Source organism: Platalea leucorodia (assembly GCF_965183815.1).
Source record: "Platalea leucorodia genome assembly, chromosome: 8".
In the NCBI taxonomy this organism is placed as follows: Eukaryota; Metazoa; Chordata; class Aves; order Pelecaniformes; family Threskiornithidae; genus Platalea; species Platalea leucorodia.
In genome coordinates, this window is record NC_138830.1 from 5,550,425 (window position 1) to 5,622,513 (window position 72,089).

The 72,089-nt window shown below is 42.6% G+C and overlaps 1 protein-coding gene across 3 annotated transcripts; it reads left to right on the forward strand.

Annotated features, from left to right (window-relative positions):
- Positions 1-9,209: 9,209 nt before the first annotated feature.
- GOLIM4 (golgi integral membrane protein 4) lies at positions 9,210-44,193 on the forward strand. Of its 3 annotated transcripts, XM_082320814.1 has the most exons (17): positions 9,210-9,227; positions 9,826-9,967; positions 25,051-25,125; positions 26,466-26,515; positions 27,254-27,307; positions 27,827-27,977; positions 29,317-29,399; positions 29,992-30,075; positions 32,988-33,155; positions 33,981-34,313; positions 35,569-35,807; positions 37,042-37,118; positions 37,614-37,726; positions 38,919-39,086; positions 39,822-39,890; positions 41,917-41,997; positions 42,350-44,193. In XM_082320814.1, the coding sequence occupies exons 2-17, from the start codon at positions 9,871-9,873 to the stop codon at positions 42,503-42,505; spliced, it is 1,998 nt and encodes a 665-aa protein (XP_082176940.1). In that variant the 5' UTR covers positions 9,210-9,227; positions 9,826-9,870; the 3' UTR covers positions 42,506-44,193. The 3 variants fall into 3 exon arrangements, with proteins under 3 accessions (XP_082176940.1, XP_082176938.1, XP_082176939.1); XM_082320812.1 differs by lacking the exon at positions 9,210-9,227 and having other exon boundaries at positions 9,554-9,967; XM_082320813.1 differs by lacking the exons at positions 9,210-9,227; positions 29,992-30,075 and having other exon boundaries at positions 9,554-9,967.
- The last annotated feature ends 27,896 nt before the right edge of the window (positions 44,194-72,089 follow it).

Genomic DNA, 72,089 nt, shown 5'->3' on the forward strand with positions numbered 1-72,089 from the left:
TGGGATATTTGCTGGAACACATGGACTGTCCCCAGTGATCTGGGCCACTGGGTTGCTGGTATCTCTTCTCTCTCCCCCTCTCCTCCTCAAGGATTGGCCTCACTTCTGGTAAATACAACTGTGATTCCTACAGATGCGAGGCTAACTGCCCCATGAATCAAAACCTCCTCTTTTCAGATCAAGGGCTGAATAGGTGGGGAGGAAGGGAGAGCCCCTTGGAGCCTGGAGACGAGAGAGTCAAAGGAGTCCCAGGGGCAGCATAGAGACAGGGAGCTCAGTCCATTCCTATTTGTTCTTCCTAGGACTATGAGAATTGCCACCCCCTTTTAAATCCCAGGGCACCTTCTTGAGGGATCATCGGTCCCTCAGTCTGCTGGCAGTCACATATTGTAGTTCTGAAGCCCTACCTGGGGACAAGGTTATCTTACGTTTAAAATAGAATGAGTGCAAAATAGCAAGAATATGTTCACAGTATACTAGGATATTCTACTATGAAACTGCAAGAGAAATCTATGTAAGACAAACACTGCCTTTGGGTTTCTGCCAGGATATAAATGTATTCCAGCCAAGAACTTTTGTAGCATTAAATGGTGCCATGGTACCAGGCAGCATGCTGGGATATGATGATAACTGTACTCTAGCAATGTGATTCCACTTCAGAGAGTGTAATCAGGAGTAAAACCACCGATGCTGCTTAATGCCCTAATCCTGTTCACATTCCTGCTTTACTACCAGTTTTCTGTTACTTTTGCATAAACAAATAGTTCCAACAGAAGCTTATCTTTGAAAATCTTGCGGTTTATAGTTTACTATGAAAAGTAATGGTAGCTCTTCCTGTGCTTCTAATATTTATAAAGTATGTTTCCACGTTACTAGATGCTAGTTGATACCACATTTCAGCCTTTCCCTCATGGCTCGCTCTCCTCTACCCAGCCACCAATTTGCATGAAACTTTCAGGAATGTAATATCTGAGATTGCTGCCCTCTGATAAGTCTGCCTGAATCAGCGAATGAATTGCAAGGCTTTAAATAGAACAACACACAAACACAACACCCTTGGCTGACTACAGCATCATTTCCTAAGCAAACCAAAGAAAATAATTAAAAAAAAAAAAGAAACAAAAAGTCATGCACTGAGCTGGACTCCATGCCTCTTAGACACTGTTCATCATCACAGCCAGAACACAAGACTGTCTGATAACATAGACGAGTGGGTTTTACTCTCAAGGCTCATTATTTATTATGCAGTATTCCATACAAAGGTTCTTAATAGCAGCCATAGCACTTCTTTATTCACAGTGTAAATGTGCTGTGTAAATGCTTGTAAAACTTTATAAGCTCCATTGCCTCAAAGCACTTAGAATACAGGTATGATTAATAAATCATGCATGTGCACACTGTCTCCTGTCTCTCCCTAACCTTTCAGAGCAATACTCCAGTTAGTTTGTGTCACATCACAGGCAAGGAGCTCCTCTACACTGACTGAGCAGTGTTGTTAGGGTTTTTTTTGTTAGCTAACTCTAAAAGACACGAGTCCCCTTGTAACAGAGCTGTATCAGAGATTTAATTAACTTTACTTTTTTTCAGCCACACATGGTCCACCAGCTGTTGCCTTCATCTCACACACTCCCTGCCTTGCTTATTGATGCTGCTGAGCACCCACACCCTCATCAATGGTTGCTTTATTTCACGGCCTGACCTCTACGAGACTTCTTCAGGGTGTAAGCAGCAGCCTGGTTCTACTCAATCTTCTGGAGAACTCCCACTAGGTGGCACCGACTATCTGACATTCTTCTCTCCACCCTGCATATGAATTTCCCTTGCCTTGTTCCAGGTCTTCTCTCCCTTTTTGCAGCATTTCCAAACACTGAGCTCATCGGTTTTAATAACTGCAAAAACAAACAGCTCCTGGGATCTTTTTCCCTGTCCTTACCGTGCTGCACGGATCCAAGCCAAAAGACAAGCTATGCTTTTTCACAGACAAAAAGATAAATTTCCAATGTCGTTCCTACAGCTAGTTCAAGAACCTTACCGGTATAACCATTAATTACTTCTTTCAGGATCATCTTCATACAAGAAGTCCTTAGTGGTTCCTTACTTTGTCATCCTCACTTACACATGCATGCATAATAAACCTAACCTCTGCAAGAATACCAGTTATCCCAGACAGACTGACGAGCAGACAAACAGGGAAAGCTGTGAGGAAAACTGATGTGGCAGTGACTGAGAGCTGCAAGCAGGCATTTATCTCCCGGTAAATGGGAGGAGGGGGAGAGAGTCCTACACAAAACCCTTTGAAGGGAACTCAGATAGAAACTGAATCAGGCAAAATGTAGCTCAATGAGTTTTTGATAGCAAACAAAATAATTGTCTCAACAGGAAGTAGTCAAGAGTAATTCCTCACCAACAGGACTGAAGTTATTTTGGATATAGAATCATAGAATCATAGAATCGTTAAGGTTGGAAAAGACCCTTAAGATCATCGAGTCCAACCGTTAACCTATCACTGCCAAGTCCACCACTAAACCATGTCCTCGAGCACCACGTCTACCCTTCTTTTAAACACCTCCAGGGAAGGGGACTCAACCACTTCCCTGGGCAGCCTGTGCCAGGGCCTGACCACCCTTTCGGTGAAGAAGTTTTTCCTAATATCCGACCTAAACCTCCCCTGGTGCAGCTCAAGGCCGTTTCCTCTCGTCCTATCGCTTGTTACTGGGGAGAAGAGACCGACCCCCACCTCGCTACAGCCTCCTGTCAGGCAGTTGTAGAGAGCGATGAGGGCTCCCCTCAGCCTCCTCTTCTCCAGACTGAACACCCCCAGCTCCCCCAGCCGCACCTCATAAGATTTGTGCTCCAGACCCTTCACCAACTTCGTTGCCTGTTATATCTCAGACATAAAATATTCACAGTGCACAAAGATGAACGATTTAAAACACAGTGAAGAGCTGTACTTGTATCAGTGAAATGGAGAAAAGGTTTGCAAAACTGGGGACCGGGATCATCATCTGTAAGGTGTCCAGTCATGTGCATTGAGCCAGCTGAACACCGGGACCATGCTACTCCTACAGCAGCTCACATGGTAAAGAAGAATTCCACTCAAATTCTTCAAGGCATTTGAGCTACCAGTAAGACAAATACTGGCACAAAAAGCAAACACAAACCAAAAAAACAACAACAAAAAAAAACCCCACACAATGAAGTCCTAGAGACTAGGGAAAAAAAATTGGGGAAATTGCAGAATTTTCTGAAACACAACAAATGAATAGGGTTTTCACTTAAATTAAGGACTTCTTTTCCTAAGCCAGAGCTCAGTGAGTTCCTAGATAGCCTTTTACAAATTGAGGCCTAGACACTGCAAACAAGTACATATGTGTTTAAGTGCAACCTCTCCTACCTACAGTGACACTTGAAACACAAACTGTTACAGATCTTTCAGGAGAGGAGCTCAAGATTTTTCTGACAGGTCTTTTCCAAATTCAGCTATTTTCTCCACTCCTCTAGACTCTTTTATACTCCCAAACAAACCTGTAAAATTCCTTTGCTCTGGAACTAATTTTATTTTGTAATGTAACAGTAAAGCACTTCCAAGACTAACAATTAGGACAGATAGTCATGCTTTGTGAGCGATGCCTGCACACATTTTCCTGGTGTATAAGAGCAGCACAAAAGCTAGATGTAAATAACTAAAATTAAAATAAAACTACAATCCAGGGATAACCCTGTAACTGACTGGAAAAACAGTTTCTATTTCTGAGTCTGGCAGGCCATGATAATATCACTAACAGAGATGGCAGTCCCATGAAGATGAAAATGAATGTGAATATGGCTGTTAAAGTCATGAGTTCATTTTAATCTCATTTAAAGTTCTTTATCTACATTTCTTCAGATTTTATACATAAATTCCTGAGTGCTTGTTTTCTCTCCTTGAATTAACTCTACAAAGTAAACAGTTCTTTCCAAACTCTGCTTAAAAGTCTCCATTTCAGATCCTTAAAAAATCCCAAAGATACCACAGATATAAACATCAATTAAATTTACATTAGTTCATCAGTCACTACCTTATCTTACAGTGCAATGATAATGGAAACAATTATGAAGATGAGATTTCTCTTTCCTGGAAGGCCAGGCAGTTTTACAGCTGTAGGATATCAGACCCTGGCTTTTATTCAGGTGCTGGAAAACCAAAAGACTGTGAAAAAATAGACAAGTCCGACAAGACTGGAAAAAGCAGGGGATGGAACAATTCAAAATTCACTGACCTATTTACTCCTCCATCTGCCATGGCCTCCAGTCTGGACAGCCCGATGGGAAATGCACCAGGAAAATGTAATCACTGGGGATTATTCTATGTATCAGAAAAAACAATGTCTGTAGTCAGCGTTCCCAAGTTCAACATTTTTCTCTAACTCATAAAATACGGAATGCAACTGCTATCTTTTGAAACAGCAAAAGGGGGAAACCCACTTCCCTCGCACAATTTTTCAGCTAGGACACAGGGTTCCCCAACACTCTACCGCAGGGAAAAACCACCAGGCTCCTGTGTCCAAACTGTTCTCCTTATATTCACATGGTGCTCCCCCAGGAGCTGTTAGGTTTTTCTCCTGTTCCCACCTCAGCGCAGGCACAGCCCCATGTCTTTTATGTGTAGCTGCTCATACTACAAAACACATCCAGCTGCATGGGGCAGACTGAGCGTTATTGTTGTTTGCATTTCACTTAGTGGTTCAGATTGATCTGTAGTATAAACAAAACACACAGAAGAAAAACACACACAGATCCCTGTCTCAGAGCGCTTCTGTTCTATGCAAATAACATGCTGTTAGATAAGTGCCTAAAGGCTTAAACATCCAGCCCCTTAATCGTACAAGTATTCATATTATCATTAGCACTCAAACATTATTATTTTTCTTTTTTGTAAGATGCCATCCCTCAGGAACACAGGGGTTTCCAATTGCAAGTTTCTTATAAGGTGGATCATCTGACCATTGTTTAAACTCAGTTCATGATTTAACATGCTATTTAAATGATTTGGGATCCTAATATTTGTTTTAAGTGGTTACTGTCAGTTTTTATGGTAGCTGTCATGTTAAGAACAATGAAGCATGTAATGGTATGAGGAGGTTTTTTTCTGGGGATTGCAGCAAAAGGCTGATCAAATTCCAGTGTTTCTTAGGAGTTGTTCTGCCTTGACAGGCAAGTCATACCCCCAACACAGGCTACACTGGAGTACTGCCCCTTGAAGTTCATCTGTGGTGACTGTATGGCAATGACGCAACGTATGGCAATTCCAAGTGTGTCCTATATGTGTCACGTGTATAGTGAATTTGTAGATCTGTGGCATATGTAGCTCCATTACTTCCTACTCCTATTAAAACAACTGTACATTTTAATGCATCTGCTTACTTGCATTAATTATTTACAAAGTATAATGTTTTGGAGCCAGTAGAATGACAAGACTATTTAACTCAGGAAGCACCAGAAACAAGATATTCAAAGTCAGAGTGTAGCCTCCTTACTCATCTCCACCAGTAACCACATTTTCTCACCTCAGTATGGAATGCTGTTTAAATTATTCTGTGTACCTACGCAGAATTTTCTTACCAGTGTTTTATCCCCATTCCTACCATGAATGTTGAGTGATTTAGAAAAACGTGTCTTTACATGCATCCGTGAGGTAGAAGTCAGTCATCATCTACTGTTCTACAGCCAGAACTGAGGCACCGGAAAACAAATGTCAAAGCTGTGTTGAGTGTCCAGTTTGGGATGCCTTATGTTTGATTTTTTTTCAGAATATTAAGTAGCGTAGCATTTTTGATATTAAAACACAGCCCTCCTTGTCCTCACCTCAAATTAGGACATCAGCAAACAGAGTTCAACTGATTACTTAAGCTGGACACTCAGACACGGGCAGCTGATAGGTCAGCTATAAAAAGCCCGACCTCCCCTAATGTCACAAACTATGACCTCAGGCAAGGGTAAATTCAATTTTCCCAGGAGCATTCACCTCTTCGAGTCCAACCTTTTTATTCCTTCAGTTCCTGACCACTAATAAATGACACTGAGTGTTAAAACAATCTTTGTACGCATTAGTAAGCTTCAGTCACTGGACAGAAAGGTCATTCTTGCCTAAACATCTGCAGTTGGAATGTACTTTGTAGCTGGAGAGGTAATAACATATGCCTTGCCAGTACATTCCTTAACTTCTGGCAACCACATGAATGGGCTGTGACTTGTATGGGACAACCTTCACTGTACATTTCCATCACTTCGGATCCCTGATCCACTGATTGGTAGGATTTAAAAAAAAAAATAAAAGACTTGCTGCCTGATCTATTTAACTGCTGTGTTCATTGGATCATTCTGGAAAAACTTAAAGCTGTTCAATGATCATTTTTATTAGAAACTGGTATCCCTAGCTACAAAATAATCATGGAATCAAGTTTAGTAGAACTGACAGTCAAAAAATGCATGAAAATACAAGAGAATTACATTAAGAGGAGGAAAAGAAAGGAAACAAAACCCCATGTAGTTCTGTGATTTCCAAACTTACTGAGGACTGGCTTCCCACATCCTGTGGTTGATGGTGAGAACCCATGTCCCAAAGAAATGGGGTATTTCTAACATCTCTCCCCTGAACAGGTTCTCTGTTATCCAATTGAGTCTGAGCACGTGTAGCCTTTCCTTCTGTTAGGGAACTTATGGGGTTATACTTCATATATTGCTCCTCTAATTTCTCAAAACTTAGAGGAACTTCGTTTTGCTTAACATTTCTACAACCCGGTTAAATTTGTCTGAAATTGGCCAATACGCTGGCCAACTGCTTGTACGTACAAGGCACAAACTGACAGACGGCTTGATTGCACAAGCCTCATTTGCTTAGGAAATTAAGCTAAAGATGATAAATAGGTGTGTATAAAAGCCTGCCCATGAATTCCCTGTTGCAGCCTCCAAGCATGGTTCCCATGGTACAACATGGCTCAGAAAGCACTTATCCCACATCTTTTCTGATTATATCAGTAACTTAGTCAATGATTAGTCAAAGTAACTTTCCTCTCCTAGCAACTAATTTAATGCTTTTTAATATATTACAGTCTCTTTTAGGTCCAAACCTTTCTATTTTGGGACTTCCAATTCAAATTTGCCTAATAGCTTCACATAATAGTCCCTTGCTCCCAATAAATTGCTCATTTTAACTCTAATTGGTTTGCTCATGAAGAATCACAGTTTACATGAGCTGAAGAGGAGATATATCACTAGCTATTACTGAATATAAGTAATATTTGATTAAGCAAAAGGAGATACTAATTTGCTTTTTTCTCAGCATTTGTTAATGATATTGCCAATTTCTTCAGGCAGATGAAGTATATTTACAACATAATCAATTAAATGTATTTGGAATAGGTATTAAATAACCATGTCAGTTCAGAGTCCTCTTGAATTTATGATGTCTATTCGTCATGATAACCCAAAGTGACTACCATATTCAGACGAAGTTGCTGGTTAGCCCATTGTTCTCCAGTGCAAAGTGATCAAAACTAAAGGTGTAGACTGGTTTTAGGAAAGGTAACGTAAGCAACAAGTGGAAACACAAGAAATTAAATAATTTGAATAGCTGCAATACTGAAGTATAAATCATCTTCAGTGATTTCGAAGTCTCAGTCTAGAAATAAGGAATTGTCTCATTCTACGTAACTGAGCTCAGCCTGAGAAGCCTGGTAATGCAAAAATGCACGGGACATCTCTGGAGGAGCCTGGGAGAGGAAGGGAAGCTGGAGTTTGGGTGATACTAAGAAACCTACTGGGACTACGTTGTGAAAGAAATGGATACTATAAACCTGCATGAAGACAAGTCAATTTGAAACACTCATGCTTTTGAACAAAAGGTTTTAAATGTAACTTCAAGAACTTCAGGAAGCTTCTTAAAGGCATGGGAAAAGAATATGATTTTTTTTGAAGTATTGCTATTTCAGAGCAATTACAATTTCTTCCTGGGTGTTTAACTCATAATTTTGAACACTTCAGTCCTCAAACGGAGAGTGAGGCATTCCGTTAAATTAAAAGACAACAAATATAAATTTGAAATACATTCAGATAGAAGTCATACCAGCTTGTGGTACTGACTGCTATTAATTACTGGTATATGCAGAATATTTGAATAACAAATTTTTAAGCCTCTTTGATGTAGTTTTTCTTTTAAGGCCAGAATAATGCCTGTGAAAACCACAGATCAACGAGTTAGATGTATTTAGAAAAAATAACATGGGAGTATGTCTTTGATTTTTTTGCTTATTATTACTTCTAGTTTTGCTTGAGTCTTGGTTGTTTGTTTTTTGTTTTTTTTTTCCCCTCTGTAATACAATACACTAGCAGAGAGAACTCTAGTTACGCTAATTCTGAAATTACGCTGATTAAGGATAAACGCCGTAAGACCTGTCTCACCTTCGTACGCAGGACAGCGGCATTTGGGAGCCCTGCGTTACCACAGACACACTCTGCGCTTGATTTAAGATTCACCAGCGACCTGAGGGTGACTCTGGGAGAAGGAAAAGGCCAAGAGCAGCGAAGGCCCTGACCCGCAGGACCTCTCAGGTGCGGCCGGCACCCCGAAACAAAGTACGGTCAACGACCTATGGAAAACATTAATTAATTTGATGAAGAGTGTAAATTAATCAGGTGCTTGAGTTATAAAAACCAGGCTCTTTGGGACTTTGCCTTCTCAGTACGAGACCCCTCACCCCCAGGAGCCGGGTGTCCCACGAGGCGAGCCCTGCTGTGGCTGCGGGGCCGGGTACCCTCCGACCGCCACAGGCCCTGTCCCTCGTCCCCCTGCCCCAGCGGCTGTCCGCGGCGGTGCCACACCGGCCGCCACACCCGCCCCGCGCCGTGTCCCACACGGGGCCCCACAGCCCCGCTCAGGCCCCGCTGCCCCCTCACACGGCGGCCGGGCGGGCACGCAGGCCCCGGCTGCCCCGGCCCCCGCGGGAAGCCGCCCCGCCGCCCCCCGCAGCGGGTCGGGCCGGTCTGGGCCGGGCGTGAGGAGAGGGGCGGGCGGCGGGAAGCGGAGCGCCCGGCGGGCCGGACGGACGCGGCGGGCACCCAATGCGCTCAGGCGCTGCCGCCCCGAAGGGAGGGGAGAGACCCGCGGTTGGGCCCAATGAGGCCGCGCCCGGAGCGGGACTTCCTTCGGGGATCCCGCGGCGGGGAGCCGCGGCGGAGCGGGGTGACACGTAAGTGCGGGGCCGGGGAAGTTGCCTTTGTTCCTCTCAGGTGGCGGCGGCGGCGGAGCCAGCGGCCGGGCGGGTCCCCGCGGCGGGGCCGGGCTGAAGGCGCCGCCTGAGGAGAGCAGGGAGCCGCCCCCGCCCCGCAGCCGCTCTCCCGCAGGCCGCGGTAGCCAGCGCCGCTGCCCGCCCCTGCCGCGGGGAGCGGGACGGTCAGGCGGGGGCCGCCCCCTCCCGCCGCCGGAGGGCCGGGCAGCCTCCCGGCCGCAGCATGCGGCTGGGGCGCCCGCCCCGCGCCGCGCAGAGTCCCGCCGGCTGCGCTCCGACGCGCAGGGCCCGCAGGCAGGGCGAAGCCGCCCGGGGCGTCGCGGCCGCGGCGGTGCCCAGGGGCTGAGGCGCTCGGCCGGCCCCTCCCTCCCTCCGTCCCTCCCTCCCCGCCTCCCTCCTCCTCCTCCCGGCGCGGGCCCGGGGCCTCCGATGTCGCCGCCTCGTCGTCCGCCGCCTCCAGCTGCCCGCTGCTAAAGCCGTGAGGGGCGGGGGCCCTCGGGACCCCGCCGGGGACATGGGCAACGGGATGTGCTCCCGAAAACAGAAGCGGATTTTCCAGACCCTCCTGCTCCTGACTGTGGTGTTCGGCTTCCTCTACGGGGCGATGCTCTACTACGAGCTGCAGGGCCAGCTGAGGAAGGCTGAGGCCACCGCGCTCAAGTACCAGCAGCATCAGGAGTCCCTCTCAGCTCAGTTACAAGGTACTTACCTCGGCAGGAGCCTCTGCCGCCCCTTCCTAAGGCTTGCGGAATACCCTCCTCCTCCTCCTGCTCCTCCTCTGGGGAAGCCTGGGCTCCAGCTCTCCAACCTCTCACAAAGTTTTGCTCCTTGTGCGCTTCTTCCCCTTCTCTCCCTCCAGCCTGTGGGGTTTTGATACCTAACCGTGGGTAGGATCCCCGCTGAAGTCAGCGTGAGGTTTTGTCATGGGCCCCTAGGGAGCTCTAATTCCCCCTCGCTCCCACACATTTTACAGAGTGACTCTTATTCCCAAAGGACTGCGCATCACTTTGCAATTCCTGGTATAAACAGAAAAGGCAGGCATACTGCCTGCCACTCATTGAACAGTGCAGACCCCATCCCGTTCTGGGACTTTTGCATGCTCCCATGTTTTCTTAGCAGTATTAACTGTATGCTCTGAGAGAACATTCAGCTGCAAAAATGCAAGGCTGCAGTTCCTGGGCAGCATAACCCTTAAATAGCTCCAGGAGGGAGAGGAGTATTCTAATAAAGCATTTTTTAAAAGGGTAATTTGAAAGTAAAGTTCAAATAAGTTATTTGGATAAGGCTATTATATTACTTTTGGAATAACTTTGAACTTCTTGGCTTAAAGCTGCTGCATAAACACGGATCCTTGTGTATCTTGGTTTAAGGATGCACCAAATGTGGGCGTCCTGTACTTGAAGATGAAAAGATGCCGATGTCTGACATCTGCATGTCCAGAAATCAGATGCGAAGCAGCAGATATATATGTGAAGCATAAGTGCTCTAGGAAGTGCAAGACCTCAGTGCCTCTCTAATTGTCAAGTGCAAGATTATCAGGTCAGCACATACAAAGCCCAGAGCCAACTTTCAAAACTTCTAAGAGTTTTATTTCTCGAAACTGTGTAAAACAAGAATAAGAGTGGTCTGCTGTAGCAGCTGTAACAGTACTTAACTTCAGGGTGATCTTCAACCATACTTTTCACTGTGGAAGCATACATAAAAGCATGCCTGGAAGCATACAGTTTTTATGCAGAGAGCACAGAATTGGGCTTATGCTGTTAGATTCTTATAGTGATTTGTTACTTAAATATGTTTAGCTACAATCAGAGATCACCATTACTTAGTATTTCCATTTCAGGCCATTTCCAGGTAATGCCATGGAAAAAATTGACAGAAACCTTCATTTTAGTAATGAAAAAGATGTAAATGTTTGGCTGGGAGATGGGTATGTGGCAGATGGCTAAAGGGCTACTTCTGCTAGTCTGTATATTTGCCAACAGTATTTGAAGAGGAGACAAGAACATCTTGTTCTCAAGCTAAAATTCAACAAGTTAGCTTTTTCTGTTGCTCTGGCTATACCAAAGAGGAGCATGCAAAAAACTTTATCCTAACACAGAAGAGAGATTCTCTTGATCAGATATATTGGGTCTGGACTGTTAGTTTAAACTTTCCATGGCTGAAACATTATTTTGAGTAGCCATCATCTAGCCAAGCAAGTTCATGGCAGCAGCAGGCAACTAGGAGTTGATAAATGCAGTGACAATGCTGCATTTTATATAAGTATTCTCTTGCTTGTTTCAGTGTATCAATGAGAAATGTAAAATAATGGACTAGAATCTGGAAACATTAATACATTTGATTATCAATGCAATAAATTCATGTGTTTCTGGGACCCATGGTAGTGTATCAAGCCTATTAAGCAGGAGATCTTATCTATGCCTAGTACAGTAGCAGTAAACCTTGTTGGAAAAAAAAATTACTAGCAATTAAGTAACAGAATAGAAGGAAAATCATAATGTAACAATAAAATAGGTTCTTCAAAATTTTCCTGTATTATGGCAATAGCTAATATACCTAAAAGAGGGTGAGGCTGAGAGCCCAGAGACATACTAAACACAGCAGCAAGCGTTAGATGCCTAATCTCCCACTGAGGTAAATGGAAGCTAGATGCTTAAGGACTTTGGAGGACTTGGGCCTAGTGAGCTAGAAATAAACTTTTCTTCCTTATCTTTCCCTGTACATTTAATGACTCTTTCTGGGATGGCCTACCCTGTATAATCACTTGAAGTTTTGCAGTAGCAGTTTATTAGTGAGGAGAACATAGAGAATTCAGAACCTGTGCCTATGCCCAGCTGACCCGGAGATACACAAGCACCATGCTAACTGGTGACAGACAACACCAAAACCGTTTCTGAACCTTTCCTATTTAACTCTTTGATATGGAACAACAGGAAGGAATTTTCTTTAAACAGAGACTTTGAAACAACATAAAATGCTGACAGAAAATCCTGTGTTTGCAGGTGCAGTATCTGACTGCACTTTGAACTTTTGATTTTAAATGGCCTGGATTTTAAATCAACGATGTTTCTGTTGCCAAACAAAAAAACCCTCTAAGAATATCTAGGCTACATCTCTTTGCTGTCCTTAACAAGATGATAGATTATTCTTTGTGTTTATTCTTTCATGACAACAACAAAATGTATCACTACTAAAGCAGTGCAACTTGTCTTTTCAACAGTGTAATCAGTTTCTCTATAGATACTGGTCGAGAGATAACTTTGGGGCCTGAAGTATGATGGGAGCACTCTGAATTTTTTTTAAACAGGAACCAGTTAAAGGGGAAGGTCACTGACATAGTATTGCCGGGAGGAAAAGAGGGTGCTGTATCAACAGTGGTTGATTTTTTAGTGTTTACATCTCTCTTCTCGGTGATTAAATAAGACTTGAAAGCTCATTACAAGCTGAGGAGAGAACTGAACCTTGGACTTCTACTGCCTGAACAAACATTTCATCAGTAGGCTTTTATTGTTTTAAATTAAAAGGAAAAAAAAAAAAAGGCAACTTTTTAAAGCTGTCCTTTTGAGGATCCTGAGGCTGTATTGTACCAGGCTGGCTGTGCTCCTGGAAGGCTGACTAGATTGAAACGCTTGGATGACAGTGAAATATTGTGTGTTTTCTGAATTTTGGTTGGGTTTTGTTGTGATTACTGGTGCCTATAAAGACAGTTGTTTTCCTGATTGTACAGAGAGGAACACTGTTAGGGCTTTTGGGTGAAACTTGAGTCAGTTTGTGGAATGCTGAAGGATCATAGGCAACTCCAGAGTTTATGTATAAGGTCATAGTTTTGGACCTGAATGCGTTTGGTCTGCCCAAAATCTTAAGAAGGATCCTCAGATGTAGCTCGGAGCGTAGCCTCCCTTCACTTCCTACTGTCCCCTCTACTATTTTTCTATCTCTGCACAGTTTTTTAGCTTTTTCATCTATGTAGGTAATAAGAACCTTCTTTTTGGTACTTTCCAGTTCTTCATGCCTGCATAAGCAGTGCTTTCTGTTTTTGTTTGAAAAGCCAGTTGTCTTAGATTTTTATCTTTTTCATTGCCTTGTTTTGCTCAAACGCAACACGTGAACCAGGCTGTGTCTTCTGTATATGTGGGGAAAAAAGCACTCTCGTCTACCAAGGCAGAATGGACAGATCACTGAAAAATGGTGCAGGAAGAGGTCTCAAAATCATTTAGCCCATGCACCTGATCTGACGAGGGCTGCACACAACTGTTGTTGTAGGGAGTTAATGCTTCTTCTGGTGTTCACAGCTTCAGGTACTCAGCTGAGAAGTATTTGTGCCTCTTGAAATAAGACCAGGGTGCGACTGGAAGGATGGCAGACTCAGGGAACACGATAAGAATAACTGGTTTGGAGAAGCTGGGATCTTAAGCTCGCCCCCTTTAGACAGCTCACGTTGTAGAAGGTTTTGTGTTTGAAAGCTAAACTTCTCGCAAAAAAGAATGTCAAACTTTGGCATTTTTATCTCTTTAACAAAGCTCTGATGGGCATGGAGAAAGTAGGGCTGCTTTTGTAGCCCACAAAGGGAATACCGGAGGCAAAATTTAGAGATGACACAAAATTTCTTGGCTGCTAAGAAAACCTGAAGTCATTGCTATCTATAAGGTCTTTCATAGAGAAGCTGATCTTCCCAGTAAGCTGATTATTTTTAAATCTCATTCTCTGAGTATTATATATTTGAAACATGAAGATAATCTTGTTTTTATCATTTTAAGAAATACAAAATAAAACTTGACACTTCTTGCCTCCTACAAAGATGTGTCAAACTAAGTCTTAAACTATTAGCCATATAGGAACAGACTTCAGTTGCTAGAACAGAAATGCATTGACAGCTGTAGATGAACCTGATCGTATCTTTGACTGCTTCAAGATTGAATGTATCTACAAATGTCTTCTTAGCCCTTACAGCTTCTGTCTTCTCATCCTCTGGGTATTAAGCAACCCCTTGTGTACTATTTTAATCTGTTTTAATCCGTAATCCTAATAACAGCCTACATTTGGTGCCTTTTACTACCTTAATTTTCCTGTTCTTTCTCTTAGAGTCTTAACGTATCTGATAGCTTCAGGAAATCTCTGTGGAGTCTGAGACCACGCTGTAATCTTGGGATCCACCCCAGCACGGACTATGAACTTGAGAGTTCAGAGTTTGCTCTACTGTAGGTGAGGTGTGGATTTCCTCAAAGCGATCCGATCCAGCACTAGAAAGCACCAGCTGGAAAGCAAATGTAGAATTCCTCTGTGTCTGTTGTGCTATTTGTCCTAAAGCGAGGCCTCTCCTTGGAGGTGTCCTGCTAGAAGCTGATCAGATCTATAGCAGGTCTGTGTCTAGAGACTAGCATAATGCGTCACGATACCAGGTCATAGTTCCAGGTAACTTTAGTGATTAATATTTATTATGGCTGTCTGCACGCTAACTACGTAGATGCCAAAGCTGTTCTTAGTGATGTACTTCACTATCTCACCCCTCTTTTATAGTACTCTATTTAAACTCGTACCTTACATTGGCAGAGCTAGGAAGAACCAACAGTACTTTCGATGGCTTATTTTTCACATGCATCATACAAGTAGAGTTACATCCTCGCAGCTCCTATATGGTTTGGTTGTTCTCCGTAACAACAGCAGCTTGAATTCCTGTCACTCCTGTTAGTTTCAGATTGCATGTAACACTACAGCGCTTATTTTGATTGCGTTTTGTTGCTACCTGAGATCTGAAAGATCTGTAGTAGCATTCTAATAGTAGGTGTTAGTTCTCCGTGTGCTGTTGGTACGTGGGTGTACTTCAACACAGAGTACAGTACTGCGTGAAATGGCAAACACAGCAAATACAGCATCCCTAATTCTGCTAACTGGCTTCCTGAAATGGTATGCTTTGGTTTGAAACCTCATCTAAGAATCTGTCTTTTGTACTTCCATTCACATTTTCCACTGGGCATTTAATGTTCTAAATGCTTAAAAACACATTAAATGTTTGAAATTATTTGTGCAAAATTTTCATATGGAAGATCTATATGCTGCAAATGTATATCCATGTATGCATTTGTATGTACATATATGTATGTATAAAATGTATATGCAGATAGCTATATGCTGTTTTGCAGCTCAACCCGAAGATTTCGGGTTATCTGGGATTATCTAGATTTCTCCAAAATCCGAGTACAGAAAAGGTGCTAGAGCTTTGTTCTGTTCAGTTAACTCAGGGAGCTGGTTTGTTGCTTCTAAGTCCATAGTGAGTAAGAGTCCCAGCAGCTGAATTCTATGACTGGAAAGATAAATGGAGCAAATGCCCATATTTATATTTTTTTCATTCCTGTAATCCATGCCCAAATGCCCTTAAATCACTTTCCTTGTGGACATAACACTTCCAGGATAAATTTCTACCAGGGCTGCAATGTTACATCTGCACCCAAGTTGGTATCTGGGCTGAAGATCACAGAGCGTGTAGTCCGAAGGAATGCGAAGCAGCATGAGGTAATAGGGTGGGTTTGTTCCTGGGCTTTGTTGTTTCTCCCCAACCTCCCAGTTTAATATTGGGCCTGGTAGCGAACAGACTGATGCAAGATAGAGCCAATATCCTAAAACTGTTTGTTACTGATGATGATTTAAACCTTTTAAAGCTTGTGAGTGATTGATCTATCTGGGTTTACAACACTTCACAGCTGAGAGAGCAGGAGGGATGCAAGGTGGATGGATGCTTTTGCGAGTTTGCATTCTGGCTTCTTCAACAGTCATCTTCTGTCACGTATTCCTAGCAGGCAAAGGTTTGGAGGCAGCTTCTGCATTACCTAGAACATCATCAGCTTTGTTGGAGGGAGACCAGTAGAGAAGCAGAGGATGAAACAGCCACGATCGCGATCTGGCAGTTGTAGCTGCAAACTGAAATCCTGTAGTCAACAGCGTAGTTTAAGCAGTATCTGGCTGTGGGCTAAGCGCACAATGTGGGAGAGCTCTAGGGTGGTTGAGACTTTGCAATTGTACTGACTGAACTTTAAAGTTAACATCTGAGAGTCAGGTACTCCTGGAGTGGCTCAGTTAAGATTGTTGCTTTACTGTTAAAACCAAAGCCTGAGTGGAATTACTTCCTTACTTCCTACCCGAGCAAAACTGATTGAATTCTCAAGCGTTCAATGTGATGTTCCAAACACATTGTCTCATGGGGCTGGTTGTTTTTGCTGGGCAGGATACTGGCTTGTCAGCCTGTGTATCTGGGTGGGACAACCTTACGAGTAAGGTTTCCACCCACAGTGAGATTTGAGTATGCATTATAGCATCTCTTATATAGTGGTGAGGATATTGCCAGCAATTTGTGGCTAATATAGTTCACTTCAGTCATTTTGGAATAGGATCCTTGCATACAAAAAGTAATTAAATCTGTCCTGCTAAGAGGCAGGTGCTGTGTTGAGGTTTAATGGTAATGAAAGCTAAACAAATCAGCTGACTGAAAAAATGAACTATACAGAACAACTAATTAAGGGAGTATCTTTTGTTTGGTGATTTTTCTTGGGATTTTTAGGATTCAGGGGCATGAATTGGAAGTCATTTTGGAGCCTGAGGCAAGCACTTAAGGAATTCAGCCTGTTCGGATGCTGTTCCCTCTTTAAAGAAGGGTCTTCTGAGCTGGGTGCAATTCTGATCTCTTTCTGGTGGTCTAGCATAAACCAAACTTCCCGAGATTTTCTACTATGTATCTTTAATTGAGAAAGAAAAGAAATTGCAATTACTCCATCTCTTCCTCTACATTCCTGCCCCCCCCTGCCCCGCTATCTGAAATTAGCCCAGTATCTTATTTTCCGGAGGTGACTCAGATCCCCAAGTTTGGCAGTCATTTCCAGGGCTTAATTACAGAGATGTTGAGAGAAGTAAGGCCTGCTTGTGCTCCTGGAGGGCATAGTAAGCAGTCTATTCCTATCCATGCTGCCACACCGAACAATGCCATTTTCAGTGTTTCAGTTAATCGGTCATACTCGGATGCATATTTTGAGCTTTGACAGTGATCTTCTGTTACCAAAAAAAAAAAAAAAAATTATGAACCGCTAACTCACCCTACTGATTTCTTTATGCTGTTTTTCAAAACATAAAACTGGCACAGACTCCAAGTCCCCTGTGTTAGCGCTCTCAAGAACTAATTTAAGGAAGCGGTTTAGCAGTTTTGTAAGGTGATAAACATAGCTATTACATGAGTTTTTGCCATATTCCGTTATGATAAAAATGCAAATGTGTGTTTCAGTTAGGAGAGACCCTTAAAACAACACGTGTGTATATATAGATTACATCGTTTTTCTTTGATGTCGATTTTGCGCTAGTTTCTGAATATATATATACTTTTTTCTTTAATATAGATCCTAACACCATGTAGATAGAATCACTAGACTTCTACATAAAACTGAAAAAAGTCTATAATAATTTTGAGAGAAAGAACAGACCCGCGTTTCCTGGAGCTGAGAGTTGAGCAGACCCAGACATTCAGAGATGGTGTGAGAAGGAAACTGTTGTCTCTGCAGCTCTTCTGAATGTTTGTGTGTTTTCTTCAAAACGATCTGGTGTGTCATGACAGAAATCACGGAAAAATGGAGAGAAGAGTATCATAAAAAGAAAAGAGATTTTTTTTTTTTTTAGAAGTAAATCTACTAACCTTAAGCATTTAAGTCTAAAAATCACTAAACAGGTTTTGTTTGAACGATATGCATTTGTCATTAAAAAAAAAAAAAATCTTTAGCATAGATAGGTGAATAAAAACCTGCATATTGCAAGGTGAGATGCTGATCTGACTCAGCATGTCTTAACTGTGGGTGGCACCAAAGGTTGGAAGAAATCTTTGGTGGAGTGCGCAGGAAATCTTTCCTGGGATGGAAAATGTGATCTCTTTCCTAATAAAAGTCATGTCTGAAGCCTAACTGTTAGGGATTAAATATTTAATTGTGTTTAATACCCCTTCTCAAACTTTTATTTTTAGCAGCAGCTATTACAGTTTACTGCTTCAACATGATAAATACTTCCCTACATCCCAACCTATCATTATGTTTTACCTGCAATTTGTTTTTAAATCTGTTGTTTCCTAGAGGTGGTGTTGACTTCTAAGAAAGGGAGTACATGAGGCAGGGAGGAGTACAAGGATTCCGTTAAATGTAGATGTTTACTCCAGTTTAGAAATTAATTTTCATGTCATCCTTATAACTGAATAGAGGCCACAACTATTTCTTAGAAATATAGGCCTGTGTTTCTGGGGCGAACTGCATAGTGTGCCAAATTCCCCAGCATTCCCCCATTTCCAGAACTGCAGTCAGAGCAAAACCTTTAAGATCTGCAACACTTCTCCACGTTGTGCTTCAGATTTTCTCTTTTCTTTTTGAGGATGCAAAGCTGCAGCTTTGATAAGCACGTGAATTTTCTTAGATGCTTACCTGAACTCCCCACACGTTCCAGAGCTTTTTGAAGTTCTTTCATGATTAGTTCTGATACCTTATCTAATCTGTTATCAAGCTCTGCAATGTTAGTGTGTGAAAACCCCTTGGTAGAAGGCAAGCTTCATAGAGAGCATCAGCGATAATTCTTGTCCTGGGCAAGACACCAGGGACTGAGTTCGAGTTTGTACAGCCAAAAGCAGGAGCCTCACAACTTTAGTTAAGGAGGCAGCTGTAATTCCCAACGCTCAGTGTCATGCCAAACTATTCCTTGGTTTTTCAGATACATTCCAACTTACCCAGCAAAGATTTCAGTGTTCCAAGATTGAAAATGTTATATAAAAATGCACGTAGTCAGTTCTCTGTTATCTTTGGGTAGATCTTATCTGGTGTACGGCTGAACTTTGACCCAAGTGCAGGCACTTGATCAGTCTCCATCTACAGCTCTGTGTGGAGCTGTTTTAGTAGCAGTGGTGTATCGTTCATGTAGAATTGCTCTGCACTGGGAGCACGATGCGGTGGGACATCGCTCTGGTGCACAGCTAGCTGCCTGCACTCAAGCAGGGGCCAAACCTCCATAATTGCTCAAGTCCCATTCTCCAATTCTAGTTTCTTATTGGAGTACTAAGTTAGAGGAACTGGTTTGTTTTAATGGATAGATTATTTTTGGTGTAGGATCTTTGAAAGCAGTAGATGTTACTGCTTTCTCCTTGTGCAATTGAAATCAGTGGTAGGTCTATGACAAACACTACAAAACCGCTGGATGTAAAGATCCAGATATTAAATACAAACCTCTGTCTTAAAATTATTAATACTCTGAGCAACATAAATGACTAGAGAATTAAGTGAAAGCAGTTGTTATTTTTAAGCACAACTGACAGCGCATGGTTTAGTTTGCCAGGAGAAATTCCGCTCTTTTGCAGTGACCGGCTGTAATTTGACAAAACTATTACTTGATCGTTCTTCACATGAGTAAATTGAAAAGTGTAGGACTTTAAAGTAAATGCAATTGTGATACTGCGCACAGTGCTAGTTGTGGTTTTCAGTGAACCAAATGAGAGCAGTCTATCCCTGCGTGTATGCAAAATTGTTCCATAATTAAGCCAGAAAAATGCTTGTTTTTCACACACAATGGGTTTCACATTGTCTTGGCTTCTATTTCTGTCCTTTTTGTATAAATTCAAAATGGAAAACTTCAAGGGCATAAAATATGAAATAGCTTCAATATTTTGTTCAATATGTTGTAAATATATGGTTTCTGTAACATTGTTTTCTTGCACTATATGTAAAACAGTTTTCCTAGTTTTTATTGTGGGAATACTTCTGTTGTTTCTTAGATGTTTGCAATGTCACTGGAATATCTGTTTATTGCTACACTCTCAACTGAGAATCTTTGAAATAGGTGGCGTGTATACTGTGACCAGTATGGGTTGTACTGCGGTGGGGAATCCTGATACTTGTCCAGGAGCTACCCACAGTTTGATAATCTGTTTCTTGATAAGATTATCAGTAGTGAAATAGCGGATCTCCTTGTTTCAAGCCAGATTCACTGACTTAATCACATACGGAGCTGGAAGCTCGGGGAGCAGGTCTTGCTATATTAATAACATGTTCTCCCAGCATGAAATGTTAGCATCAGATCAGTCAAGAAATCTCTTGAGATAAAAAATTTTTTTACTGTCATTGGACTAGAAAATCTATCCTACATCCTGTATTGAAGGCATTCTTCCTTGGCTCATGGAAATTCTTTACTCTCAGCAGAAAAGCTGTTTGCATGGATTCACATTTTAAATGGTTCTATCTGCAGTGACAAGAATTGGAAATTAACTGTATTTTATAACAAGTCTATGTTCTATGGACCTCCACAGTGTTACTAGAAAAGTGCCAGTGTGGCTTACCACACACTGCTGGTTCAGTTCAACTCTGCTACAGTCTGAGAGAAAATAACATTGAATGTTGCCAGGACTACTGAAATCTTCTGGTTTTAAACGAAAGGTATTACTGTAAGCTCAGAGAAAGATTGCAGAATTGCTTGAGAAACAATAACAATGAAATTAATAAGGTTTCTTGCATCGCGTGTATTTAAATCCCAATGTAATCGTAATTTTCCAGTATGTAAGATAGCAGGAGCTGGGCTATTTGGGAGTCTTGAATCATGCTTTTGACAGACCAAAATACCAAACTAACACAGTTGCAAAATTGCTGATAATGTAAAATAGGAAATACTTTCTTTTAAATATACAATCATGGCTTATTTTGCTTAATAATAGTTTTACTGCTTAGAGGTGCAAAGCAAAGATAAGAGAAATAACCGTGACTGTTAAATAAGCTTGCTTTCATCAGACTGCTTGACTCCTGTGTTGCAATTAACGTTCAGCAATGGTCAAAGTGGTGTAATCTTCTGAGAACCTAGAGAGCATCGCACCCCCCCACTCCTCCACTTTCCTTTCTGCATGAGAAAAATCTTAAACCAAGGACTTGATTTAATTGGGATCAATTCAAGAACTGTTAAATATTTCCTTGTTGAAGGCGAAAGGTGGTTTAACTAGCTGTGATGTTACCGGTTCTGTTTCTGGGCTTTGCTCTTTGAGGCTGGATCACCTCTCTGTGGATTCATGCTCTTTTTTTCATTCATGTAGGTTACATTATATAGGTAACTTAAAGAATTAAACTGTTACCTGCCTGTATTCCAGCTTTGGAATAGTGCATGTTAGCCATTAGATGACAATGTTCCCCCCCCGGCCCCCTTTTTTTTTTCACCATTCTGTTAAATATAACATAGAAACAATGTTCAATTATTTGTGGAAAGATCAGTAGAAAATTAAGAACTTACCCTATGAAAATATTATTTGTGAAGTGCCATGGTGCTGCCTTGCACCAGTATGAATTGGCCGGATTCCTTATATAGGTTCCACCCCGCTGGCTGGGAAACCTATAATAGAAAACATGTTTTTCAATGTATTTATTTCTTTGAGATTCTTGCTGAGACATCTTATATCCAGGCTGGTAGTGAAGAAGGAGAAATCCCCTGCTGTAGTAACAAGGGTCTTGTAGTTTGGACTCTTGCCTAGGAAGTTCCTGACTGGTGGGAATAATTTACATTTATGGGAGAAAAACTCCTATATGTACTTACAAAATCTGACCTGCAACCTACTCCCTAAAAGAGCAAGTGAGAAAATACGGAAGTTATGCTTTCTTAATAATTATTTTCTTAATCAAAATCTTCATTATGTTGCACATTATGGACTGTTATCAGAGAAAAACATTGCTGAATCACCCAGTAAATGAACTAGAAGGGGAGAGGTGTAGGAAGCAGCTTTCCTTAGCCCTTTTTGGCCATCTGAAAGGCTATTTTAAGACATTGCCAGCGTTGTTGCAGTATTTCAAAGGTTAGCACGCAGAAGCTAGCAGTGAGGATGCGCTGCCTGGAAGGGGTGTAGAGACATTGCTTGAAAGTGCAGGGTGAAGAGAGGAAAGCCAAAGCTCAGCAGAGATGCAATTAGCTGTGAAAGGTACAGAGCACCGCGGGCCCTAAAACCCAAACTATCGCGTTCTCTTTCTCCTTTCTTCCTGCCCTTGTTCTGGGTTTGTTGTGCAGGGTTCCCCCCCCCCCACCTCGTTAAAACACTAGGAGGAGCTGAGGAGGGTAGGCTTGCAAAGGAGTGAAATGGAAAATGTTACTTCTGAATCCGTTTGTGGTTTAGTCTGTTTGCCAAAAAGCCTATTTCCGCCCCTGACTGCATGGGAGGGGAAACCCATTATGGATTTTCATTTCTCTCCTGAGTTGCTATGCTACAAGCACCGTTCCTTTTGCAATGTAATTTGGCATTCACAATCTTCGGTGCCCAGATAAAACCATCCCTGTAGTGCTGCCATTTTTTTTTTTTCCCTTCTCTGGAAGCTTACTTGCTGGTGACTTTGTGAATATTCATTACATGCTTGTTTTGTGGCAGAGGATGTTGATACATTAGTTCATCTTGACTGATGCCCTTGACTTTAGAAGATAAATAGCAAAGTGGAGATAGGTGACAAGGATTGATTAGCAATCCAGCTTCTAAGCCAAAACATAAACGCTTGTAGATAAGCCAGTAGCTAAAGAGCCTGCAGAATGCACCTTGGTGGAATTAAGAACACATTTTAAGGTGCAAGAGAAGTTTTCTGTGGCTGCCAAGATACAAATCTTTATTTGATGCTTCCTCTTGAAGGCTTATGTTCACCAATGGTTTACTCAGAAAACGAGTTTCCTAGTTTTGAAGGAAAAATCACACGGTCCATCAATACAAATTAATAACCCTTTAAAAGAGTGTAAATTATAATTTGGACGGTGAAAAATACTTGCGTTAAACTGAGCTTTAGCAAATATAATTGTACATCTGCGGGAGCTTTAATTCATATCTTTCCTTTGCTGCGAACTTGGTAGGCCATTTCAGATGCTGATCCTTCAGTCTAGTGAGTGGTGAGGAAAGGGTAGATGGGGACTGATGTGCCCCATCGTCTGGGAGAGACATCCGAAACCAGATGTTCAAAACACAAGCCTGAATGAAATGCTGCTTTACTGGCAGCTTGGTGGGGCTCTGCCAGAGGGTATTGGATGTCCTAAATACACAGGGATACAACAACAATTAGACAAATTCATACATGTGAAATCCATTTTGGAATGGGGTATGGGAAGGCCCTGCGGGCGCCTCGGACAGTCTTTGGGAGCCATAAATTGCTGGGAGACAGTGCCAAAGAAATACTGTAAACTCATTGGGTGTATTCTGTATTAGGCACTGCGTTTGTCAGGTCCTGAGAGGTGGCACAGTTGGTCTGTTGGACCATTGATACAACCGAGAGTAGTTGTCATACCGTAAAATTCTAGAATTAAGGTTGCCTCTGCTTTCTGTTATCAAACCTGGAGCAGTCAGTCTCCTGCCATGCCACCCAGCGTTCCGGGTCGCTGCCAGTCATCACTGCTGCTCGCTGAAAAACTCTACAAGCCAGCACTGTCAGCAGAAGAAATTGTTACAGGCCCTGTCCCCAACTGCCATCGCCCATAGCAGCGAGAGTGAAGGGAAGGACAGTGCGAGAACAAGCAGCAGAACCACCTCTTCTGGTACCAGCGTCAGCTCAAAGGGCTTGTGGAGTTTGGCAATGATGTCAGAGCATCTTTCCAAAAAAACATCCAGGTTTTTTTGGTAGTCGGTGACCCCGCTGGAGGGGACAGCGACACACGATTTGACCACCGTTACTTGGTCTGCTGAGGATGTTGTGGGTTGTACTGTGAGCGATGCCCCTAAAACCTCAGCTTGGTGCTTTGTGGCTGAAGCGCTGCACACAGACCACTTCTTCGTTCATCTCTAGACTCTCGTGTGGGCATTTTGACTCAATTAAAGAAAATGTGCAAATGGATTTTAAAATCAGTGAAGGTTAGATTTCACTCTCAAACTGCAATGATTTCCTGACGAGCAGTCTCCGATACCCTGGCCTTACAGAGAAGCATCCAGTGTAGCTTTATACCTTAGCCATCCTAGCCCTTCAGATATTTCTTTTGTTCTTCCTGCCTTATCTCTTAACTAGGGGGTGGAAAAAGAACACGCTCAAAAAACCCAAATCCTCCTCAGATTATGTGGATATTCCATGCAAGTACAGGGTGCTTTAGCATATGTATAACCTACTGTTGGCATGTGCTTACTAAGAAATTGAGGACGTGATACCATTGTGCAGTCTGTGGGTCAGCAGCACTGTGGTGTAAAGGATCTGGGCTTTACAAAAAAGATCACAGAAAATTGAGCTGCCCAAGTTTTTGGAAGAATTTAGGAAAGGATCTCAGGTTCTCCACCTCTTAGGCTAAGCAGCCTGCCTCGTGTACTACTGCGCCTTTCTAAGCCGTCCTGCTCTTGTGCACCTCTCGTCCCTCCTTGTGACAATTTGTTTGCTGCAAGGATTTGCTCTGGCAGTGAGGTTGTCCTGTCTTGTTTCCTTGTCTCTTTACAAACGAGGCAGGAGAGAATGAAAGCATGGGAGAATGTGTACCTGCATACCTAAGAAGGAAAGAGGATTTGGTAGCTTTCATGTAGATCCACCCTAGCTGACTGTCTCCATAAACAAATCACTTACACAGTCATCACATTCCATGTTTATGCAATGGAAATAACCCAGAATTCAGGATCAATAAAGCATGCAAAAAAGAAAAAAAGTTACTGTCCCAAATGATACAAACAGTCCTTTATCCTTGACCTCGTGCCACTTGTATTTTCCTGGTGCGTTCTGTGCCAATGCTCTCTGGGTGTGCTGGCGGTGGGTCGTGGTTTTTGTATATATTACTTTTTAAAATGAATTGTGTACGAAATTTCTCTTTTCAGTTGTGTATGAGCACAGGTCAAGACTAGAAAAGTCATTACAAAAGGAAAGGCTCGAACATAAGAAAGCGAAAGAAGGTAAAAATGTGCTTTTCACTTTGTTTAAGATATCGTGATTATTTTAGAAAGTAACATCAGATGTATTTTGTTCAATTTTAACTGAGTTACCAATGTATAACACATTAGCCATTAGCGGGACCACCTTGGCAGATCTGTGGTGGGGTCTTTTTAGTACATCTTTTTAATTTTTTTTTATTTATTTTTTTAATCTAATCTTTTAAAAAAGTAATTCTCTTTTTAGTACGGTTTACAGATCACTGCAACATGGCCTAGTATACACAGAGAATGTGTGTGTATCGATATACATAAAGCTAACGCGTGTGTAAATCCTGTTCCAGCATGCTGAAAATTTAAAACTTGTACCAAAACCATGGGATCTTTCCCTGCATTCCATCAGTGTGAAATTAGGCTCTGAATCAGTATTTTTCCACATGCTTAAGGGTAAACACATGCTTACATACCTTTTTCTGATTAAAAGTAAGTTCTAGGTGTGTGTGAGGGGGAAACGTTGGCACGCGTTGTATTTCTTGCACATCTGCCCTCTATGAAACTTCAGCAGAATGCAATCCTCTGAGTTTTCTCCGAGTCTCTTGTTGTTCTAAATTCACTACAGTTTTAGAGTAAAGACTGTATTCTTCCTAAAACTGAGGACTCAGCCGCTGAATTAAAACGACTACTTTAGCAAAGATTAAGATGTGTAAGAAATTATTCTTACTGTGCTGTTCTCGGTAGCTTTCTGGTGCCATCTAGCGTAGAGCCGTCCCATTGCTCTGCAAAGGTGAGTCGGCAATTTCAAATCCTGAAAGAGGATCAAGGAACAACAGGGGAAATGTTTGTTTTATTTAAACTCAGTCTAGACTTTCACACTTCTTAAAGTACATTTTTTTTTAATCCTAATACAAGAATACACGATTTATAAATGCCCTTTTCCTTTTGAATGATGCTATTGGGCCTCTACTGAGAGAGTTCATGTAACAGATTTACCCATCCGCAGTCTTGAGCCTGTACCCCCTGTATAGAATCATAGATTTGTTTAGGTTGGAAAAGACCTTTAAGATCATCAAGTCCAGCCGATAACCCAGCACTGCCAAGTCCACTAACCACCACCATATCTCACACTAAGATATGAAACTTTTTAATGAAAACATTTTATGAAGCTATGAAACTTTTTAATATTTTGACAAAATTTGAGCATTTTGTTAAATTCTCCATAGTTTTTTTGAAGATCTTTAGGAAAATTGCAGCTGCGTAAGTATTCAGCTCTTAAGGGAATTTAGGTACGCAGCAGTTATGTTACTTAAGTGCAGATTCTAATCTTCCTGGTTTTTTCCATCAGTGTTTTCCCTTTTATGTTGTAGATTTTCTTGTTTATAAACTAGAAGCACAGGAAACACTAAATAAAGGAAGGGTAAGTCGTCATTCCGAGTACAAGTTTTTAATAGTTGATGCTATTTGAGTTGCAAGAAAAAGGAAATGCTTTGCAATTATAACATTCAAAGAGGTCTCACAAAATACTAATTGAAAGAGCGCTCACTTATTCAGTCTCTACTCTGCAGGCATAAGTGCTCTGCAATTCCTCATTATTTAAGCTGTAATAGGAGATGCTACTATCTTTCCAGAAAATTAATTTTAAAATATCCTCCTGTTTATCTTATGGTAGTTCAAGTGTAATGTAACCATTTTTAAGGGAAAGGGGGAATAATAAGGCATTACAAATCTTTTTGTAGCTTAGTCCCCAGGGAAAAGGACAGTGACAGCTTTCTAATGCATGGTCTTTGAACTGGAAAGTATAAAAACATCAAAAAACTTTGCTTTATATACCAAGCACCAGAAGGAAAGCTGCATCTGGCAAAGGACCCAGAGACCTGTAGAGAACTCTTTATAAAGCGAGTAAATTAGGATTTTATGGCTACTTCACGTTGAAACTGGGGAGCAGTTTGTGAGCTGCCTAACTGAAGTTAAAATACATTGTTGCTGCAGTAAGCGCCAAGTATATATGCTTGCTATGTTCCAAAGCAAGTGGAGAGATTAATTTGTGTCCTGGGGAGTTATGTCCCTTGGATTGCGACTCCTAAATAACTGCATGTGCGGAGGCTGGAGGAATGACAGTATTGTTCTGTTTAACGCTAGCGTTTTCATTTTACAGCAAGACTCAAATAGCCGCTACAGTGCACTGAGCGTACAACACCAGATGTTGAAGGTAGGTAACCGAGATGCCCGCTTTCACCGGACACTGGCATTCCGCTGCGTCAGGGAGGTATGGCCTCGCTGGCTCCTGGTGATTCACGCCAGAATGTCAGTGCATCGATGGTGCCTTCCTCTTAAAACAGTACCGTTAAAAGATGCTTTACTGCAGTTTTTTCCTAGTCAGGCTTTCCAGTGGGTAATTTAATCTTATCAAATGCAATTGCTTGTATGGAACACTGACTTATCAGACTTTACATAGTTTGGCATGTAAGGAATTTCTTAGACACACTCAGCAGCTCCCAACGGGACAGTGCAACTGCAGGCTGGGGTGACGTAGCCCCAGAACAGGAGACAGCTCATCACAGAGATCATTTTGTGTTTGAGAGGAGCTGCAATATGCATGCTTTGAATAACAAACTTCTTGTTATGAATGCTTACTATTCATCTGGACTTATTTAACAAATTGCCAAAGACAATATTAGCCAGATATGCAGATACAGAGCTGTTCCAGTGTCCAACTTGGTGTTTGCAGAGCCAACACGAAGAACTAAAGAAACAGCATGCTGACCTTGAGGAAGATCACCGCAAACAAGGAGAAGAGTTCAGCAGAACGTTCAGCGATCACAAGGAGCGATACTTACAACTGCAGCAGGAAAAAGAGCAGGAGATCTCCAAGCTGAAGGGTATATGCAGCCTGGATCTGGCTGCCCGTACTAAAATGTGTATTTGTCGTTGTGTTTTGTGTGATGTGAGACAGAAAGGCATTGTCTCTGTTCTCGCTAACAGGCCATTCGTGCATGTTATGCCTCCAAGTAATTTACATTTTATTGATGATTTTCTGTGGCCTCTTTCTGAAATCTATTCATATGTGCGCTTTGTGTTTCTATCTAGATTAGAGAAATAGTAAGAAACACAGCACTTAAAAGCTCATCAAGTGTCAGTGGCTGGTTTACGGAGTCTTTCATTTTTAGTTCTAAGACTTGTTCAAACCTGGAAAAATCAATTTGCCTCTTTACTCATTGTAAATGAAAGACAATCTAAGAACGTTTGCCGCTTCTATCAGAGATTTAATTGTGCCTCTTTATGAAGTGACTTTATATACATTTTAGACCTCATTTTCTTTATATATATCAGCTTCTCTGAAACGTCTTGCACCTGTATACTTGGATGAAGTATTCATCTTTACTGTCGGCATCCAGTTTCGTATTGAAGCGATTCTTTGCAGTTCGCAGCCCTCTTCAATCCTAATGACACAATCGCACAGAACAAAAGGATGGGGCTCTCCCCATCAAGGGCCTGCAGCCGCCTTCTGCCATGCGTCTCTAACACATGAGTTAGTTTTGGAGCTGTCTGCAGTTTTGTCTGCACAGTATTTTGCAGGCAGAGGCTGTGTTTATTAGTTCTGCCTTGGCACCACACCAATGAAGTCACACAGCTAGCTCTTGGACTGAGCTGGATTGCAGCCTAGCAGCTTGGAGTGTGGGAAGAGCTTGCCTGTATCTGCTTGAAATATTCCACATCTACATAATGTAAGAAGTGGGAAGAGAAGCCCCTCTCCCTGGTCCCAGAACATAAAGCTTTTTAAGTATGCTGGCCATCTGGGCATCTCTTCCAAAAGAATAGCTTAGTCCTACGACATAAAATTCTCACTCACCAGATGTGATGTGGGGGAAGAGAGGAGGGTGGCTTCCTCCCTGCATTTTAAAGAATCAGATTATCATAATGAATTTTGCCATCTCCAGTCCCCAGCATGAGCAGCGATGCATAACTCCAGTTGCAGACTGGGTGAGCTAATATAAAATTTAACCAAATTTTACAATTTTCTGCTTGAAAATGTAAGGCTTTTTATAGGGCTGGGGGGAGATGTACCGTAAAGAAGCCATACAAGTACTCTAATCCATTTTTGCTATAGCAATTGTGTAGGATTTTATGGAGTTTCTGTTACAGTCTCAATTTTAGCACTTAATCTAGTATGATAAACCTGACTGGGTTTAAATTCTGTACGTCACTTCTTTTAAACAGAATCCCTGTATAACTTACGGGAGGAGAACAGACAGCTGAGAAAAGCTCACCAGGACATTCACACCCAGCTACAAGATGTCAAGGTAGGCTTTGCTTTGAGGAGAACTTTCAAGACCATTAGGAAAAAGAAAAATTTTTCCAAGTTTTAACAAGCCAGAAATGGGCTATGCTGAAGACTTCTAGTTTCTGTTATGTGGCAAAAAGGAGAGGAATGTGGCTGAACTGGATTTCTTGCCTTTTGCCACCTGCACGTTAGGTACATGCTCATTTGAAAAAAAAAAAACAGAATTGGAAGAGAAGTATTTAGTACAGAAATTGGAATTGGAAATTTGACTTTGCAAGTTAAGAATTTTGTTTTGGCAAACTAAGTTGGCTGAAATGAATGTTTTCCAGCTCTATTTTTTTTTCAAACGTTTATCAACATCTACTCCAACTTTTAACTTTATTTTAGTTACACAAATTCTAGCCTCCAAAATTTTCTTTCCTGGCATGCTTGCGCTCTCTGCGTGTTTAATATGCGTTCCATGTTAAATAAATAAATGCTGTCATTCCAACTCAGGATTTTCTTTTTGAAATAAATTGAATTATCCTCCTAGTTCAAAATCCCCCAGGCTACCTAATTTACCTTTAGAATGAACTTTATGTGAAACATGTCGTGTTCTTCTTTTTGTGTAGCAACAGCATAAGAACTTACTCTCCCAACACAACCAGCTTGTAGTGACATTGGAAGACCACAAGAGTGCACTAGCTGCTGCACAGGTCAGAGAGGAAAGCAGCTTCTACTAGCTCTAACCTCCCTCAAACTTGTTTCTCCTCGTTCAGCTGACTGTAATGTTATGCATGTAGCCTTTCGCATGGGGAGCCTGCAGTTAGCACCATGCTGCACACTGCAGGGAAATGCATGAGGTAAAGGGTTGCTCTTAAGAAGACGCTGCAACAAATCACAGGCTGTTGGAAAATAAAAGGCTGTATTAGAGGTCCAAGAGTGCATGTATTACTGATAAGAAGAGTATCTCTGCTTCCATGAGAGCTGTCAAATACCTTTCTTTCTCTGTCTTCTCTGATAGAACTTCTGTTAGTTTAACATCCCACACTGTGACATTCTCACGTATCATTATAAAGACCTGGATGCTGGTATACTACAAAGTCTCTTTTTGTGTATGCCTGGCAGTTTTATAAGGCTATATACATCAGTGCAACAGGGGCGGAGTATATATGGAGGAATGTAAACTCCAGGTGGAACTCAAATTAGTTAAAAAGAAGCAGCAGCATTACCTTTCTTAAATGTCATTTCCAAGTGAACTATCCATGAAGCGCAAACCTTGCTAGATTATTGCAGATTCAGTCAGCTGTGCCAGTACAAGCTGTGTAGGCCACGGGGAATCTGAAAGTAGGAGTAATGTTGGAGCAGAGGAAGACTATTGATGGAAGATCAGAGGGAAAGGCAATGAGGCAGTGTGAAGTTATTTTTATTCCTGACTAATTTTCTTCATTTAAGTATTTTCACAGTCCACAAAATCATTAGCAGTATTAAAAGCATTGGATCTTTTTTTCCCCAGTTCTGCTTGTTGTGCATGTCAATATGTGTAGATATTCAAAAAATAGGGAAAGACCAGGAAAGTCCCTCATAAACTAAATATATGAAGCATCTTAATTTCCAGTACTAAAATATGCTGGCGGCTAATTTTAAGCTCTTCTCCCACTGGCCACGTTAGCCGCTTGGTATGTATTTGCTAACATCTAAAATTCCACAAGGGCAGATGCAGGGCCTGATTTAAGGTTCACCAAATCCAAAGGGAAGCTCCATATACTTCTCCTGGCTTTGATTCACTTCTTTAACTAGAAAACCTGTGTCACACAAAGCCTTCCTCTCTGCGGTCAGAATGTGGCATTTGTCATACGGAGAACCTTTCCTTCAACAGAAGGGTCTTGCACATTCTCTCAGAACAGAAGGGATTTAGCACCGTTGCGTAGCTTCTCCTGCAAACCAGCTGCAGAAAGTTCGCAAGGGATTATTGCATAGAAACACGGCTCGATGAAGGACCCCTGTATTTGTAAGTGTATTCTAGACATTAAATATCAGTAGTCAATACTGCACTAATGAATTCGTGGCCTGAATCTTTAAGGCACTGTAATCTTTGTACTTTTCCATAGCTCAAACAGCCAGACAGATTCATTATATATTTTTATAAACGCTGTCTTTCTGTCAGTATTAATATCGTTTAGGCTATGGCCTTGAATCGCAATGTGCAGCTGAGCGACTGGTGCAGCGGAGCGGAGTACTTGAATTCTGATCTGGACGTGCACTGTTTAAATATCCTAGTATATTGGTCTCTCTGCATGGTCAGCGAGTGGGGGGGAGAAATTGGAGACCTACGTATTAGTCTTATGCTAAGTAAATACTATTTTTTCCTCTAAAATTTCTTATCGGACTCTCCAGCAGTTAATCGGGAAGCAGAAGTATCCCTCGGGAATGACAAGAGTAATTACTGTGCATTCTGCTTTGCTTTTAGGCCCGTCTCTTTTAATGGATGCCATAGTCTTTTGAAGATGCTTCGAGGTGCGTCTAGCTTCGGAGCTGTTATGCATTGCATCATGTCAATCTGTAGCACTGTGGATATTGTTTTGTATGAGTATTGTGCATTGTACATCAATGCATCATGCCTGTCTGCTGTACTATTGATTGCTATGATACCACATAACACACAAAATGACATACGCAGTCACTGAGTGTAAACTCTAGCCAGTCTTTGACCTGAATTTTAGAAAGGATTATGAAATGCACCTCCGACTTCAAAATGGGTAGTAAACACACCCACCACCCCCACCGGAGCCACAGAGAAACCCTCTCGTGGGGCACCACCTTTTGTATTGGCAGCTGGTCAGATTTTATAAATCCTGCCCATCTCAAAAATTTTACTTTATAAGATAGTCTTTCTTGTACGTCTGCTGTATAGACGGGGACTGGTGTACCAACCAGTCTGGATTCTCATACTGGACTTTAAAGCTTTTTGAAAGTATCCTGATCTTGTACAAAGTTAAACAGCAAATCAAATTGCAACATTCTACTGTTGCATTTCAGGGAGGCTTTAGAAATTCATATTTTCTCTTTTTTTCTTTCCCTTTTTTTTCTTTTTTCTTGCTTTTCACAAAAGGTGTATTATGACTTTCTTTGCCTCAGTTCTGTATGTTGGCTGTTGTCTTGTGTAACACCTGTCTAAATGTTGAGGATTTGGCATTTTCATGATGTGTCTATGTACTTTAAAGCTACTGTTTCTGAAAGAACTGCACTTCTTGCTACCAGTAAAGGAGAAGCTGTGGTGCTCTTGATTTCCCTCGCTTTTAGTCTACCAAGAAAACCGCATCATCCCCTTCTGACAATTCTCCTGCTTGGCATGAATAAAACAAATCTTCATCTTTGTTCCACAGAGATTTTTCTAATATACTTTGTATGCATGTGCACTTTGGCTGAAAAGACCGTGATGAATCAATGCTATCTGGTGCGTGGAAAGAACCAATTTTAAAAGCTCCCATCCTTTCTCCTCCCTGGTATTTGCTCTGATGTGAATATTGAGTCTTTCTACCATATGTCTTGCCAGCAAGTTCACTCCGAGGTGACTACGTTTTATTAAATTGATTTGGACACACTGTAATTAATGTGTTGACTTTAGTCCCAGGTGGAGGAATACAAACAGTTGAAGGACACGCTCAAAAAAATGTCAAGTTTCCGACAGCCTGAGAAGTCAGAACGACCAAACGAGCAACCGGAGGGACGAGCACTGTCTCCCCACAGTGACCTCCCAGTACACCACGAAGCTGTGGCTGAAGAGCATAAAGAGGTATGAAGTACTGATCGGCTACAGACGCTATAGGACGTGGTTGTTATTCGGCAAAATACTAGCTACGTGCTTAACTTCCAATAGAAGCGTGTGTTTAATTGTACACGTTTGCCAGTTCTTGAGTAAAGTAGTAAGGAACGCTTTAATCTTATTGAGTAGTAGAAAAATATATTCACGATGACCTTTCTCACAGGACTGTAAGTGCACTTAAAACTGGTTTATGTAAGCTGTTTTAAGAAGTTGCTAACAATCTTAATTTTTTGAATAATAAGTGGTCTCTCAAATTTTAGACATCTCGTGTTGCAGAAAAGCTTTAACAAGTTCTGAAGAAATTGTCTTTTCGTGTGTTTTATAAAGTTTCAGTAGCATACTTGAAGTCAGTGTATGTGAAATCGGCACGCTATCCGATGTTCAGAAAGAAAAAAGCAAAGTTGTGGGTGAAGTCTAGAAGTTACAATATCAGTTGTGCTTTTTGTTTGGCCAAGAGTTCTTGGCCAGCAGAACCCACAGGAAATAAAAATACAAAGCTTCCTTTGTAGATACAGAATTATAATAGTTTTTTGTTCTACTTCAGATAAAACGAGGCTTAACCTACTTCGTGATGCAGTTGTACAACAACTGGCGTAGCTGTGGAGAGCCAGGAATCGGGCATTGATGCCATTTGGCAGGAGCGGTAGCTTGTTCCACAGCAGGCATTTGGCTCTCCTGACAACAGCTTCCCTACTGCAGGATGGAATAAAGGCATCCCTATCTGATCCTTGGCTCTCTTGAAAATATGAAATCCGTAATATCTTGTGCACACATAATCTTGTGTATGTTTTGCAGAATGAGAAGCCAAAAGAAAGAGAAGAAATAAATAGCCAGGAAAAAGAAGACAGAGCTGAGCCTTTTCACCTGCAAACTAGGGCTAATGAGGGCCAGCATGCCAAAGAACTAAATATTCAGGAGCAACAAGAAGCTGGAGAGGATGATGAGCAACGTGTTGATCAAATTGAAGAGGAACGCAAAAAAGAACTTGAAGAGGAAGAAATGGAGCAGGCAGGTCAGCCTGAGCACTTAGAGGAGGAACAGGATCAAGTACCAGAAGAGCATGAGTGGAAAAAAGAGGAACAGAAAGAAGAAGAAACCAACATGTTGGGTGATCGTCTTCATTCAGAGGTATGGAGCTCTGCTCTTTTCTACCAGTTGATTAGATTTGCTGTTTAAATGGAGGCATCTCTTACCATTGCTGGCCCTGTATTGCACTCGCCTATTTCTAGGTAAAATCAGTGTCGTATTTATAGTAATCTTGGGATTCGGAGCGCTCACTGGTTTTTAGATAAAATTGTCATATTAATTGTCGTATTTATAGACAATTTGGGGTTCAAAGCACTTGGAGGCATAGGGTTCAGCACACACGTACTGCAGTGCTTGCCAAATGCAGCTTACCGAACATTAATTCTGCTGACAAAAAGCCACAGCTGGAAAAAAAGAGCAGTCACGTTGAATCCCATCTCCTACTTTAAATGAGGCCTGTGGTAGCTGATGGGGAGAAGACAGCTGATGAGAACGAGATTTATCTTCAGCACGCTGATGGAGAGCCGGCCTGCCTTACTAATGGGATGCATCTCAGCAAATTGCAGCGTGTTTCCTTGCCGGGTGTACCTACTTTCTGCGAACACATTTCCATCTAAATGTTTGCTGTCATTCGACAGGGAATTTTAACTGCAAGATGAACATGACTAAAATAGCCAGGGGAAATCAGTGTGCAGCAATGGCAGGTCTTGCTCTATGCAGCTCTAAATAAAACCAGCAAATCCTGGATTTACATTCTAGATTGGATCTCCAGTGGAACATATATTTTACTGATCACACTTTAGGCTTTGTAAACACTTACGCTCCTAGCAGCTTAATTCTAGAACTCTGCTGGGAGGAGGAGCCATTGTTGAAGAGGTGCAGTGGATTAAAACAGCAGCAATAGGTTAAGCTGTGAAACTGGAATTAGTTTAAGTTACTGCCGGCTGTAAAAAACGTGCAGTGTCTCATTGAAGGCTCAAAGCAGCCTCTACTGAAATTACCAGTTAAATCAATGGAAGCATATTTACTGTCTTAATTGTCAGCCATCCAAACTTGCTTTTACTGGTAATATGTTGGGGGTTTTTGTTCTTATTGATGCATAAGAAAAGCGTGGCTTCCCCCATCCCGTTATCTCCTCTTCCCCATGTCTTCCACAGACACCCCAACACTTCCAGTCTGTGTTCAAAAAATTAATTAAACTTTAAGCAGAGACAAGGAAACTTAAAATCACTTTTGCTGCAATTCTGCCTATTGCGTGTAGCATGTGCATAATTTTCCCTCTTGTCACAGGTTTCTGATGCTTGTTTCTGATCATTGAAATTATGATTGATCTATGACTAACACATTTCTTTGACAGATAACACCAACAAAAGCTGTAACAAAAAGACATAAGCCAGCTGACGAACAACAACTAGAGCAGCAACACCTTGCAGCCCAAAGAGCAGAGGAAGCCTATCAGCTACAAGAACATCAGGAATCACTACACCAGCAAAGACTGCGAGGACACCTATTACGGCAGCAACAGCTTCAAGAAAAAGAGCTTCAGCTGCAGAAACAGGCAGAACAAGGAGAAAAACTCTATAAAAACCGGCTAAGGTTAAATTCTTTTACATGAGTTTGTCATGGCCTGTGCTCTGGGTTTTGTGGCCTCCACCATACCACCTTTGAAAAGAGGGTGGTTTAATGCTGTAAACCTAGACCGCCCAGAAACTAAATTCAGTGAGCCTCATCCTCTGCTTTCCAAGGATAAATCTGATGGCTGGTTTAGGGGGTTTTCTTCCTTCCTTTTCCTTTTCCTTTCACTATGGAAGCCTCTGAAGTCTGGAGTAATGCATGCACGTTGCCATGCACATCCTTGGAGGAGGTTAGGGGCTCCTGGCATACAGTGCCCCTTGTCTTAAAGCTTGCTTTAAATTAGTAATTATTTTCCGCTAAGCAGTGATTATGATCTTGTAGTACTGAGGAGCTCCAGTATCAGATACGCATTAAGGTACCTAAGCTAAAGTTCCTCTTAAATGTGAGATGCTGTTTTTAAGTAATTCCATTAGGACTTTCTGGACAAGAGCGACTAGTATTATTTGCACTGTAGAGACAAAAGCATGATTTCAGGAGAAACCAACACCCTGTTAGTGTCACAAAGTTATTGTGAATGCCGTTACGTTCATGATATTGTAGCTTCTACGTGCCTTTCACCCTCCCTGTCATATCTCCTTGTGCTTCTGCTTAGTTTAAAATTGTTAGCGACAATTTTATGTCTTTTGGAATCTTAAGCCCATTGAATTTTCTTTGCTGAAACATTGAAATATTAATTATTAACTTGACCAGTGTTCTAAAAGGATTTTGCTGTGAGAAAGCCTTTCATAAATTGGTAGTCAAAATATTCAGTCCTGGAAGAGCCACCACACAAGTAAATCTCTTTCAAGATGAAAGTGAAAACTGCTTTAGTCAACAAAATAACTGAGCCATGTAGTCTGTCTTGAGGACTCTTTATCTGAGGGGTTCTTCGCTTCCTGATCATAGTATTTGTGCTTTGATTACAGAATATACTGGCTTAGGAGTTTTGAAAATACAAGGTAGATCCCATTGATATATGGACAAATACAAGTACAGAAGTTAGTATAAGAAGTTAGGACAAGAAAGTCTTTGTTCTGTAAAGTGTATCTGCTTTAGGAACGATGATGTGAGAAAATATTAGGTAATAGAAAGCTAAACTGGAATCCATTCTGGCAGGAGCTGGGAGAGGCAGAGATGCAGTAGGATGATTTGTTCATTAAAGCAAAACCACACTTTTTAGAAACTGAAATGATGTATTTGCATTTAATTTTCTCAGCCAGCAGGCTCGTTATAACACAGACCATGATATTGTCCAAGGGGAAGAAGAGCAAGGTATTCAGGAAGAAGAAGGAGGTAAGATAAGTTTTATGTCCCTACCACGTTCACAGGTTCCCTGTGTAGCGCTTTTCATGCACGATTTTAATATTAATTTCATATCCAGTTTGGATTCAAGTGAAATATAAACTCGCAATTTAAAACCAGAAGCTCAGATAACACTGGCTGAACTGCCTGAGTGAAATACAGGTATTGCTAAAGATCATATCCACATTCCTGAAAGGAAAAGTGTCCTTTTGATGGAGCTACCAGGATAGGGCTTTGTGGATCTTGGTTACATTCCTGGCTTTGCCTGTGATATTTGTTTGATCTCTTCAAATTATGTGATCTTTCCGTGTCGGTTTCCTACTAGCAGTAGAACAAATCTGTTAGTGTTCCTGTTTAGGTAAGCGCTTTAGGTAAAGGCTGCCTACTGGTAAAAGCATGGCTGGAAGCTAGTATATAGGAGATTCTTTCTGAAAAGGGCTAACTAGAAACTGCTGTAATACAATAATAATATCAAAAATTTGTCAGCTTATGAACGTGACAACCAGCACCAGGATGAAGGTGAAGATGATGATCAAAATAATGCAAATGAACAGCAAGAACCAGAACATCAAGTAGAAAATCAGCAGGCTGATGAATCAGTGAGTATGAATTAAGATGCTATGGATTGCAGTCGTTACTGAAGTGGAAACCCAGAATCTCATCTAACATAATTGCGCATTACAGAAATAAGATGAAGCAGAGGTCTGCTAGGAAGACAAGTTTGACAGTTCAGAACTACATCTATGATCTATTTAAAGTTGTCCTTGCTGATTTGGGAAGGTTTCCTTGTGGGAAGCAAGTTGCTTTTCTACATTCCCTTGATCTGTGCTTTAGGTGGAATAAAGGATTTGGACTTAGCTGGGACTTGAACAGGTAAACTTAGATTCAAAAAAAATAACAGGAGTAGCTCCTTGGTGGTCAGTCAGAAAGAGCGGTGATGGTATTTTTCATGCTGTCGTTAGTTAAGAGGGTAAGAGCCAACGCAGTAGCCACTGAAACCAGCTGGAGCCAGTACGGAAGCGTGAGATATTGAAAGAGAATATACCTCAGCACTGAACACAGCTGCGGTATCGGCTGCACGGAGATCTGGATGCAGGAGACTGAGTCCTGCGCCTTCCCCCAAGTTCCACCTCACTTGCTGTTGTGGAACATCAAGCCTGTCATCTGCACTCCCCTCCCCTTCAGCAAATAGAGTTGTATAGTAAGTATTTCTAAAGGATCTTTAACTGGTCAGCTATAAAGATATCAGAAATGCTTTTACTGAATGATAAGCAGAAGGAAAATGCTCGTTTTCTGAATGGCAAAGTAGGATGAAAAGTGAGTGTTGTTTTCTTTTGTTTTATTATAAACCCAGACAAGGTCAATACTGCAGGGCAGACTGGTACTGAAAGATCACATCAGCCCTTTGGAGCCAGGAGCATTTAAACTCTTATCTTTTTTCACCTGGTCTTATCAGGCATTGTCAGCTGTCAGATAGTCAGCAAACAAAAGGAGTTCAGCAGCCTGTGTGAAATAACCACATCGAAGCTGATGACTTTTTAGGAGACAGACACCCATACTGCACTTCTGTCCGTGTTCGGCGCTGAAGTACTTCTTCTTTCAGGAACGGACACGTGTGCATTGGCCAGGGTTTGATCTCGTGGCCCCCGAGGCCTGCAGAGAGATTCCAGCTGGTTTCAGTGGGCATGGAGTTGGCTCTAACGTAGCTCACGCTAGGGTAGCTTTCAAGTGAAAGGGAATTTGACTGTGAGCTAAAAACACATATTTAACATTCACTTCTGAAAATTACAGAAGGCAGCCACGGAAGATGTGAATCCTGCTGATGACCCCAACAATCAGGGAGAAGATGAATTTGAGGAAGCTGAGCAAGAGAGAGAAGAAAATCTACCAGATGAAAATGAAAAGCAGAAGCAAACCAGGCAGAAACCAGGACATCCGGGAATGGAAGAGCACCTGGTGGTCAGTAAAGGCAGCTGTAGGTCCTCCTTAAGGACAGTGTAGCACAGCTTGGTGAGAGGACACTGAACTCGGATTTTTAAAGATCTCTGTTAAGCCATACATGACACGTGCAGGTAAAAGTGTGGAATTACTCCTGGTGATATGCCAGAACGTCCCTCATCGCTGGTGCCGCTCGGCGAGGTTCTGTAGTCTCATAGTTCAGGGCCCCTGTATTTACCTTCACACAAGCCCCTGCAAGAGCAGTCTTCACGTTCATACAACCTTCGTGTCTTTCCACAAATCCCTTCCGTGCCGCTTCCATGCCATCAACACTCAAGCAACTGTAAGCAGCGGTGTCACTTCCCTTCTAGGGCCATTCCAGTGAGTGCTGCGCATTTCAACCGTGTTCAAACTGTGAACTCCTCTAGGCAGAGAGAATCTGTATTTTTATGCCATTGGTCTTTAACGGTGTGAATATTTCATTGTCTTCCTGCTTAGTATGGAAAGTCGTGCTTTATTCTGTGAAGTGATTTTTATTATAATCATTCTGCAGTCTATTTTTTAATTTAGGGCAGTTCTAAATCATGTAGCTGGGCTATCATTAATGCTAATGAACGCACTATAACTTCTTATGCTATTGTTGTTACTTTAGCTTTACATAAAGTTTTAGTTCCAGAACAAGAAGCTTTAACCTTCATTCTCCTAAAGTTAATAGGCACGTAGATAGAACTGAATTCTTTCACGATCTTTCTGCAGATGGCAGGAAATCCCGACCAGCAGGAAGATAATGTGGATGAGCAGTACCAGGAAGAAGGAGAAGAGGAGGTAAGAAAACAGACACAAGGCGTACGTGGGCTCAGGCAGCGAAGCACATCTCCATTAATGTTTAACGTTGGTATCTTTTATAACCGCAAAATGAACCCACATCACTTTGTCTGACTTTATGAAACCTAGGGAGTCTTTGCCATTACTCTGCTATCCACTTCTGGACACATAGAGCGTTACTCATGCTTATATGCTGCAATCCCTCAGTCGTCCCTGCAACACGGTATTAATTGCGCAATACTTGAAAAGATTAAGCCATCCACAGCGCCAGGAAGAATTCCTGAAAACCTCAACCCCTCTGAAGGTCACTGAAAACGTTGTTAACTTCGCGTCTCTAATCACACGCTGCTGTTCTGGGCACACTGCTTCCTTGGCCAGTTACTTACTCTTTGGCTCTGACTTTGGTTTATCTGCGCCCCTCCTAAGCGATCCAAGCTACGTAAGCCCTGACCATTCGTGGAGTCAAATAGTTGGGAAGCTGGGAGCGTGCTGCTTTGAACTGCAGGAGAAAAGGAGGGGAAGGGACTTTTTCCTCCCTGTGTTGAACGGCGTGCTCATTATGCATGCGCTGGCGTCAGCTGCCCTGCAGTTCTGCAGGCCATATCCGATCAATTGCTATTTTCTACTTCATACATAACGGTTTACAAAAAGCAATAGAAACAGCTACTCGTTACTCCCTTGTGGGCAACGCTTTGTCTAGATTAGCTGGCACGCACTTAGAATTCACCAGTTCAAAGTACGGTTACTTAAGTCAAGCCAGGTCATTAGGAGCTGGGAGTAGTCGGCCTTTGGCAATTACTCTTTGGCTTACAGGAAGGAACTTAATACATATTTCATAAAGGACTGTGACCAGAGTGCTTACTGGAAATATTAAGAGTGAGCAGTGATTGAATGAGCAATCAAGAAGGAGTTAAGGTGCTGTAAGTGGGTTTTTAGGTTTAGTAGGTTGACTCAAATATCGTACATTGCTGCTGTTCGAATCTCTCCCATATATCCCTCAGTGATGCAGGTTTGATGGGTGCCCTTCTGCTGGCAGCAAGACCTAACCCCAAAGAGCTCGATCACAAGGAGCTTGGCCTCCTGGTGGGAACAGCCGCCACAACTCCTGCTACCCACCCTGAGGCGGCTGTTGCTGCTGCCGCTCGGGAGAGCGCGAGAGCAGCTGCTGGAGGCAGGGAGCAGCAGTCCCATCCCCGCTCTTTGTGGCGGGGCGGGTGGCAGCACTGAGTGGCGAATGCTTCCCGGCCAGGGGAAACAGCTTTTGCGCGTGGGGAGAGCTGCGCGGCCCTACGGGAAGCGCCTTACCCAGCTCGCAGGACACCGTTTGGAGCGGATGTGCGTAACAGCATTCTCCAAAAGCAAGTCAAGCGCGCCCCTTTCAAATTTGCACCTAACCGTTAAAGGACATGGAAGCGAGGGAAAGCGCTAACATAAAAAGAAAGAAGTGATAGACCAAGATCCGAACGTCTGGAAAACAGATTCAGTGTGGCCTGCTCTCTCCTCAAGGACAGAGTTGGAAGAGATTCTTCTTCACTCCCAGTCCCCCCTTGCTCTTTTGTGGTTTTCCAGGAGCAGCTGGCAGAAGGATCACTGGGAAAACACGGACAAAGTTACCGTTACACACCTACCTCACACAGCGGAACTGAACTAGTTCTCGGAGTCCGCAGTGGGGTGGAAGTGTTGGTAATGACTCTTTGCTGCGTCATGACACTCTCGCTATGAAGGATAAGGAGAAACTAATGTATATGTAAAGTTAAAACACGGAATGGAAAGCTAAATGTGTTAACTGATGATGAGAGGGCCTGTGAAAATGGTAGTTAAAAGTTAAATATGCTCTCGGAGGAAGTGAATTTCCCGATTGTTGGGTGGTTTTGATTTTTCCTCCTTTAACCTCTCCGTGCCCTCTCCTCCCTGTCCTTTGAATCTTCATTCTGTAAAAGTACAGCTATGAAAATGGGTACATTTATGCCACAGGCTACTTCTTTAAAGGAAATGAAAATATACAGAATGTCTCTGTGCTTTGCAGATCCAGGAAGATTTGACTGAAGAGAAGAAACGAGAACTGGAACGCAATGCTGAAGAGCCATATGGTGAAAATGAGGAAAACGTAAGCACTGTGTAAACCCACAAACTCGGTGCCGTGATGAAACACGTCCCGTAGCTGTGATCGTGTCACAGTGACGTCACGTAATAATTGTCGTAGCTTGCTTTAGGTCATAGGCCTTAAAACTTCACACTCCCCCAACTTCCTTTTGCTCATCCTTCCACCCCCACCTCCATTCTCGCTGCCTGGAGGCCTTTGGAAAGCTTTCCCTGTTTCTGTCCGTCGGCTCTAACAACTCCAGCTGACAGCCATTTTTCCTTAACTTCAGCTCATTGCCCCAAAATAAACTACAAGGAAGCTGGCAGTGGCACTGAATCTGGTTTTTAATTTTTTTTTTTTTTTCCTTCCCCATCAGGCAGACGAAAAGAACAACGGCGGGGCAGATCGAGAGCCAGAAATGCAAGAAGAGAACAACCAGAAAGAAGCTCATGAAGAAAACTATGAGGAGGAAGAGGAGGAGGAGGAAGGTAGAGCTGTTGCAGCAAAAACTCGTAGACGAGGGGAGATGTAGTCCTCTTCAGTGTTTTTGCAGCACACAAATTCCTGTTTTCTTTTTTAAAAAAAAAAAAAACAACAACTTTTTTAGGATATTTAATTTCCAAAAAAGTTTGTGTTTTACACTTTTCCTTTTCTATTAGATGCTCTCGTACGTTTATATGAACACGCTATTTTGATACTCTAGATTAGGATTTCTTTTCTATTAAAGCTGTACATAAACAGACATCATATAGGTTTCATTTTTTGTAATTCTGGGCATGTTTTATAAAGGCCATTTTGGAATACACTTTCACCTTGTCCAAGTCTGACAGAGATGTTTGGTCTCATTTCAGAGCCATTCAACATCTGAGGGAATATATCTAGTGCCTAAACCCAGCCGACCTTCGTCACTGTCTTCCTCGACGTGACGTTTAGGACTCCCGGCTGGCCGCGCTGCCCGGCCCAGGCACGCTCTGCAGCGCTCGCGGAGCCCGGGGTAGTTGCATTCGTTGTAATCTCATGAGATTCTTCACGCCCTTGAAGATAAGCACGTGCCTAGCTATTTGCAGGACCAGGCCTTTTCTAGGTGCAGAACAGTTATAAAATATGCAAGTTTTACAAGCCTTCAAAATACAGCCAGGTTAACAGCTGTTAATTTTGGCAGCTGTTTATATACAGTTAAATTATGCATTTATTTTAATGAGCATACCTAGGTACTTCAATTACACGCACTACATAGCAGATAATGCAAATGGTGGTGTGCCGAGATGAGATGTGAGCTAGAAACCGATTTAGACTTGAAGATCCATTCTGCCAAATCAAAACACTACAGCTGTCACGTGAATGAAGATTACCAGAAGGAACAGTTTTATTGTCCTAGTTAATATATAAAATATTTGACCGGAGAAGTAGAATCGCATCGCCCGAGTGACACGCGTGTGGAGACTGTAGAGAGGGTTAAGGCACGTTAACTGCGTTGGCACGATTGGTGCGAGATGTAAGGCCTTTACCTTCTTTTACTTATTTATTTTTAAGTCTACGCTGGAAGGGTTTCTGTGTCCCCTAGTGTGGAAATCGGACTAGAGGCAAGGCCCACAGAAGCTTTTTTTGAACAGCAAACATCTCTAGCCCTGCATGCCGAAAGGGAGGGGCGGGGGGAAGCGACCCAAGAACCGTGCCTTGGCGCAGGCTACTCCGAACATAATCACCGTGCGTGAATACGTACGACGGTCGCATTGGTACAGACCCTGCTTATTTAATATATGTTAAAAGGAGAACGGGAATCTGGATTTCCTAGGCTATGCCCCATTGCTGGAAATGAGGCGCACAGTAGCTCCCCGCAAAAGCGTGTGTTAATATATAAAAGGAGAGGGTTTGGGATTTTTCCCTTTTTTAGTAATGATGCATAGCAATGTTTTTAGTTTAACTTTTTATATGAATGTAATTTAATTCATTTTTCTACTAACTCAATTATGTTTTATAGTTGGTTTCCATTCTTTGCAGTTTTCCTGAATGTCCCAGACGCAGTGCTTATGTTTCATAGGAATATTTTTGTCAGCAAGTATTTTGGGTTTTCTAGTTACCATAAATCAGATTTACCTTATGTATAAAAAAAAAAGTTTACATGATACTGTAAAATGTATAATATGTACATAATCTTCAGAATACAATTATTTTGGTAAATTGGCCTGTATTTTTAATGTCACGGTTGCAGTATTTAATTATTTGAGGCATAATAAAAGTTGACTGAAGTCAATAAAGTAGACTCTAGTTACTGGTCTTTCACGAGTGTGGTGGTTTGGTTTAGTTCTGGCAGGAAGGCACGCGTGCTGCCCCCGGGGGGGCCCCCGCAGGCCGAGGAGACCGGCTCCGAAGGTACGGGCACGTGTCGGCGTGCAAAGGGCTCTGTCTCTTCACAGCCTCTCGCGCGCTTCCGACGAGCTCCACGCTTCAGGCGTTAACGGCTACAGCGCGGCCCGTGGAGAACACAGACTGCCTGCTGCCACGCTTAGAGGGGGGAAAAAGTCGCTCCCAAAGCCATCTGCAGGTACAAACCCTCTACCAGCGCGGCATCTTTGCGCCAAAATAAGCTGCTTTTTACTTCTCTCCCATTGCTTAAGCGATCGGCTGGCTACAGCTGAAGCGGAAGAGGTGCTCGCAGGTTGCGCTGGCCGGTGGACCCTGCCCTGCCCGGTGCCCTGGGCACAGAGCGTGTTTATTAAGCAGCTTGGGGGACGGCCTTTTGTTTACTGCGGGGCCTCGCTTGGATAACTTGTGGCTCCAGCGAGAGGCCAGAGAGCCAGCAAAGCTCTGCCCAGAATGAGACGCTGCAGAATAAGGGCTCCTCTTGTGCCTTGTGCGAGCCAGCATTCACAGCAGTGCAATATTTACTTCAGCAAGCATAACAAGTTCACAGCGAATGTGAATAGGCTTAATGAAAGCCTGTTCTGTCCTTAATCAAGGGCCTATTCACTTCAGACAAGAGTTACTTGACTGAAAATCAACTTTCTGAGTGAGACTTCAGGCTTGGCTGACAATAGCAGCGTGCGGTCTCCACGGCGCGCCCCAGCCACCACTCTAGCCGCAACTGCTGGTGCTTTCCCACGACTCCCCGCCAGCGGCTCGGAGCCCAGGCTGCTGCGACTCCAACCTCAATCCCTCCGTTCTTCCAGTATTTTTTTGCAAAGGCTAAGGGCAAACCGCGACGAGACCTCGCGCGACCGCCTGATCTGCGGCTGCTCACCCTGAGATGATTCTGACCGTCGCTTAGCGCCAGACCCTGTGGTCCCAGTTGGTAAATGAGCTGCTGGTGGGAAGGGGGACCCACGTGGCTGGTCCTCATTGCCGTATCTTCTGGGATACGGGGGATGCTGAACGCTTTGCTAAATCAAGAAATTAATGTGTTTACGTGACCTAAAAATAAACGAGATGGCCCACAGCTCCAGCCTTGTGGGCGTACAGAATGAATGGCAGAAGAAAATGCTCTCGGTTTTACGGCTCGCAGAGTGTGACTCCCAGCACGACGCTGTGGCAGAGAGGACTAACGAGAGTCCCGCAGCAACGAAAGTACGAATTCAAAGGGGAAAACGTACATCGCTTCTGGCTTTGGCGGCAGCAAGACAGCTATTGGCGTACTGTGACCAGGTCTGGCATCCACTCGTCAAAATACTGGAGACCATTCAACGAACGGGGCGAGAGGGATGGGAAACTCGGCTCAGAGAAAGAAAGGTCACGCTACAATCAGCTCGGGAAAGAAAGGTCGGGGTGACTTGATGGTGGGCTAGGAGCACCCACAGAGACGGGAGCCCTCAGCCTCCCAGTGAAAACCTAAAGAAAATCCCACAATAAAATTCAGGCCAGAAATATACAGTGTAAATGTTCAGTAAGGGAGTTAATTAGTCATTGCAGCAATTATTTTAAAGGCTGTGATGAATTTTTGATCGCTAGACCTCTTTTAAAAGTCTTTCTAGTTCAGCCGCAGCTTGGGCATCACGAGAGAAGTCCTGCTGCCTGCGATAAATGGAAAGGTCAGCCAAAAGGATCATAACAGCGCGCTCTAGCCATAAAATACATGAAACAATAACACTCGGCGCAAAAAATAAAACCCAGCGGAATTCGTTCTGCAGGGCAGGAAAGCCTCCGACGGATCGGATACTGAGGTGAGTTGTGGAGCCGTAATATTGTAAAACGACCGCTCCTTGCCCCGTTGCCTTTAACAGCTCCCCGTACAGCGGGGAGTTTGTAACCACTTGCAGGCTGAAAGCGGTTTCACCGGGGAGCGTCTCGGCACGGGCACGCACACGGCTCGCTGCCTGTCCAGGCCGCCTCCAAATCTACTGAGCGCCAGCACGCTGCCTCAAGGCTTGATCTAACCCAAGCCGAGAAGTGAGTTAGAAAGCTCTGCTTTAAAGCAAACATTAGGAAAATCGCCGTGATTAGGAAGGAAACAGAGATACGCTTGTCATTGCGGTACAGACTAGTTTCTGACAAGTTTTATCCGCTTTTGCCACAGGTTTTCACGACAAAGGAGCCGCAGAGCCGTCGTTGCTAAAAGCGACCTTCAGGCAGCTTTTCAAGTCTGAGCACGTAAAATGTGTTTACTGTGTGCGCAGAACTTCTTACTCTGCTACATGCAGGAGATGATAGATGATAAATTTATATTATTGCAGGGTGAAGAGAATGAGAAACCCGAAGCTGCGTACCCGGAGCACGATAAAACGTTGCGCTCGGTACAGCTGACACATCATCAGCCTTCCAACAGGCTCCCCTTCCACAGCTCCTGCTTTCATAGTTCTTGCGGGTTCAAAGGCAAAATTCTTCATTATTTTCTCATCATCGTCACTTCTAAAGGGAATAAAACCCCAAATAACTTTGCCATCGCTCCTAAGAAAGTATTTTCAAATTTTTAGTAGAAGTTCAGCATATTAAAGGTATTTATCAGCTCTGTTACAGCCAGGGATGCGGCTGTCAAGCTTCGCGATGCCTCCGCTTGTTCCTACATGTGGAAACGCACAACAGAAAACTCGCAGGCACGTTGTTACCGTTAACCTACGATTCCTCGAAACACAGTCACTGCACTGTCATAAATAGTTGGTTCTCAAAGCTGCTTCTATCTGCAGATCTCAAACCGTTTTAAAAAAGCGCTAAACCCTGTCTTAGGGAGCGGCAAGGCAGCGCAAGTGATTTAGGAAAGGTTTTTGAGAGAAAACCTGAGAAGGGAAACCAGAGTGGGGCCGAGTTCAGCCCCAGAGTCCCGCTGTTCCTTCTCATCGCCGTCAGCAACGTGAAACCGTCCCAGCCGCACGCTTTCAACCACACAGCGAAATGGTTTTATCAGTTCAAAACATATTTTGCAACAGACTTTTGACCTGGGGCTGATCTCTCGCTATTTTATTCTCGCAGCCCTTGCTTGTACGAGTTCCTGGCCTTCCTTTGCACACCCCTGATGTCAGCTAGGGCCTATGTGTTTCCTTAGCTCCCTGTCTACGTTCCAACTGCATGAATTAATGCTCCACCAAAATTTCAGAGGGGGCAAAACTATCGGGCCGTTTTTTCATTGTAAGAGCTGCGTATGTCAACCACGTACGTGATGACAGCGTCACAAATTGCCTTGAAAACTCTTGCGGTGCCCTCAAAGCCACGGTAGCAGATCCGCCAGCAGATGTCCACCACAGAGTGAACTGGCCAGAAAAGCTGTCCTTTTCACAGAGTGGCCTTCAGTGATGAATGGCCACGATTCCCAGCATTTTCATAGCCCTCCAGACTTTCCCAGGATGCCCACAAACAGCTCTGCTCCTTCAAGTTGGGTAGGAGTCCCCTTCCCAATCAACCACGCCAACATATGAACGCTGCCGTGCTTGCGTATCTCCCCGTGCTACCTCGTCCATCTCCAGGTGCCACTTAGATACTTGCAACGGCTGAGAAATACGCTCCTTTCTCCCCAGAAGTTCTTTTATTTTGTAAGAAAAACCATTGCTGCCTGCAAAATAATTCAGCCAGTTCCATCCCTGCTGCCCATCAGCCCGCCATGGTCGGCGCTTGATTGAACTGAAGCGACTTTGATTGCTACAGACATGTGAGTCACAGGCACTGGTAAAGCTTTTGAGGTAAAAAGGAAAGGACTGGGATTGACTACAGCTGGAAATGGCTCAGCCCTTGGCGCCTACGTGAGATTTCTCCCCCGCCACCTAAACTCTCGGTTCGTTTGTTTCTCTGCTTGAAAACAGGCCTCCAGAGCGGCCATCCGTCCCCCCGAGCAAGGAGCACGCTCAGTTTTGCGGCTCTGCGGGCAAAGCACTTGATCATCACGCGCTGCGCAAAGCGCGGGCAGTTCTGCGTCCCTCTTTGGTCGCTGAGCCCTTGTGATTCCCCGGTCGCATTTTATAAGAACGTGCTGTAAGGGTGCTTTTTAGGAACGATGCTCTGCTGCTCCAGGCTGCAGGAAGAAAGGAGCATCTCCCTGCAGCTGATACTAGAGAAAAACCAAAATGTTGACTCTCTGATCAGAGGCACACAACAAGCTGCTCTGTGATTTCTTTGTCCTTTTCCAAGAAGGAGAAGGCAACACCCTTGTGCTTGCTGAAAAAACTTCTGCGTAAGGAAAAAAATCAGGGCTGAGCTCTTGGTGTGCCACAGGGCAGAGCCCAGCTGCCGAGCAAGCCACAAGCGTTGTGATAAACGAGCTACCGTTCCCAAAATGTTTGTAGGGACTTCTCAAGTCTTCAGCATGACGCAGGAGGCTCCTGCAATTCAGCATGCCGCCCTCACGCAGAGCATGGGCTCAAAGGCTGGAAGGAGACGGGCAGGGCTGGCCCAGCAGTACCTCCTGCCGAGGGCACCGGTGGCGAGAGACGTGGTGCCGCAACCTCTCTTTTTGCAAATGAACAAAAATATCTCCCACGTAACCCGCCGCCACGAAGGCGGGATTAGGGGATCTCACCCATCAGAGGTCAAACGACTCGGAGGGGCTGCGTTTACATTAGCATCTCTCTAAAGGCTGCTGGCTTTTACCATGAATTTGCATAGCGTCCAGTGGAAACGTCCCTCTCCTTATCGAGGATTTTGCTTCACATCGCAAATAAGCTAGCACGGTTTCTCTCCTGAAAGAGCTCATATTCATGGCAAAGCCGACTATTTTACATTTGTCCACAAGGCGCAATTAAGACCTTAGCTATGAATTGAAGTAGATAAAAGAGGTGAGCTTTAATGAAAGGTTAAACTTCACGGGGAATTTTATACACTGCCTTATGTCAAGGGAAAAAAAAAAAAAAGTCCTAGGCGGCATTTTGGAAAAGGCAGCATCCTTAATTAATGAACAAATGATACTGTTACCTGCTCATCAGAACAAAATAGCCAGAGTTGTGTAAAAATGAGATTATGAAATTAATTCACAGACTATTTGGGATGCATTATCCCACTGGTGTCAAAGAAAATAGCAAGACCTGCGGTTTCTCCCTGACCTATAGAAAAGACAAGCCCCATCTTTCCTGGCAGGAGCTGCAAAGTACCCTTCCGAAGCAGCAATTGTGGCGAATAACCCAGGTCAGCCCTGCGCAAGATACTCCTGATTGCAGAAGCCCTGAGCTGTTTGTGTGCAGGAGATATCGCAGCTTGAATGCGAACAGCCCTCCCACATTACAGGGAGCCAATTTTCCGGTCATTTATTGTGACAGGCGAGAAACGCGATGGCTCCTATACGTTAAGCTGAGATGGTTTATAATACTAAAGTGTCCTCGCACTCAAACAAATCCTACCTGGATTTAGCTTTGCTAATAGGTTTATACTGCAATGCCCAAGAATAAAATCAGTATCTGGGAAGCCATAGAGGGGATGAGAGCATTCATTTAAAAGTTGGTGCAGGGCAGGAGTGGGAGGTGGGCTGTCGCCAGCCTCCCGGGCACGCCTCAGCACGATCTGCTAAGAGCAACAGCGGGGCCAGCGAAAACTGCTGTGTTTAAGTCTCAGCTCACCAGCGCCTCTGCCAGGAAACTGGTGTTAAAGAAAGATGAAAGGAGTTTTTTATTTCACCACAGGAATAACCAGCAGGTGTTAGAAATGAACGTATGCAAATGCCTATCGCAGCAGCTCCACCTTTGAAAGCTTAAGAGTGACCTCACGGCAAGTATTGGACACGACAGTCGTTTTATCAGCCACCACGGACAAGCTTAAGCCAGCACCAGCCACCAGGCCTGGGTGCCACTGGGAACCAGGGGGCACGGAAGGGACCCGAGGGGGCGGGCAGGAGGGGGATAACTGGAGGCGTAGCCAGGGCTCCTGTGCCAGGAAAGGTGTAGGGGTGAAGGACATAAAACCAGATATCATTGGCTCTGGTGCCCATGGAGCAATTTGTGTTACCTTGAAATTATGCAGGTACGTATAAAGAATATACAGGTATATAGAAATATACATTACATTCAGAAATAGTTTGCGCTGAGTCTACCTGAACCTTTGGCAAAAGGCCCTGGTAGATGAGCTCAGTTCGGAGTTTCCAGCTACTGCCCTTCTCCTGCAATCCGAGTTAGACCTTTACGAATATCTACATCCTACCAGCCTCTTTCACTGAAGAGCAGTAACGTGATGTGCCGCAGAAGAGACAACCGCACTCCTTTACACAACTTGGGCTTCCAAATGCTCTAGAAGACATGGTTCCACTTCTTGTTTTACCGATATGTCAGATGGCCATGTTATCAGACCAATTTGCTTGTAAAATTAGAGGATGTGGTGTGAAAACCAGAAATGTTGAGATGTTTCCAATCTCAAGACCGATATTTTGATAGGTTTGAAAATAAATTTGTTGAAAATAATACAACCTGATACCCTTCTGCAGTTTAAAAATAATAGAAAAGTTATTTAGAAAGGAATTTCACACTGGTGTTTTTGTATAGAGGTTCATAAACTCTACCAGGAGACATATCCAGCTCTTCTAGCCCAAAAATCGAAAAACTAAGAGATCGTGTGGGTTATTTGGTGTGGTTCTGTTACAAAGCAAGGTGACTCAGTGGAAGCATGAGGAAAGAATATGTCGTAGCTTCTGGCCTTGCTTCGATTTTCCATATTGATTTTGACTGTAATGTAATTAGTAGTTCACCAGGTTATTCTGCATGGCGGTTCCACGCTGTCAGACATTCCCCTTAGGGCTTGTCCTCACAGCAAATGTTGTTAAATTCACAATTTACCTTAGCGATTGCTACGTCCCCCATCCAGACAAACCTTCGTGTCATATTGCTTCAGTTAACACGAGAACTGTTGGTCTACCACTCCTTAAACGTGACACAAAGCACTGTTTTCCTCTCCTTTCTTACCCTGTTTTATTTGTACCGTTTAGGTTTCATGCCTTTACTAGTTGTCCTTAGGAGGACTGGGTTTCCACTTCTTCGTGTAAATGTGCACGAGCGACACTGCTACCTCAGGTCTTCCCCCAACGCACTAAACTGCTTTATTGAGCCTCATGGATTTAAGCCCTTTGCAAATAACGTCACCATTAAATTAATGTCATTAAATTAAATTTAACGTCACCATTAAATTAACCTAAACTGAAAATTTGAGCTGCACATATCTAATCCACATTGTTAGTGGACCATCTGCATTACAGGAATTATAATCAGTGTCGTACGGAGCGAAGGAAGAAGGGGGCATTTTCATCTTGTTGGATAGCAAAGCTTTCATAAACTATTAAATGTTGTAGTATGGAAAAAGAAGAGATTATTTGAAATTCCTCTGTGTCTTGCGAAACTGCTAAAGATTCATGAATATTTCAAAGAGCCCCGGCTTTCTAGAAAAGTTCCTTGGTTCTCTTTGGTGTGCTACAGATGTGGATGTTTTCATACCAGGTACAGCACCACAGATGCACGGATTAAGATCTACTGTGGGTTGACTGTATTTTAAGCATCAGGGGGAAAAAAAGAAAAAAAAAAAAATCAACATTGTTCTTTCTATAGGGCAATCCCACGCCTTGCTCAGTTGGTTCACGTGAACACAGAACAACTGCAATTTCACAAATTGCTAATTCTTTTTGTGATTAACATTTTCTATAGCCAAATACACATTTACACAGAAATGCACGATTTGCTCATCCTGCATAGTCTCTTACTCTGTTCACAGGCAGCTGAGTTTTGCTACTACATGCCTCTTGTAGAAAGCAGTGTTCATCTCAAGTAGAGAGTCAGGTTCCAGTTTTCAGAAGTTTTTGTTTCCTTGCCTTCATCAAGTGGTATTTTTCCTTCTGATGCCGTTTTCTTGGGACAGTTGTGCCCAGAAGCCAAAGCAGCTGCCCGGTTAGATTGCCAGGGGAGCCTGCGGAGGCTCCCTGTCCGTTTACTGACCACGCAGCCCCCAGCTGACACCCCATCTGTACAGCCACCCAGCTCCACAGCGCCCTACCACCGCAGGCTGCTGCGAGCAGTGGGACGCGTAACGCGACAGAGCTCAGCCCCTCCTCTCTGCCTCCGAAACCCACAAATTTCAATCACAGTGAATGCACACAAGGAAAACACAGAGAAACAAGGCTTCAGCCCTCCCAGGAGGGGCTTCGTTTGTTCAGTTCCTTCTGATTTCATAGGGAGATAAAGGCCTTCCATTTTTTGGTATTACCGGGCCCGTATTCAGTAACTTAGCTGCCAGCGAGCAAACTGCATTCATCCTCTGCAAGACAGGACATACATCTAACTGTCAGAGACAGAAAATGGTAAACTTTTACTAAATTTTCCCCATCCCTCACAAGATTTGGGCCCATAGAAGTATCATCTCTTGCACTGTACCGATGCAAATTGATTGATATATCAGCCCTTTTTATACAAATCATTTACTATGTTCTCAAAAAAATGACAGCTCACTTCATTACTTGCTCTTACCAGCAGGTAGAAAACATGCTAACAGCCAAAGTAATACAATACCTAATAAGAGGATTAAGTAGAGAGGATTTCTATTTAATATTGTATTAGCAATAGCAGATACCTTCCCTGCCCATTCTAACTCCCTCACAGGATACGATGTCCACGCTTGTAAGGGAAGCTTATTGACATCTGATCAGTCAATAAATCTGTTCGTGTTTTTTAATGACCCCAAGAGTTGTTTCCACATGCTCACATAATCTTACCAACAGTTCACCCTCATAAATTAATAATTGCCTTTAGGGCCTTTTAAACCCTAGAACCCAATTTAGCTCCTTTGCAACAGTTCTCTTCTAATTGCAAATCAAGACTCAGTGCAGAGCAGGATTAAGCCTCACCAAACCAAACACAGCAGCGCATAACAAATAACCAAGAGAGACAGAGACTACAAGACTCCTTCTGGGCACAAAAAAACTCTGACATTTACAAACAGCAGCAAAAAAATATTCTGAAAGGAAAAAGGATGATCCTGGAGTTGGGACACTAGATTTGGAACAAGTGGGTTTGCGTCTTTGTTGCTAAATCCTGCACATGACGTTTGCAATTAGTTTCCCGTCTGTGTTTCAGTTTTCTGTCTGTGTAAATGGGGAGGACAGCACTTTATTATCATACAAGGACCTAATCAATAAGAATATATCAAAGATTCATACATAAGTGCATTAAAGCATCCATGCTATGCTAATGTCTCCCATTTAAATACTATAAAAAGCTCAGCGGGCTCTTGACTGAACCATTAAGTGAATGATAGGCAGATCAGAAATGTCCAAGAAAAAAAAAACAGAATTACATTCTGCTATGAAACACTGGGCAACTCCTATAAAAATCAATGGGACTGCATAGTAGTAAATTGCCGGGGAGATGAGCTTTATTTCATGGCTCATAAGCGAAAACGAATGTCTAACAACCCGTCAGTCCTGACAGCTTCGCCTCTGGAAAGAACTGGCTTCTCGGGTGCTGCTGCCGCCGCAGCCTCCATCCCCCGGCCCCGCTCCTTCGGGCAGCGGCTCCTCTCCCAGCGCAGCTGCCCCCGTGCACAAGCAGCCCCGTCCTTCAGCCAGGACCCACGGGCTGGAGCGTTAGCCGGGGGCAGGGGTACGCCCATATGGGGTCCGGTCCCCAAAACACTGTGAGACGGCAGAAAGCCGCCTCAAGCCTCACAGGGCTGACCCCACCGAAAGCTGCAGCAAGGAGGATGCTGGCGCGAACGTAGCATCAGTCAGCGGAGCTGTGCAAACACCTCTCTAAATTGCGGGGTTTATTTTTACGTGTTCTGCTCTCTACCTAACAACCTTACACTGCAAACAAACAAGTTATTCACTAATAATGTTATCGCTCCACTTTAAAGAAGGAGGCACAGAGAGAGAAAGCAGCCTGCCTGAAAACAAACAGAAATCTACGACAAGGCTACAGATTGAAAAAGGACCAGGGCTCCCACATGCCTTGAAATTTGTGTCCCAGTCCAGGGCCTAACCAAAGCAGAAAGATGCAGTGTTAGCTAGCTGGTTTTATGTTACGAAAAACTATTAACACGTGGCAGCCATCAAATAAGATTGGCAGCAACTGTAGTGCTGCCAAATACATTACGAGAGGAAAAGATGCATATTTCAGAGACGTGGACTTTGGTGACTGCGCTGTGCTCACTGAACTGGTAGGATGGCTGAATTTGAGGGAAAATACATGTTAATATGCAAGATGTCCTGCAAACATGAGTAGCTTTGCTGCTCCCTTACCTTGCTGGCAGAACACTTACCTACCCTTGTATGCCAGAAACCAGCATGTGCCAATAAATTATCTCTTTTTGGATTACCATACAAATAGCTTGTTTTGATGCTGGCTGTTCGCTTAGGGAGCATAGTGCCATCCTCCAGATTCAACAATAAAAGCCAGCGGGGGATCTACACAAATTAGCACTTTGCGGCCATATCTAGAGATAAAGGTCTATGTGAACAATAGATAAAATCAAACAAATTACATAAATCCCTGAGGTTCTGTAAAAAAACAGACTCAAATTTAACCACTGCCCCCTACTTCTTCACATAAGGAAATTAAAATGGGTCTTTTTATCTGACAGTGAAAAAGCATGAACTCCTGAACCCTTGAGATGACAAACCGGCCTCCAACCAGAATGTATTTTCCCTCAAGCCAAGTCCTTTGCCTTCTCCTCTCCCCAGATACTGCACTTGCTTCAGCTCCCCCTTCGATCTGCCGCCTCCTTCCACAACCCATGCCAGGCAGGCACTTCCATCTCTCTCTGCCTAATCTTTCAACTATTTTCCTCTTCTATAGTGGCTTTTTTTTCCCTGATAATGATTTCTTATTACCCTCCAAAAGGCATTTGAATCTGTTTTCCCAACTCATACAGCACAATAAATTATCAGGAATTAAATTAGCTATCAAAGGGATAATAGACTCGTTCCTTCAAGGGCTAAATTAGTTTTATCATACTTTATCTGGAAGGGGGAAGGTTTAAAAATGTACTCTTCCAACAGGTTTTGTTCCTCATTATGTATACTGAAGCCTATCTTCAACAGCCACTCAAGGGACCAAGAAAAGTCAGCAGCTCAGCACAGATGGCCTTGAACTAAAGGTCAAAGAAAAGAGCATGGAAAACATGGAAGTACTTTAAAACCGTTCTTTAAAACAGTTGCTGGCTGGAGTTAACTTTCCATATAGGCTTCGCTGCCTTTGAAATGCCTTCTCGGTATTACTGCATTCAATTTAATTTTAAAAGATTTCTTTTTTTGTTTAGCTTTGCTTTGTGTTTTAAGTAGGATTTCTGGTATCTCTCAAGAAAGGAAAAGATATTTGCTTCATTGTCGAAGGATTAGGAAATATGGATGGCCGAATTAGCTAAGACACTGTATAATATTAAAGCAGCCTGGACTCTCCATTATACAATAAAAACTTAACAACAAAATCCCTCAAAAACAGACTATGAGAACTATTTTTCCCTGTATATAACAGCCTGATCCCCACTGGCAGCTGAGTGGATGAAAAAGCTATACTGGACATTACTACATCTCGGAAAAATGCTGGGTAAATACCTATTGTCTAAAGTCCCTTTCAGCTTGTCGACCGATATCCAAGCAAAACAGAGTATATCATTACTTTGACGTTACTGCTTAAATACTGCTCTCAAATCACAGCTTAGTGCTGCACTCTGTACAGTTTGTTTCCAAAGCACTCATTAATAGAGAGGTTATATGAAAACAGACATCCCTGGCACAGCTGGTACTGACTCTAGAACGGTTGTAAGACCCATCAGTTTGTGCTACCAAGCTGGGCAAAGAAGCCTTTTGGGTACAGGATCTTCCCTTACCTGGGTGAGGCTGGACCAGATGACCTCCAGAGGGGTCCGTTCCAACCTGAACTATCCTACAACGCGACGTTCATCACAACCTTCCTATCGCAAGCACTAACACTGAGTTGCCTTCTCCTGACCACTACAATGTATTCCAGCAACAAGCTACACCTGTGAGGCAGGCGATCAAACCCAGCTGCCTTCGGCAAGGAAAAAAGCTGCTTGATTACAGGACGAGTTCAAACATGCAGCAACAGGGGCTGTTTGCTAACACATACCCAAACTGAGGAATGGAAATATTGATGTGACTTCATTTGAAGTGGAAATTAGGGGGGGGGAAGCTTAAATTTCATAATTTTGTAGGAAGAAATGGTTAAACAAAGCACAACAGGAAGAGTTTGTGATAGATACTTGGGGTGCTTTGAGGAGCTGAATGTGCTCAGCTCTGCAGTATTTGTTGGCAGCTCAATATCTCTGCACAGAAATGGCATCTTGTGAGTCTAAAGAGAGACCTTTAAACTGGACATCTAGTTAATTTTAAGAAGTACTGTAATAAAGAGATTTTATTCCTTTGGGCATCCTATGAAACAGAATTCTTTGAGGCCTGCAGGAAGCCTTGAAGAATAATTTCCACAATAGCACAGAGGGAAAAAAGCCCTTTAAGCCCAAGGCCTATGCCCAGCTACTGCAGGTAGGCTCCTTCAGGCACGCTGGACGCAACAGGCTACACTTTTAGCAAAAAGTCAACAACCGGGAGACCCAGAATGGCTTAGGGATGCGAGAAAGAGCAGCAAATTGCACCTGATTATTACTGTAAAAAGTTCCCTGTTTCTCTGTGAAATCTGTGTTTCTTTTGGCTGTAGCTCATTCCACTGAAAAAAAAACTTTTTTATTTTTCTAATTAATTTTAACTTTTGGCAGTTGCACTGCAGTTTATTGGCCAGGGCTTGGTGGCTGCTCTGCTCTCTACAGTTCTTATTGCTGGATAGTTCAGGTCGTATTATTTCAGCTCAGACAATATTAATTGCTGTGACAGTTTTCAGTGCTCGTACAGATATCTATCTAATGGATAAGCCACTGATTCTGTGACTATCTTCTCTTCCAATCAATAAAAAACAGGGTTATACACTGAAATGAATAAAAGGAGATTCTATAGTGAGTAGCTAAAATTAGTACTAGGGGAGTTACAAAGCCCCATGCTTCAGGAACGAACCGCGTACCGGCTGGTGACAGGCAGACTTGCCCTTCACCTACCTCTACAAAAGGACAAGAGCTAGGCATATCTGAGAAACCCTATTCATTTTCTTTGAAAGATTGCACCTTGGCTCTCCTGCAAATAGCATACCATCCGTACAGCCGTATCTCAAATTAAAGGATGCGTCTCCAAGTAAATTAGAAAAACAATTTGTTTTAAAGAAAGAGATGAATTACAACTTAATTAAAACAACACAAGAAGACGGGAGAAGGAAGGATGAATTCAGACCAGTCCTAAGGGAACTCCAGTCCTCTCAGCGCTTTGAAAGAAGATCTTTGGGTACCATACATCATCAGCACAAGAATTTCCATTAGTTATTCCCAGGAGGCATGGACTCCCCTCCGGTAGATGGCTTCACAAATATACCTCTTTACCACAGCGTACTTCCCAAGCACAGAAATCACTCACTCCAAAGTCAGTTTGTATTTAGAAACGAAAAGGAACAGAGACTGAATGGGAACACAGCAGCAGCCTCCTTCTGAAAGATTTAAAGTTGCGGCAGACAGAACAAAAGACGTGGCGCTTGCATAGCATGAAATGCACCCGTAATTTACAGCGCAGTAGCCGAAGAGGGTGTCTCGGCATGCTGTCCCATGGTGGAAAGCAGACGGTACTCTTGCGAAGTAGAGAAATGCAAGGAGAGTGTTAACCTTCAGCAATATATAGTCTTTCAAGAAACTTGTTTACCAGCTGCTTTTCTCCAGCAAACTCACATTCAGTAATTAATAACCCAAACTTTCTTGTCTATGAAAAGGTGTGTAATAATTAGCTTACCTTGTCTAGCACCGTGTTGTCTCCTTATTTGTTTCCACTCGTAGGTCGCTAGTTGTCCTCAGCCCATTAGGAAGAACTGAGGCTTCAGCAAATTTGCCGAGGCTGGAGGGGCAAAGGACAGTAAGTCCTGTGGGGCAAGCACTTAAACAAAACAAATTCAATATCTCAATGATCGCCCCCTTCCCGGCCACTCCATGCACATCCTAGCCCTTCATCTACTCTTTCTTTGGAGGCTCCACAGTTCAGCTCACCAAGTTTTACCTTGTAGGGCAGAGCCCACAGATGTTCACGGGCTGTAGCTGGCTATGCTTCTTATCTGGGCTTTATTTGTACGCCCATCAGCCGCTCTGCTTGGTAGGAGACTGTTGACCTCTGTCCTCGGCTTCCCAGAGAGCCTAACAAACACCCTTCCCACGTTAGGAGGGCTGCCTTTTATCTGGAGAGAGCTGCATGGGCCCCAGGCCTGGAGGGCAGCATGTTTTTTAATTTACAGGCAGGGGAAGGAGGAGAGGGAGTAACAGAAGACCAGTAGCAACTGGAATATGAGCACATCAGGAGTCCAGCTCACTTAATGATGGGCCTTACAGCATCCATACTGGATTCCTGCCCTTCAGAGGAATCGGGCACGTGGAGGAGATATGCTTATAGAGGGAGAAATGGCTTTCATTTATACACAGATGTTTATAATTAGAAACAGAAACCAAGATTTTTGTTTTCTCCTAATATTGTCATGTAATACCTTTCATTGTAGCTATTTTTAAAAATACCTGATTTCTTTCAGAGATGGCTATTCGCATACATTTAGCAACCAAACCCCCCCACCTCCCCCAGTCCCTGGTCCTTCTCTTGCATTATGAACTGCCCTGTCTTGTTGCTCCTGCTGTCAAGTCGCTTGACATTAAATACACACACACACTTACTATGTCACATTATATTTTGCTGTGAATGCAGATGTTTGGGATACCTGGGGCTTTTATTACTCACCTGGACTTTTTCCTCTGGTACGTACAACAGAAGACATTACCTTTCCAGCCATGTCTATAGTTCTAAACTTGAAGATAACTGCGCTGAGCACTGCATCAGTCACAACGAAGGCACCGCAATACATCTTCTAGACCACCGAGGCATTACCTTGTAAAGCTCCTGCTGAAATGTGCCTCCTGAGCTTTGTTGTAACACCGCATTTCCAGCCCTTGCCCAGGCTCGGTCCTCTCTTCCCGGGCTGCGCAGTCCTTGGCCATCTGCCCTCCGGTGTATGCCCGCAGCCCGGCCGGTTTCGCTCCAGCACACACCCTCTCCCGGTCAGGCTCCCCAGGCACGAAACCTGCCTCTGCACTGGCCTGTCTCCCTCCTTGGGGCTGCCGTCCCCAAATGTCTGGTCTTGGAGGACCAGCACTACTTCACTGTAGCACAGGCTTGGACTTGTAATAATTTATATTGAGTTTCCAGCAGGGTTGGTTAAAAAAAGCAGTTCCTTTTTCTTCTCTTGAATTACTCGTTATGGCAAGGATATAGCGACCTGTACATGCTGTTATATCCCCTAGACAGTGCTGTGCAGTGCCACACAATTATGCTCGAACTCAGACATCTTTCATCACACAAACTGCTGCCTTGTGGCCCTGCCCGAGCTCACGCGTGCTGTGCTAACGTTATCCTGCATCCAGCACCTGAACCACTTCAGGCATCCAGGTGTCGCGCTGAATTGGGATGTGAAGATCCGGAACTGAAAGGCAGATTTAGGGCAGACTTAATTATGGCCTTTTCAATAACTGGCAGACATCTGTGGTGTAAATAAACCCAACCAGAATAAATGGGACTATATCTGCAGAGAAATTTGTCCTGGACTTATTCTAGCACCTTCAAGCTGACAAATATTAGGCACCAAATACAATAATTAGGCACTCTCTTACTGTGAGGTTTTTAGTTCGGAGTGCTTGAGTGTGATACTGTCACAGTAAAAAACTTGGGACATTTTTATCTAATCTTCGTGGCATGGGACATGATAAACACTTTGAGCACTTCCCTCTGTAGATTAACATTAGATTGCATTTTCTCTACAGGCGTACATCTACCCTTTTGATGTTAAGCTGTGATTTTATAGTTGTATTTGTTGTAATGTTTAAAAGAAGACAATAAAAAAAAAATAGCAGAGGAAACCAGACTGCCAATACTTCAAGTTAGAACCAGTGGTAAAACATTAAGCTGAGTGAAGAAATGCGGCAAGTCTAAGCTCCTTATTCTTTGTCTTTTAGGCACTGCCGATTTTAAATGTCCTCCAAGCCGAACACATTCCTCTATAACGTACCCTGATTTAGATATCTGCCCTCACAAAGAATTCTGTCTTTTAAAAATAAATAGGGATAGCTCATAGAGGTTGCGTGCTGTTTGACTGATTTATTTAAACCCACAGAACTTCTTGCTCCACCAACAATTCCATTCTGCCTACATGATACCAAACATACCAAATGCAGTGGTGGACCTGAAGGTGGAACTGGGAGCAACTGCAGGGCAGGACCAGAGACACGAGCTAGGAGAGAACAGCTAGGTCTGGGAGGCGATGAAAGGCTTGCGGCAGCCTGAGCGACCGGAGGCACCCTGGGTGAGGGTTTCAGGCTCACGGGAAGCATTACCCCAACATGGGGAAGGTCTTTGCAGCCACAAGAGTGTACCTGAGCTAACAGAGAAAAAAGAAGCAAGATGAAACCTAGGAGAGTAAAGCTCAAAGATGCGTAATGCTGAGAAAAGGTGAGAGCTAAATACTGACTGAAAAAGGGCTTGGAGCCCTGAGCACAGATGCAGTCTCTTGTTTGATTTTCCTTGAGTTCAGAAAAATGGAATTTTGTACATTTTATACAGAAAATTAAAATTGCATCAAAGAAACATCTGAGTTCATCATCCATGCCTCTTAATAGGAGCATCCTTAAACTGGTTCAGTGCTCAGGTCGTAAAGAGTAATTATAGCAATCTATTAGAAAGAAAACAGACTGTATGTAGGGCAGGAATGGGTAATATATTATGTTAACACATAGTAAAAATAAAATTATCAGTATGAAAAAGAAAAAAAAAATTGGCTTGGATTTCACTCCCCAAGGCTGACTGCACCGTTTCCTGTAGCTTGACTATTCATGAACTTTCTGGTCATTCCCAATTTGTTACTGTCCATGCTTGTCTCGTCCCTGTTATGGTCATTACATTTATTTTTATAGCTGCTTTTATCCAAAGCATATGTTGTCAATGGCCTTCTTTCCTTATCTTCAGTGCTTTCAATTACATAATGTACCATGGTACCTTGTAGCAATTCCAAAGCAAATGTATCTTGGATGATAGATTACAAATGAAAAATGAATGCTCTGGGACATCTTAATAGCTTATTTCCCCCCATGCTTCCTGCCAATGTGCCTCGGCGTGTCTCATACATGTATCCAAATAGATCAAAATATCAGCCAGTATATTCACTAAATTCATTTTTTCTTTTAGTGTTAATAGCAAGGAAATCATCAGAAATGATGAAGGTTGTTTATTGAACAGCAAAACTTAACTGGCAGTGATCGAAAGCTGCCTTACATAGACCAGAAGGCATTTGATTTTAATCAGTCAGGAAGGAAATGGTAAAACAAATGAATATACTCTGATCTTCAAAAAGAGGTTCTCCAGGGAAAGGGGAGAGTGTTCTGCTTCTCAAAGGTTAACAGCCTCATAGTGCCCTTTTTGGGAACCTGATCCCTGATTTGTGAGTAGTTTCCTTCCTTCCTTCTCCACAGAAGAATAAAGCTGTGCTTCTGCAGCTTTGAACTCACTGCAAGTTTTGCTGTTGAATTTCAAGCAGAAGGACTTTGCTAGTGACTTGTGTTCGGTGGGGGAATAAGCAAGCACTGAAAGCACCGCTGTCCTGGCATCACTAAATACACAAATACCACGAACAGAAGCCAGGGCAGGCAAATCCCCTTCCTGGCCACAGGAACGTGCAAGTTGCTCCCTGGAGGAAGAGCTAGACTGTCTTCAGCAGCGAGAGGCCAGCAAACTGTCCGAGCACAGCCCTCTGTGCCAGCGGTTTCACGGTTTATGCCAATGCAGCAAGCACCATGACCTACCAGGTCACCTGGATCCTTTCCCACAGCATATTTCAAAGCGTGTGCCAGGCAAATTTCTTACAGATACAGTGACCTGAGAGTTGACAAGGACCTCAGGAAGTCACTTATGATGTCCTTAGAACCGTTCTGTGCTCCAGCACTGGCAGGCTAAACTCTAGGGAGTCACTGACAAGTTATTTACTCCATATAGGTGTATAAATCTGGGCTTGAGCCATTTGCATTAATATTCGTGATGATGAATTACAGGCTTAACTGATCAGCTCTGATTTCCCTCTGACGCACCCTCTCAGCCTCTGAAGCTCAGTGTAAGGAACTAAAAGACGACATTTTTGCAAGGTCTCCTTTTGCGAGGAAAGCCACTGCTTTCCTCTTCACTGTATTCACACCTAACACTGGTGCTGCAAAGCACAGTCCTGGAAAAGGATATTGGCTCCAAGTCTTTATTTCCCGAGCGATTTAAATAATTTGGACCAATATGAACATAGGGTGTTTGTGCTTCATGTTCTACAAGGTTAATGGGTATATGAGCAAACGGTCTTCTTGGAAATGCTCAGCAGTAGTTGATGATTTCTGTTACAACTTTGCTTGCTTCCATGACCCATGTACCGTAATACTTAGACTTTTTAAACCCTGCTCTGGAATTCCTGGGATCATAATAAATGGATTAAATCAAAAGTCTTGTTTTCTCTCTGTTCAGTTAAGGAATCTGTCTTTTGATTTGATATTGCTCACTTTTTATTTTGTATTGAGAGATTTAGACATAACGAGAAATGAAGAGACGGTTAAAATGAGACTTGGGAACTCAGTTCTGAGCTCTATCAGCCCTGGACCTGTCCCATGATGTTAGCCAAGACTTTTGGAAAACTTTGCTAAATTTTCATGAAATGTCAGGTTTGAAAGAATCTTTGTTAATAATTGGAAATTGATTTCATGATATTTTGATACTGAGCTGGCAGGTGGTAACTATTATTTTAGATTTCAGAGTGCAATGACAATAGGTGAAATCTCAAAAGCTCTAGAAACATAAAGGCTCTACTTTTGTTCCATTCCTTCCAGGTTTTCTTGAAATCATAGACTAGGTTTAAATTAGACCACTCCACAACATAACTGTGGAAAAGCAAGGGAGTAAAACTCAAGAGTAATTTGCTGCAGGCCCATTTTTTCTTGAGTGAAGCTGACTGTAAGTTTGGCAGGAAAAGAAAGTTAGATAGTAATAATCTAATTTAGAACCCAAAATGTATATTAATTTATCCCTGGTTTGGCATGAACTTGAGTCCAGTTTCAAAAGGTTCCTGCTGCTGGGGTTTCTCGTTGACCGGTAACGTTGAAATGTATCCAGTGTGCTTCCTTGGTCTTATGGCTGTTGTCCAGTCAACCAGCTGGAACCTAATTGCACTTTTTTCCCAGTTTCCCATGTGACATTGCTGATAGCGAACATCTCATTTAAAGCTCATTGCAGCAAAGTGACTCAAACATTGCCAGTACATTCTTGCTCCTGGATGCACTTTAAATAAAATTAGCAAGGCTCCCCAGATATTACCTCGTATTTCTCTGGGATTCCACAGCCAGAGCATTAAAATAATGAAAGGAAAAATTATGAGAGTAGAACCAACTTCCTGTGCGGAAAGAATAAATCACTGCCTGTGCCTCTTTCTTGTGACTGACCCAGGACTCAGGTCTAAAGAGCAAAGCCCCTGAGCGTGTTCCCAGGAGAGACTCGACCAGCTCCTAATTACATGCGCAAGAAGCGGGTGGTAGCTTCACTAGGAGCTTGTAACTGAAATGTCTACCCACGGGACTGGAGCAATTTCCCATCTCAGTCTTGCTTTCTAATGCTGAATTCTGGGATGAGAGCTTAGTCCTCAAGTGCTTTTTGCTGTGATTTGAACATCGCTGATTTGAATGCTCCGTAGTGTCTGATACCTTGGGAAAAGCCTGTTTCCCATTCCCGCCTCTAGACGCGCAGCCTCACAGCAGCCAGTATTCAGTATTCAGCTACTCACTGCTGTCTGCCTCTGGGTGGGTCAGTAAAGGTGCTCCTTCAGGCTCTGCTTCCTCTCTGCTTTAGCTCCCTGCCTTGCTTCTGAGGAGATGGTGTTTTCTCACATACATCCTCAGTTGAAAAGAATATGTTTCAACCTTTGTTTTTACCCTTTCCATTCCCAAACACAACTGTGGGGTTTTTATGTTGATTACTGTGTTATACTATATCTGGATTAAGTTCTAGATCTGAGGTAGACTACTAGCCTCACTCCTCAGAAAGCTTTCAGGTTTTCGGTTCTTATTCTCCCCGCGTGAAAGATTCCTGTTCCTCTGGACTGGTTTGCCATGCTGTACAGCACACAATGATGTTCTGCTTTTCCTGTTTCAAAGCTCTTGTTGCGTTGTTGTTTCTGTGTAAACCACATAATCTCTCTCTGAATTTGTAAAAAAAAGCTTGTTGCCATGTATTGTTGAACAGTACCCTCTCGATTCTGTAGCACGTTTATGGAGGGGTTTGTCATAGCGTGGTCTGTTCCCATTGCTGGGGTGGACTACACTGACTGGATCTAGTTATCAAACCCTGTGAGCCTGTAAACACTGGGAAGGAACTGGCCTGCTTCCATGAATTGCAAGAATCTTTCCTGCGTGTGAGCCCTCAGCCTGACACCTCTTTGCAGTGGGCCATTGTCTTTTTCCTTTCACAGCTGTAGACAATACTTAGAGCTAGATATTGTTGTACATTCAAAATCTTGTCATCCAGTTCATGCAATGTTTTGACCAACTGTTTGGACTGCTAGGCTGTGGGAAGGTAAGGGCAGTCTTGAGGGAGAGCCTGGAAACTTTTCAAGCTGGTCATTTCTCTTGCCTGGATCGAATACAGACATTATACAGAGCTTCTGTGACCTTTCTGATGATAAGTCATTGCACTGCAGAGCTCTACAGGGCTGAGCAGTCATTACTCCTCCCCGTGTAACTGAACCAAACCGCGCCTGCAGCCAATACACAGCAGAGAATTTATTGACTGTCTCTGGAATTAGGCAATTCTGTTAATTGTCTTCATTTTCCAGGACTCTGTCATTCTTTTCCTGAACCATTAGTGGCACAGCTATTTGCGTGCCAGCATGAGCTGCCTGGAAAAGAAAGCTAAAATTGAACAGCAAATGAATCAAAGACAAGGACAGATACCTCTCAAAGATAATTGCATTCAGATATCCTGGAGAGCCCTTACAAATCCCTTTTCAGTTTCCACAGCTCTTTTCCTCATTGTGGCTTTGGCTTGAGGAACCTCTATTAAGCAAGAAGACATTCCTAAACAATGCCAGCAATGAGTCAAAAGACTTCTTTCCTTTTTCATGATTTACCTCCCCAGTGCTCTCTAGCTATACCAAACTCCCAAGCAAGGACTTTTTGCATTATTTTTTTTATTTCTAAGGGTCAAAATGATTGGGGTGGCTCTGCCTTTCCCATCTACAAAGCGCGTTAAAGAACACTTGGACATTGGTGGGTCATAAAGAAGGAAAATGCATAGCTTGTTCTTTTATTCAGTTTGGGTTTTTTTTATCCTTTTCTTCGCAGCCTGGATGTTAGTCCCTGTACCATTTCCCACAATGAACATGTGGTCTGAACTTGGACATGTTTTAAGTAAATGCAGTGGGGGTCAATAATTGCAAGTTGTTGTCTACATAAAGCTCCTAGACAAGAAAGACACCCAATATTTTTAATACACCAAACTCATGACACTCAGTATACACATTATGTCGTATTTACATATCATTTATCCATACTTACTTGAAGTCTGTGGTATCACAAACGCATTCAAAATATTATATTTCTGCTTCAATCTCTTTGATCAAAAAAAAAATAGTAACTTCCATACACAGGATTTATTGTATCTTTTAAGTGATGTGGTTCTAGCACAGTTGTGATCCCACAAAAACACAGTGCTAGAGTACAGTACACATTTTGAAAAAAAACCTGATATCTGGGGGTGAACAGTCCTCTGGCAGTTTTGGGATACCATCCAGCGTTTTCAGGTTTGGCAAACTGGAGAATACACTTAAAGAGAGACAAAAGAAAAATAGAAATTGAGATAAATAATCTCGGGAAATCTTGAGAACAAAATAGACACTGATAAAAAACAAATAGTGGATTCAAACATATCCAAAATAGATTTGTGTTGTTGGAAATGTTGATTTGTCATTTGTTGCAGAAATTATCTGATAAAGAGCTAATCAAAAATTTTCAGGTTTCACTCTGTTGCACAAGTTTTATATCCTAGACTCAGTAAAGCACTAGTAGTATCTACATTTTTAATAGAGTAGAACCAAACGAGCTGTCTAATGCAAAAGAGAGGACAGAGTGTTAACCTAGACTGAATTTCCTAGACTGCTGAAAAGCAAAGATTCAGACTGCAAGAAGTGCAACTCAACTTTTATCTTTCTGTGACACAGAAACCAGGCTCTCTGCAAAGCTTTTTGCACTTCTGTTTCTCTCAAAGAAAAGAAGTCCCTGTTTTGTGGGCACGATGCCAAAACGAAACGAATGGCTCTACCTCCTAATATACTGTCCCTTTTAAACAGCAGACCAGTATCTCTAACCTCAGTCATGAAGACTGCTGTTTTCTTCTTCAGAGGAGTTTGATGGAGCCGTAGCCCCCTCCATAAGCATCACACAGGGTGTTAACCCACACGCTATGGTATTTGCTCCTCTGCCTTTTGAGGTGAGTGTGGACTCCAGTGCTCAATCTTGGCATGTAACTCAGGGCTTTATCTATGCTTGAAAATGATTCAGTCTGTCTTCCAGCACTGGCAGTGAAAGTAATACCGGAGTTATCTATATTTAATTGCCTTAAGAACTGGTAGGATTGGGAGCAGAAACATAATCAGTAATTGTTAAAAAGTGCTTTTCAGCTTTTCTTCTTCTGAACCTTTTGAAATGCAAATAAAATGTAAAATCCATTATTTTAAATTTACTTTTTAACTTTCACTTTGATATCTGCCTATCTATCTACCTTTAGAAAGCACAAGCATCACCATCACACTGTCAAAGGGATGCATACTAAACTGAAGGAAAAAGCCTACTGGAAACTCAGAAAGGTTTTCATTAAACATTTTCTGTTAAGCTTCTCTCTTTTTTTCCCCCTCCCAGGAAGAGACGACTTCTTAGACACATGCTGTAAGGCTTATCTCAAAAATATCAACAATGCCTTGTGTAGATGGCTGACATGACTCCGTGTCTGTAGTGGGGAAAAACATGCAATCGTGCAGATTTCTGAAGAGCTCAGAAGGAACACGCTGCGTTCCCCTTTCTGACCTGTGTGCAATTTTTTTCCTGGCAACAGGGTTTTGGAGTCAAAGCAACTGGGGAAGAATGGAATAGGGGTGTGAGCTTCAAAATATGCATGAGACTTAGAATAAATTATCTGCCCCTGAATTCTCTACTCTATCTCGGATTTGAATTTTCATTTCCAGTGTCCAAGGCAGCTCTGTTAAGTCTACACTATACTGTGCTGCCTGCAACATATACCTACACTGAGCAGGGAGTTCAAGGCAGTGCAACTTCCACAGTGCTGCCGCGGAGAGAGGAGAGAACCCAGAAAAATCTAATGATGGTAACTTAGTTTTCTGTTGCTTTAGCTCCCATCTTGCAATACATCCTTCTGATTCCATCTCTGACATGTAATGCAATTTAGACTCCTTTCAGAATACACGAGGGATGCAATGAGACTGAAGAGAGTTTGAGTAATAGGTAGTTTCTATTAATAAAAGGGAATCTAATTTATCTGCCCTGGTCATTGTCTCTAAACTTGATCCATGGACTTAGTTCAGTTCAAGAACTGCTAGTCATGTGATTACAAAGCCTCCTAGGCAGTTTCTGAATATTTGTGGCTATTCTCAGATACTGGCTCACCAGCCCATGTTCCTGGAGCATTTATGATAGTTGACACTATGGGAAAATAAAAAAGATTGCTTGGGAGAGCTTGTTGTATTTGAGATCCTATCCCTTTTGAACTCTCTCACAATCATTTCTTTGTATTGTTCAACTTTTGTTGGCTACAAGATGGCAAGACTTACAGTTGTCTGTATCTTTCTTGAAATTCACAGGGATTCCTCTTGAGTATAAGGGATTCAAGTGGAGTATGCCTGAAGTCTGATATTCCGCTTAGTGTCATGATGTTATTTTCAGCGAGTGATAAGTGCTGAATCTGAGGTATCTTTGGCAGCTGTTTGAAGGATGTAAAGTGGTTTTTATTGACATTTAGTTCTCTGCATCTGTAAAGTATAAAGCATATGACATCACTGATCACATCATCGTTAATGTTATGTACCTGTAAGCCAACACAGGGATGACTCTTCAGGTAGTCGAAGTCATGGCAACTTAGGGCTTCCAGTGAGAGATACAAGAATTTGATTCCTTGAGACTTGCTTTCACACTAGTTTTACACTTGCGTTATTTTTGCCTAGACATGGACTGCAAGATCAGATCCCTACATTTCATACTTTTAGCTTTCTTTATATTGTACAATGGATACATCATTATTCTTGCTTTCAGTATTACAACTCTCCATATAACTAGACATACAACAACACAGAAATAATAGATGGATTGTAAAAATATAGTTGTCATGGTCACACCTGGCCTCTCTGCTTGGGTTATGTTCCACCATCTCCTCATATACATTCCTTCAGTTTTCAACAACTTTCCCTTTTATGCAAAAATATCACTGAATTTGATGAGACTCAGGAATTATCCGCCAGGAATAAAGGAGACATCACCTGACCTCTTTACTGCGTATTTTCAACTTGGGAATGACATGAACTCAGAATAGCAATATACTGACGGATTCTCAATATAATACCCCTCAAAATATCATATTTTGGCAGTTCTCAGGAGTCTGCTCCAGCTATTACTTAGGTAAATAATAGCTTTGATTTCTATGATATTGCATAAAAATAGAAACAGGACGTTTTGTCTACCTTGGCAACCTTATGGCACTTAGGTCTGTCAAAGAATTGTCCACCAACCAAAGTTTTTCCACCCGAATTAATCTTTGGAGAATCCTTTTGAAGTTTTCCATCTGGTAAAGATCACCCAGGTCCTGAAATGAAAGGTTCAGCTCCTGGGAAGGGAAAAATAAGAGAAATCACTTACATTTTTTTTCTTGCTTTTTAATAACTATATCATTAAATCTTTTCAATGTCAGAATTAGTTAAAAGGTGAATCTGTTTTATTATGCTGCTCTTATACCAATTCGTGTGGCCAACTGCCAAATTCACCTTAGAATCATAGTGATGCACTGCACAATTCCTCAAAAGTAAAGAAGAAAGAAACCATCTCTTAAGCACGTGAATCTTACTGTCCAGCCCCTCCTGCCTCTTGAGTGGGCATGCCTGTGTGCGCACTCTGGGCAGAGAAAGCAGGACTAAGGGATTGTAGCTTATTGGTTTGGCCTCTAAATTCATCTGGAAAAAAAGTGCTGTGCAGTAGCCAGATATCTGTATTCCCCAGTGTTGATGCATAGGCAGAGGCATGATCCATCGCACTGGATCTCAGTGTTAAAGTTACTGCCTGATTTTAGGGAGGTTATAACTTACTGCTGGTCAGAACCAGCAGAAATGTAGTACCTCCAGCCAAAAGAACTGCCCAGGCTGGTATGAGGAGAGGCTGAAAGAGCTGAAATTAAACTACTCCATTCTCTAACCGTTCATTTACCATCAGGCACTAAGCAGGCAAAGAACGTCACTGGTTCTTATATGCCCAAGCACAAATGAAGCCCTGTCACAACACAGGAGTTTAGTCTTTGCACAGGGTCAGAACCCAAATTACAATATATTCCAGTGCTTCTCCCAGCTTGCAAAAAATTTCTGGTTTACAGTGTCAGGGTGCCAGTCTGACCTTTAAAGCTGCTAGCTGCAAGGAGTGGCTGGCACATTATTATTTGGCTTATTTACTACTACAGTACAAACAGTTAATAAGAAAACTTTACAGCACAGTTTTCCCAGTTCTCTTGCAGTTTCCTCTGATGCTTCTCTGTGTCAGTTACTTGTTTTCTTTTTTTCAAAGTATGTTCTTCTCCTCTGAAAAATAGCTCTTCTTCTGAGGGCCCTGGTCAGAAAAAAAGATTTTCAATAGTGGATGTGATATGGAACTGGTGCTTAGTTACTTGCTGAAAGATTATATATATGGCTGGGAAGATATCTGAAATAAAGAAATATATATAATATTATAGGTGCGTTTCCAGGCCTCTAAGATGTAAATTAATGCGAAGATTTTTCTACCATTCCTGGGCTCATAATTCAGCAAGCAATCTAAGGTCATGATGATTTGGTACATGGTTAGTAAATGATATTCCTTCTACAGCTCAGAATAAAAGCTTTTTCTAAATGGTTGAGCATAAGCATCGGAGTTCTAAAATACTGTTTCTATATATTCTTTCACATGCTATGAGTTTATACAGCAGTTATGTACTTATCCTTTAATTGTCCTGAGCAAGGGATATGTTTGTAACTTCCAGTCCACTGACAACAACTGCAACTGGGATTAATAGCCATACTCAAAACCTCATTTGTATTAAGAATGACACATGCTGAAGATTTAAAGCCAATGGGTCTACCGAAATGCTCAAAGCTATGCACGTCTTCAAATTCCTAACTAAAGCAAGGACAGTGTGGAATTTTTCCACTGTTTAGCCCCAAACATGAAAACGCTGGATTTTAAAATCCACCTTTCATTCCTCATTCCTGAGTGCGTCTCTAGATTGTAATTGGGCCAATTCAGTTTTAAAATAACATATATGTGCCGCTGTATGCAACTGGATTTCACTCTCATCTTCTTGTTTGGCATATTGCTATTGCATTCTGAACAATGTTTAAATATTAATGAACTTTTGAGAGAAGTAATCAATACCACATTAATACTAAAAATTTTCAAATTACAGTTCTGGCTTTTGTTTCCCATTTTCAAAATTACAAAGGGTATTTTCCTAGTGATTAAAAAAAGTAAACATGTACAATATGGGATGAAATCCTGCCGCTTTTCAAAACAATAGCAAACTCTATGATTTAAGCTCATACCATTTAAGGATATACTGTTTGAGTAAACAGAGTCAAGGCTTAAACGTGAATATGTCTTTTTGGTCTTTACCTTCCCTCACTCGGGGACAATGAAGCTGATTTCCTCGAACATCATGTTCTTCTATGTCATACCAGTTGAGATACTTGAAATAATCAGAAGGAAGCTTAAAAAAAGCAAAAAAAAAAGATATGAAAGAATCAGTTAAGGTTTTTCAGTTTCTGGCATTGTGTTTTCTCATATTTCTGGCCTTATTACAGTAGAAATAATATTCATACATGTTTACAATGTCCTCTGCCTTAATACCACCTGGGGAATAGCAAAATGATGTGTGGAAGTGAGGATATAAAGGCATGCGTTTGTGTATGCATATGCATGTAAACACATTTCTGGACAAGCTTACATACAATATATCCTGAATGCAACTGAAGCACTAAATCTAAATACAGAAAATCTGCTGGTGCAGTTGAGAATATGAGGTTTCTGCCCATTTTGCTTTTCCATTAAAACATGTTCTATAATTTCCAGGGCATCGGTCTCCCAGAAGGGAGCAAGGAACAAAGTCTCTAACTCTGCCTGTAGCATATGGAGTAGGTGTGCTTTGTGTCATGCCCAACAGAAACACCACGATTGCCGACAGTGGGGGAACCTCTCAGTGCAATGCAGCTTAGCTATTTGCTCAAAATTCCAGCATTTCTTTCACTGGAAACCATGATGGTGGAGTTGAGGGTGGAGGAGAGATGGAGCATGCACCT

Bases quoted from the DNA above. Each gene is read 5' to 3' on its own strand.
- GOLIM4 (XM_082320812.1), top strand. From the start codon at position 9,781: ATGGGCAACGGGATGTGCTCCCGAAAACAGAAGCGGATTTTCCAGACC. The intron at 9,968-25,050 runs GTACTTACCTCG...TTCTCTTTTCAG, and splicing joins CCTCTCAGCTCAGTTACAAG to TTGTGTATGAGCACAGGTCA. The intron at 41,998-42,349 runs GTAAGCACTGTG...CTTCCCCATCAG, and splicing joins ATGGTGAAAATGAGGAAAAC to GCAGACGAAAAGAACAACGG.